At 44.3% G+C, this 60948-nt stretch overlaps 1 protein-coding gene across 2 annotated transcripts; it reads right to left on the bottom strand.

Moving 5' to 3' along the window:
* Window positions 1–4570: 4570 nt before the first annotated feature.
* On the bottom strand, window positions 4571–54867 carry G2E3 (G2/M-phase specific E3 ubiquitin protein ligase). 2 transcript variants are annotated; one of them, XM_073639048.1, is made up of 15 exons: window positions 54720–54867; window positions 51831–51886; window positions 50267–50361; window positions 41656–41757; window positions 40518–40642; window positions 37823–37988; window positions 37557–37663; window positions 30512–30628; window positions 29890–30014; window positions 28138–28264; window positions 23392–23678; window positions 21999–22180; window positions 10480–10652; window positions 7055–7263; window positions 4571–6677 (listed from the first exon to the last, which is right to left on the bottom strand). In XM_073639048.1, exons 1-15 carry the CDS (start codon window positions 54734–54736, stop codon window positions 6448–6450), a joined length of 2118 nt encoding a protein of 705 aa, XP_073495149.1. In that variant the 5' UTR covers window positions 54737–54867; the 3' UTR covers window positions 4571–6447. The 2 variants fall into 2 exon arrangements, with proteins under 2 accessions (XP_073495149.1, XP_073495150.1); XM_073639049.1 differs by having other exon boundaries at window positions 28138–28261.
* Between the last annotated feature and the right edge of the window lie 6081 nt (window positions 54868–60948).

Raw genomic sequence — 60948 nt, 5'->3', positions numbered from 1 at the left:
TGGCACTGCTAGACATCTTCTGAATTCAGATTGAGGCGTGCCTGAGCGGCTACACAATCACTGCTCTGTGCACACCTCTATAAATGTTGGCTGCTCCTGGGAGGAATAAAGTTGATCTTCCCCCAGTAGCCACACTTTTAGTGCAGAGGCCAGACAGCATTGTAACGCTATTAACATGCAGATGAACCCTATATCTGCAGGGTAACATTGTTTGGGGACATGACAGGTTCCTTTTAAAGCAGCACTCACCTTCCTCTGAACACTCTGTAAATGTCTCAGCTTCAGGAGTGCTCCCGTATCCCCTTCTGTGCTCCTACTCTGCATTATACCATGTCCCAAGGTATTAGGCTGTGTGCCCACAATGCGGATTCAATGCATTTCCGGAGGCATTTACGCCGCAGAAACGCATTAAAATTGCTTATTAAGATGTCTGCCATGTTTCCCAATGATAATCTGCATGTGCTGTGCAGATGCTGCAGAAATTTCCGCTGCAGATTATTATTGCGGAAAAATCCACAACACAACCGTTTATTGTGCGATTTTGCGGCACAGTCGCCGCCATTGGCTTGCATTGAAACGCATAACATCCGCATGTATATATGTGGTTCAATGCACGGATGGTACCCGGGTCTGGAGAAGAGGAGACTCTCCTCCAACCCAGGTACCATGGTACCCGCAAGTTAAAAAAGAATTATAAAAGGAAAAAAAATATATATATATTCATACTTGCTCCAGGCGGCGTCCTCTCTCCTCGGCGTCCCGCGGTGTACTGGCAGGACCTTTGGTGACAACAGCTGATTAAATGACATCACCGCAGGTCCTGCCAGTACACCGCGGGACGCCGAGGAGAGAGGACGCTGCCTGGAGCAAGTATGATAATTTTTTTTTTTCATTTTTTTACTTTATAATTCTTTTTTTTTTTTTTTTTTTTTTAAACCAATAGTGCAGTATTTTAAGCAGAAATCTCGGTCACACAACATAAATCCATGCCAGCTGCATGGATTTATATTGTGTGACCAACTTCTCAAGCCCTTTTCCAAGTGATGCTCAAAAGCGCTTGAAAAAACCGCATGCATAAATGCATGTAAAAACGCTTGAAAAACACTTCTCCCTGGCAGAAAAAAATGCATGTAAAATCTGCCTGCGTTTTTTCTGCCAGGGAGAGGAAAAAACGCTCAGGAAATTTCTGCTTAAAATCTGCATGGTGGGCACATAGCCTAATTCTTACTTACTGATGTATGTTTCGTGCTTTGTATGCTCTAATGCAGGGACTGGTATAGGTTGGTTATACGATCTTTTCTGTTATCCTATACATACATAGACTTTCATGCTGACGCATGCATTTGTACATTACTATATTGATTCTTATCTGGCGTTATTCCAGTACTCTGTTCATGTGCATATAATTCGTTTTATTATACTATACTACTTCGGTTATTCTGTGGCCAATATGTGCACCTGCGCTGTTACACCAACTCTATTTCGAGACTATCTTGGTGCGTGAAGCATTAGGCACAGGTCTATATTCATCTACAATTCGCATGTGTATGGATCCCGTACATACAGGCCCGTTTTGAAATATTAAACAAATGAATATACTTCCTTTAGGAGTTCAGTGTTAAGGGGATAATGTGCTCTTGTACATAGGGATTTTTTTTCATCTTTTTCCTATAAATTTTTAACTTTCTTTCTCCGATTTCCATATTTGTATTATGTTATCTTGTAATAAACTTTGATACCCTTTATTCCCTGTGTTTTTGGGCCTCTCTTATCCTCTATTCTCCATATTGTTGGTATTCTAGTTAGTAGGGTATAGCCCCTGAACCATCATATAATGGTATACTATTTCTAGGTTAATAATAGGCTTTTAAAGCTGCACTCGCCTTCCTCTGAACACGTCTCAGGTGCAGGAGTGCTGGTTTCCACACAGGAATGTGACACAAGTCAAACGAAACTTGAAACTTCAACTCCAGTATATTCATAAAAGCTTCATTTATTGATAATTCATTAATGGGGTTGTCCATTTCTTGGATGACCCTTTCTCTATCACCATGTTTCCAACAAATAAAATAACACTTAGGGTGCAGTCAGACGGCCTTATAACACGGACAACGATCACATCACAATGCTCGGACTAGCCGGCGGCTCTCCTGACCAGAGCGTGGTAGCTGCATAGAAATACATACTGTCACACTCAGGTCAGGAGAGCTGCCGGCAAGTCCGAGCATTGTGATGTGATCGTCGTCCGTGTTATACGGCCTTCTGACTGCGCCCTTTAATTCACCTCCAGTGCCGGCACTGTTCCACTGGCGTTGGCACTGGCGCTCCTGAGACATTGTGTCATGCAATCCCTGAGGCCAGTCAGTCTCCCTTTGGACAAATCAGACATCCGGAGGAAATTAGAGCTGCAGCTACTTTCTCACTTGCTCCGGATGTCTTGATTTGTGAGAGGAGAGTGAAGTGTCTGGTGGATGTCACGTGAACCCCAAGAGGTCCAGTAAAGCCACCATAGAAGAGTATAGATTTTATTATTTTACTTGGTGGAAACAATTTTGATTGAGAAGGGGGTTGTCCAAATAGTGGACAATCCCTTTCAGTGTGATTGCAATTTACATTGAAACTGCTCACATTTTTCTGACATCTTCTGCGTCTTTAATCATAGCATGGTTGTGCAAGACCTCGACTGTCCCGCACAGTCCAGCCTGAACTTCCGGAAACTAATTTATGATGAAACAAAATGAAGAATGTGAGCGCGGCCCTTTTCTGACATTGTCTGACCTCACAAATACTTTTCAGGATAAATGGACAAAAATTCTCTAACATTTCCAAAATCTTGAGTGGAAATTTGTATTTCATTTGCAATGGGTGGATGATCCTCATTCATGCCTATGGATTTAGGATGGGATCTTCTAAAATCTCCTGTAGGTGAAATGTTTAGGTTTCCCTAACTTTTGTTCACATAATGATATCAGTATCTAGCACCCATAAAGGAGGGTGCCGGCTGCGTATGGAGTCGGGGGAACTCTGGAGCTGGGTTCTTACATGCCAACTTCATGGCATTTGGTTCACATTTCCTTCATAATAAGGAATAATCATAAGGTTACGTGTGCACACAGCATAATTGGTCTCAGAAATGTCTATTATTGACCCATTTATCTGAATGTTTTTATAGGTACACTTATATAATTGCTTGTTGCAGAAAAAAAGCCCCATTACCAATGAATGAAAATGAATTTTACATCCATAAGAACAAGGAGGACATTGCCATGAAACAAATTTACCATTTAATTTAACAGCCCGTGGACGTGAACATGAAAGTAGAAAGACTGACAAACGTTGCAGTCAACAGGACAATCCATACAGTAGTATTTATACTGTAATATGTAACCAGCCCAACCAAAATATGACACAGAAAACTTGTTCATAGCAAAATAATACAGGAAAAGACTAACAAAAAAAAACCAACAACGTAACATATAAATATAATACACAGCCAATCCTTTAGATTGGTAGCTTAGTCCCACATTTGCTGGCAATCTAAAAACTTTGAGGTTAGACTTCAACTAGTCAAAATGTTGAGTGCAAATGTCTTTAATCTGATTTTCCCTGTGCCGTCCACAGCTCCTTATGGAGTCCTTCCTCCGCCTCAGCAGAGTTGCCATCACTGTGCCGGTACTTTATACACTGGTACCAGCTCCTGGGTTATTATGGATGGGGACAACTCTTCCGTCTTTGCATGGCTAAACTTTTTAGGGGTTGTCCAGGCTCAGAAAACTGATGGCCAGTCATTGGGATACGCCATCAGTGTCAAAACTGTGAGACCCTCACCAATCAAATATTAATGCCGCAAAGAACAGACCATCAGTATTGTCATCCTGGAGAATCCCTTTAAGCCAATAAGGGAAAATAAAATCACATTTGAGTATACTATGCAAACTGTAAAAATGCGTATTTTGTGCTATTCACTGCTAGCTAAACAATTAAGGCCCCAATTATACTTCTCTTATAATTCTGCTTAACGGGAATCTGTCAGCTGGTTTTGCTATGTAATCAGAGAGCAGCATGACGTAGGGGAAGAGAGCCAGATTCCAGCGATGTGCAAGTTAAAGAGGTGGTCTGAAACATTAATTTTCATTCTTAATGCCTATTTAGTGCCATAATCTAATCTATTTTCTATGGACTGTAATTAAAAAATTCCCTATCTACATTATCTAACGGCTTTATTTTTTTTTCTACTTCCTTTTTGATGATGCGTTGTTTGAGAATCCCAGTGCCGCAGCCTCTACCTCTTCCATGAAACGAAGCGTCCATTTCAGGGACTGGGCTAGTCCCTGCTCTACTGAGCATGCGCTGGTTGTCAATTCCAATGGATGTTCAGTAGATTCCAGTCACTGTCGTCAGCTCTAATCAGATGTAACGAGCCAGCAACAGAGCGTACTGTCAGTGCGTGTTGTAAGGGGGATTACCCAGCATGCAGAGACTAGCACCGCCCCCACAAGTGACATCACTTGCAGGGGCAGCGCTGGTCTCTGCACACAGGATAATCCCCCTTACAACATGCACTGACAGTGTGCTCTGTTGCCGACTCGCTAGATCTGATCAGAGAGGAAAAAAAAAAAAAAAAAAAGAAGCCCACTGTCACTGCACATTGCAAGATGACAAGAATCTACCAAGCATTCGTCAAAATTGACAACACATGCTCAGTAGAGCAGTGACTAACCCAGCCCCTGACGGGAAGGTCACTGATGAGGCTTCGTTTGAGTGTCCCAGCATGCCCTGGGATTCTCAAACAAAGTATCAAAGAAGAAGTGTAAAAAAAAAAAGTATATTAGAAAATAGTTTAAATAAGGGCATTAAACAGATAGGGATACAGAATGAAAATTAATGTGTTTCGGGCCCTCCCTTTAAATATTTGTTGCATTTTTTAACAGCACGGTAACTGAAGTATTTCTTAGCACCAGTAAAAGTAAATGAGATACCTTAAGTCTCATGCACACATTGCTTATTTTTTTCATTGCAGATTTGAAAGTATCACATCTGCAGGATGTCAATTCTTTAATCCCTTTTAATAACTGGGGGGAAAAAAAATGCAAGTTTTTATGTAGAGCTTTTCCTTCCAAGAGACACATTGAAATGTTTGCAACAAATACTTCACCTGTGCACATACCCTTAGTTTACTGGGTGCAGCAGCTTCTCTACCGCAGATCTATGAAAGCTACGCTCGGTATAACCCTGCCCTCACCACCATATTGACAGAAAGCAGCTAATCAGTGCTGGGGTGTGGCTGGACCAGGATGTACGAGGCCAGTTGTCCAGTTTTGGTAATCTCCTGCTGATAAAACACCGATTTCATTGACACTGCAAAACTCAGCTTAGTACATGACATCGCCAGAATCGGGGTCTCTTCCCCTACATCATGCTGCTTTCAGATTACATAGCAAAAAACCTACTGACTCTTTAAAACCGCATTATGACAGCTTTGCTGAACCTATTTTTGAAAAGGGCAAACCCCTTTATGAAATCAGTCAGGATTATGCTACTTTTGCAGACAAGAAGTGTGCTGCATGCTATAATGTGTCATATTAGATTAATATGAGCTGCATCTGTAAAATATTAATATGGGAAAATCTATACGCTTATCACAAAATATTCAGGAATGAAAAATATTAAAATATTTGGGTTTTGATGAAATCGCGTTAAAAAAAAAAATATTAGTATTATTATAGGAAAAGGATCAGGCACAACATCACTTGTATGAAAATAGTTACCCATGAAACTAGTTATTCATGACCTTTTTGAAAGAAATAAAAATATATTTCTTTTTTTTTTTTTTTTTTGGGCGATTACGGTCACTATAAAATTAATCTGTGATTTCAATCTCAGTAATAAGCATATAAAAAGATAGAAATGTTTGTACAACATTTAAACAAAAAAGGGTTAAATTAATGTTCCCAAAAAGATAGGTGGAAAGTACCAAAGTTCCACCAAGTATGTTAATTGGATAATTTACAGAGAACGTGCACTTTTCCAGAAATCCCTTGAACCTGAACTCACACAACATTTTAAAGGTCAAGGGAAAGTGAGAAAATTACGTTTTCTCAGTACGTTTCCATAACAAGAAAGTACTTCAAAAGGACATTTACCACTCTGCCATCTAAATGACAAATGGCGTAAGAGCTAACAGCAGCAAGATGGAAGACAGCACCCCCTACGATCTCACAGCAGCGAGATGGAAGATGGCATCCCCCACAAGCAGCGAGATGGAAGACTGCATCTTCCAGCAGCTAACAAGAGCGAGATGGAAGACGGCATCCCCCACGAGCTAACATCAGCAAGAAGGAAGACTGCATCCCCCATCAGCTAACAGCAGCAAGAAGGAAGACGGCATCCCCCACCAGCCAACAGCAGCGAGATGGAAGACGGCATCCCACACAACACATGGATACACTATTCTTTATTGAGGGCAGCATTTATGGCCTTGTCCATGGTTATTCTGAATTCCTCGTAGCTGTGGCTCCCAGGAAGCTGCATGCTGTGGGTGCTTTTGTTTGCAGTGGGAAATATATTGTCATAATGGAACAAAAGTGTTGGCAGAGGGTCAAAACCAGCCGGCGGAATAGAGTCTATGCCTGTCGCAAAACTCAAAATGTCTTCCAATGAAACCGCAGTAGCACCATCTGCAGAAAACAATGCTGAAGATTAGGAAGAACAAAGAAATAGAGCACAAACTAGATTTAATACATTTGTTTTTTTGTTTTTTTTTAAATTGCTTGTTCCGAACCACCATCACGTCAACAGCATACGTTACTGCTGCAGCAACTCACTGATACAGATAGCACGAGCTGCTGAGCTAAGCGATTGGCTGCAGTGGTGATATGCGCTGTTGACAAGACTTTACCACTGCAGCCATAACAGGGATATGAGCAACAGTAGACAGTTGGCAATGATCCTGGGAGGGTGATTATTACTGGATTTTGTTTTTTTTTACATGAATACTATGGTTTGGGAACCACTTTTGTAAAAGTGGAATACCCCTTTAACCTAACAAACTAACCTTCTGTGTCTTCTAAATACTCTTCCCAAACATTGACAGCAATACACTTCTCAACGCGTTTCAGGTTGCTATGGTATGTGATGGTGAAGAGATCTGACAGCGCTTTTGAAGTTATCTTCTCCGGCTTCATGCACAGAACGCTCCAGAAGGCAGTGGGGTACGTCCGGATATTCTCAAGCACGCCTAGTGTCTGCAAGCCTTCTTTGAATCTAAAACAAACACGACCATTGAAACATTTAATATAGTAAAACCAACCAGTCTAAAGAAAAAAAACTAAGTTAATCTTTGCAATGCATGTAAGGAAAACTTTAAAAACAACCTAAGATATTTCAACTTCTTCTTCGACCACCCAGTGATTTGCAGCATTTAAGACCTACGGGAGTGTTATAGTCAATGGAGAAGCAATATCTAGAAAGCCATGGTACTGGTGAAGCACAAGAATAATAAAAAAAGGAATGCACTGCCTGTGCTGGGATGAGCAGTGGGTTATACAGGTAAAACAAATCTAGAGTCTACACCCATTAACTAAAGAGTTTAGTAAAAAAAAAAAAAAAAAAATGTTTTTAGGCAGAAACAGTTTAGCTTAGTGTCACTAGGAGGCAGACACAGGTCTGGGATTCCAGACCTCTGCCTGCCTCCTAGTGACACTAAGCTAAAGTTAATAGCTTAGTTGACAGTTTGCAGGTGTAGCCTACTGGGGAGGAGCCAACTTTTTTTTCTTAGTTATAGTTCTTAGTGTCTGCCTCCTGGTGGCAGCAGCGTACACCCATGGTCTCCTGTGTCCACCAAAGAAGCAAGCGAAAAACACCCATTAGCTGAAGTGTGTAGTATGTTTCCTCTGATGTCAAATAGATTAAGAACATCTAGTGGCATAATCAGTATATCCCAAGATCCGCGCAAGGACAAACAGGTGCAGTAGCAAAGTATGGCGTATTTGATCAAGCAAAGCAGCAGTACGCCACAACAGGGCGAGATGGGCCAGTAAGCCTACAATGGCAAGGAAACCCTTGCCACAAAGTGGCTGAAGACTGAAATATACTATCTCTATGGACCTAAATACAAATATTATCTAACACATTATCGATCTAAATATAGAGCTAGATCTACAGTGGCTATAAAAAGTCTACACACCCCTGTTAAAATGCCGGGTTTTTGTCATGTAAAAAAAAAAAAAAAAATCATACCAAGAAAAACTTTTTGCACCTTCAATATGACCCATAATCTGTACAAATCAAATGACAAACGAAGCATTTTGAGAAGGAAAATAAAAAAAAGTATAATTACCGTATTTTTCAGACGATAAGATGCACCGGACCATAAAATGCACCCCAAGTTTTGGGGTGGAAAATAGGAAAAAAAATTTTTTTTATATGATGGTGGTCCGTCTTATAGTCTGAATAAGTATTTTACCTGTGGGGCGGTGGAGCAAGGGTCACAGGAGGCAGGGTCCTTCAGCAAGCCGGCGGAAGTGGAGGAATGCTGCAGACCCTGGATGCGAGAAGCCAATGCTCCAGCAGCGGGGAGTTGCGGTGGTGGCGGTGGAGGATCACAGGGCCCTCCATTCCCTCCCTCACTAACCCGGTGGCTGCAGCAGAAGAGGCGAGATGCTGCGGGGCCGGTGCCTGGCTAAGGGATTGGTGCCTGTGTCTTGCTGTGAATGGCGTGGCAGAGGAGCTTCCGGTGCCCGCGGCCATCTTCCTGAAACTGTGATCTACAGGAAAATGTCCGCCGACGTGGCAAAGCCCATGCATCGGCGGCCATTTTCCTGTAGATCACAGCTTCAGGAAGATGGCCACGGCCACCGGAAAGCTGCTTATGTAGCTCTGCCTCACAGCCAGACACCGGCCCTGGTACCTGGCCAGGCCCCGGCACCCAGCCAGATACCAGCCTGCCTCACCTCTTCTTCTGCTGCCGCCTTCCTGATGGAGGGAGGGAACGGAGGGCCCTGCGATCCCGGCCCCCCACCACCGGTAAGTTACGTTTGGACCATAAAAGACGCACCCCCCTCATTTTCCTCTCAAATTTGGGGGAGAAAAAGTGCATGTTATGGTCCAAAAAATATGGTATGTGGCGTGAACACTTCTAAGTGGGGATTTGGCTGTGTAAAGAATTAGACACTCACATTCAACCCCTTTATAGCCTGGGCGTATTAGTACGCCCCAGGTTATCACCACGGCTCAGTGCTGAGCCCGCATTGATCTGGGCACCCATCAGCTGATTTATACAGCTGACATGTGCCCGCAACCGCCGCAGGTGGAATCGCGATCCACCCGCGGCTGTTAACCAGTTAAATGCCGCTGTCAATCTCTGACAGCGGCATTTAACATCGCCTCGCAGGAAGTGCGGCATTGGCCCCGCCCATCGATGACCCTGTCACATGATCGCAGGTCACCGATGGGTTGGCATGACAACCCGGGGTCTGCAGCAGACCCCTGTGGTTGTCATGTCCTCATTCCTATGAGGGCCACCCAGTGGTCGGCACTCATAGCAAGTGAGCATTTCGGCTACATAGAGGTGATCTGCTGGTCCCCTGTATGCAGCAGAAGCGATCAGACAATTGCTGCTTCTAGTCTCCTATGGAGACTATTGAAGCATGTAAAAAATGGTTAAAATATAAAAATTAAAAAATATAAAAGTTTAAATCACCCCCCTTTTGCCCCATTCAAAATAAATAAATAAAAAATCCACATACACATTTGGTATCGCCGCGTTCAGAATCGCCCGATCAATATATAAAAATAATTAATCTGATCCGTAAACGGCGTAATGATAGAAAAATTCTAAATGCCAGAATTAACTTTTTTTGGTTGTCGCAACATTGCAATAAAATGCAATAACGGATAATCAAAACATTGGATTTACCCCAAAATAGTATCAATAAAAATGTCAGCTCAGCGCGCAAAAAATAAGCCCTCACCCGGCCCCAGATCACGAAAAATGGAAACGCTACGGTCTTGGAAAATGGCGCCAACACTTAAATCAAAAAGAACCTATACATGTCTGGTGTCTACGAACTCGTAATGACCTGGAGAATAATAATGGCAGGACAGTTTTAGCATTCAGTAAACGTGGTAAAAAAACAAAAAAACAAAACAACTGTGGAATTGCATTTTTTTTTTGTAATCTCACCGCACTTGGAATTTTTTCCCATTTTCCAGTACACGATATGGTAAAACCAGTGATAGCGTTCAAAAGTACAACTCGTCCCACAAAAAAAAAGCCCTCACACGGCCATATTGACCGAAAAATAAAAAAAGTTCTGGCTCTGGGAGCAAAAAACAAAAATGAAAACAGAAAATCTCAAGGTTAAGGGGTTAAACTCGCAGTCCCCATACTTTACAGTACTTCTGATTAATCCCATATAGTGTTTAGCTGTTCTATTTCCTTAGCAAAAGATTATTTTATCGTCTTGACAAAATCTTCACCTTTCAAGCGGTTCCTGCACGCGGCGAATGACGTGGTACGAAAGAATATTTTTGACCAAGATGCTTTTGTCACTAACACTATGTATAAGGCGCAAGGTGCCAGTGTTCTGCAGGTAGTCAAAATAGTGAGCAGTGACGGCCTTCAGCTCACTAATCCTGTGACACGACTGTATCTGAGAAAACAGAAGGGAACAAGGCACAAAACATTTCTGATCATAAAACAATGAAACGTATATTACAATGAATGGCGGATTAGGTTTCTGAGTGTAAACGCAAACATACACGATAGATGCATGAACCACACTAAGGCCACGTTCACACCTTCAGTATTTGGTCAGTATTGTACATCAGTATTTGAAATACAAAACCAGGAGTGGGTGATAAATACAGAAGTGGTGACGTGTTTCTATTATACTTTTCCTCTGATTGCCCCACTCTTGGTTTTGGCTTAAAAATACTGATGTAAAATAATGACCAAATACTGAACGTGTGAATGTGGTCGTAGGGTGTAACTGGCTTCAATGTAACACAATTACATCAATATTTCATGCTGGAGGGGGATATGGTATCTCCACGGTCACCTGCTTCTTGATTCAAGTTAAATGCACCAGAATTCTGCCACCATTTGTCCTTAAAAAGACAAAAGAAAACAAAAACGTAACTGTCCTTAAAGACTTGCACCATACTGACCATGTGTTTTAGATGCTTTCTGCGCCTTGTCCAACAAGGGGTCATGGCCTAAAGAAAGACCCTGACAAATTTCTGGCACAGAAAGGTGGTGTACACTTAGATTAGACAGTATGAAGACATGCCAGAGCTATCAAACAGCATGAATCACTGACACATCTGAGCTTACTTACCCTCCCCAAGCTCGATGCAGTCTGTTTTGCTGCAGCAGAGACATCATATGAACAGCGCTGCAACCAATCACTCAGCTCGGCAATTGGCTACAGTGCTGTGGATGTGACGTCACTACTGCAGCTAATCAACGAAGACCGGCGCAGTGAAGAGAGACAGCGCTGGTGACACTAATCTAAGTTCCCTGACCCTAGTATTATACTCCCCAACCAACATCTTCAGCTGTTCCCAGCGCCACTCCAGTCTCACACCGCCATCTTCTGAATGACCGGATGTCAGAGTAACGGTCACAAGCTTGCAGGGTAAGTCTATGAGACCCTCGTCCTGGCTCTCAGACTTACAATGAGTAGTGACTTCCGGCTTGTTCAGCAAACACTGGAGTCATCCGGCAGATCACAATCTGCAGAAGACAATAGGAGGGGTACTGGGAACAGAAGAAGATGATGGCTGCTAAGTATGAGACTAGGGGCAGGGAACTTACATAAGTGACACCACTCCAGAGGTAAAGTAAAAAAAATAAAAAAAAAATAAAATGCTGCAGTGCTGCTTAAAGGGGTTGTCTGGTCAAAGCCAATAAGTCTGCAGTTACTCTTTGTGACTGCAGACTTAGGAATCACCCCAAGGCATGCACTGTGTGCTGCGGAGATTTGCTGGTTTTAGACCCAGGAACGGAGAGTATGTTTGAGTTATACAAACCCTCAGCCAGTAGGTGCAGCCTCACTCTATACACTTGTAGGGAGCGAGGCCACGCACTCTAATCAGACACACCCACAGACCGCCAACGTCCCTGGTCGGGGCGCGGCCTCTGCTCAATACAAGTGTATGGAGTGCGAGGCCACACCCACTGGCTGGGAGTATGTATAACTCATACAGTACAGACCAAAAGTTTGGACACACCTTCTCATTTAAAGATTTTTCTGTATTTTCATGACTATGAAAATTGTACATTCACACTGAAGGCATCAAAACTATGAATTAACACATGTGGAATTATATACTTAACAAAAAAGTGTGAAACAACTGAAAATATGTCTTATATTCTAGGCTCTTCAAAGTAGCCACCTTTTGCTTTGATGACTGCTTTGCACACTCTTGGCATTCTCTTGATGAGCTTTAAATGAGAAGGTGTGTCCAAACTTTTGGTCTGTACTGTACATAGCCTCCATTCCCAGCGGATCCCCGCAGCTCAGTGCGTGCGCCGTGGGGATTCATAAGTCTGCAGTAAAAGACTGACTGGACAACCCCTATAAAAGTTGGCCAATACTTACTTTGCCCACTTCTGACATGGGACTCTTCAACTAATGATGCACCACATAAGTAAGTTAAATTAAATTTCTGTAGATCTGTTCTGCACAGATTTATCACTTAACCCCTTTACAACCCAAGGTGGTTTGCACGTTAATGACCAGGCCAATTTTTACAATTCTGACCACTGTCACTTTATGAGCTAATTACTCTGGAACGCTTCAACGGATCCCCCTGATTCATGATTGTGGTAAAATTTCTTCGGTATCACTTTCGTTTAAATGGAAAAAAAAAACGGAAATTTTCAAAATTTGCATTTTCATGCCCTTAAATCAGAGATGTCACACAAGAGACTTAATAAATAACATTTCCCACATGTCTACTTTACATCGGCACAATTTTGGAACCAAATTTTTTTTTTTTTTGTTAGGGAGCTGTAAGGGTTAAAAGTTGACCAGCGATTTCTCATTTTTCCAACAAAATTTACAAAACCATTTTTTTAGGGACCACATCATATTTGAAGTCACTTTGAGGGGTCTTTATGACAGAAAATACCCAAAAGAGACACCGTTCTAAAAACTGCACCCTTCAAGGTGCTCAAAACCGCATTCAATAACTTTATTAACCCTTCAGGTGCTTCACAGGAATTTTTGGAATGTGGAAGAAAAAAAATTAACATTTAACTTTTTTCACAAAAATGTTATTTTAGACCCAATTATTTTTATTTTCGCAGGGGTAACAAGAAAAATGGACCCCAAAATTTGTTGTGCAATTTCCCCTGGGCACGCGCAGATACCTCATATGTGGGGAAAAAACACTGTTTGGGCACACGGCAGGGCTCGGAATGGAAGGAGCGCCATTTGACTTTTTGAATGTAAAATTTGCTTGAATAATTAGCGGACGCAATGTTGCGTTTGTAGAGCCCCTGATGTGCCTAAACAGTGGAAACCCCCCACAAGTGACACCATTTTGGAAACTACACCCCTCAGGGAACTTGTCTAGATGTGTGGTGAGCACCCTGAACCCCCAAGTCCTTTACAGAAGTTTATAACATGGAGCCGTGGAAAAAAAAAAAAAAAAAAAAAAACTTTTTCCACAAAAATTATGTTTTAGCCCCAATTTTTTTATTTTCACAAGGGTAAGAGGAGAAAATGGACCCCAAAAACTTTTGTGCAATTTCTCCTGAGTATGCCAATACCCCATACGTGGGGAAAATACAGTGTTTGGGCGCACGGCAGAGTTCAGAAGGGAAGGAGCACTGTGTGACTTTTTGAATGCAAAATGGTCTGGAATCGAGAGCGGACGCCATGTAGCGTTTGGAGAGCCCCTGATGCGCCTAAATAGTGGAAACTCCCCACAAGTGACCTCATTTTGGAAACTACACCCCTCAAGGATTTTATCAAGGGGTATAGTGAACATTTTGAACCCAGAGGAACGACACAGAATTTGATAATATTAGGTCATCATATTGAATAAGTTGTCATTAGTCTTGAGCGCAAGTGCTCGCTACTTGAGTTTGCATCGGGTACTCGGTAATGCACCATGTATCAAGGGTGCTCGAGTGACCTGCTCGAGTCCCCGCTCGCATGTTTCACGGTTATTAGACACCCAAAAAAAAACATGGCAGGCCATCCCCACGATATTTTTTTGGCCGCGAAGCATATGGGGCGGAGACTCGAGCATGTCACTCGAGCACCCGCGATACTCAGTGCATACACAAGCACCCGATGCAAACTCAAGTAGCGAGCACTTGCGCTCAACACTAGTTGCCATGTTTTTTTTTTTGTTTGTTTTTTCTTTACACTTTTGAAAAAAATCCTAACCTCAACCCTAGCCCAACCCTAACCCTACCCCAACCCGAGAGTTTATTTTTTACGCCGTTCCTCGTGCGGTATAAGTGATCAGACAACTTTATTCTTCGGGTCGGTGCGACTACAGCGATACCAGAATCATATCGGGTTTTTATGATTGACAGCTGTCACACACTAAAAGATGCATTTTTTTTTTTGTAAAAACCGGAATTAGTCTTACCGGTAATGAGGTTTCCAGGAGTCCACATGACAGCACCATAGGAGGAGTAATCCCATATCCTGTGTAGGGACAGGAAGCACAAGAGGTTAAAAGCCCTCCCACCCCAACCTCCTCAGTGATTTTCCAAGAACCACATTGGCTGGGTACAACAAAATTTTATTTTTAGACTTGCTTAGACATATGTTAGAATCACATACAGTAGCAATATAGGGAGGGAAATAAGGGTGCTGTCATGTGGACTCCTGGAAACATCATTACCGGTAAGACTAATTGCGGTTTTCCAGTACGTCCTCATGACAGCACCATAGGAGTATACCCAAGAACTCCTAGCTTAGGGTGGGATAACTGCATGAAGTACCTTCCTACCAAATGCAGATCTATGCTGTGAGAGAACATCTAGCTTGTAGTGTTTGCAGAAAGTAGTGCGTCCTGACCAAGTGGCTGCGGTACATATCTGTTCAATGGTAGCCCTTGCTCTAGTTGCCCATGAGGTGGAAATTGCTCTGGTGGAATGGGCTTTGATAATTTCAAGGGAAGGCTGTCCTTCTGAAAGATATGCTAGATTAATCATGGATGTAACCCATCTAGCTAAGGATGGTTTTGAAGCCTACCTGCCTCTATTTTTTCCCCCAAACTGTATAAAAAGATTAGAGTCTAATCTCCAGTTCCGAGTGGCTTCCAAATAGGCCAACACTGCTCTGCGGACATCGAGCTGGTGGAACTCTTCCTCCCTCTGATTACTAGGGTTTTCGCAGAATGATGGAAGAACCACTTCTTGGTTTAAGGTCATTGATGACACCACCTTCGGGGAGAAACTTGGATCCAGCTTCAGAATGATGCAATCATCCCGAATCTGCATACAAGGCTCGACAATAGATAGAGCCTGGATTTTACCCAACCATTTAGCCGTGGTGATTGCCACCAAGAAGACTATTTTCAGAGTCAAGTTCTTTATTCCCAATTCATTAACTGGGCCGAAGGCAGGTTTACAAAGGACTCTCAGAACAAGATTCAGATCCCACGGGCGGCGGGGGGGGGGGGGGGGATTCTCTGGGTAGGCCTAAGTCTCTGGATAGCCTTAACAAACCTGATTATCCAGGGATGCGAGGACAATGATGTGTCTAAGAAAGCACCTAGTGCCGCAATCTGCACCTTCAAGGTACTTGGTCTAAGACCTGCGTCAAATCCTGCCTGCAAGAAATCAAGGATCGCAGGGATGTCTGGCTGAGAGGTGTCTACCGTCCTGTGGAACTGACAAAAGGTCTTCCAGACTTTTTTATATATGGCCTGAGTTACAGGTTTTCTACTAGCCTGCATAGTCTGGATCACTCTGGCGGATAAGCCCTTATTCTTCAGGATCTTACCTTCAGAAGCCAGGCTGAGAGCTGGAGTTGTTGAAGATTCCGATGCAACAGTGGACCTTGCGTCAGAAGATCCTCCTGAAATGGTAAAACGATTGGGTCTTCCAACGCTAGATGATGTAGAAGGGAGAACCAACTCCTCCTTGGCCAGAACGGGACAATTGCTATGACTGTCGCCAGATCTTCCTGAATTTTCCGCAGCATTCTCGGAATTAGAGGGGCAGGTGGGAAGGCATATGTTAGGTCCTCTCTCCAATATTGTGAGATCATCCACTGCCAGAGGATGATCTCCTGGGTCGAGAGAGAAGAAAGATGTTGTCTTTGCATTCGTTCTGGATGCAAAAAGGTTTAGGTGCGGCTGACCCCATCTGCGAGTTAGTTGCTGGAACACCTCTTCGTTCAGTTCCCATTCTGAAGCCTTCATCTGACGCCTGCGGAGATAATTTGCCTCCTGATTGTCGGATCCCCGAAGGTGAACTGCTGAAATGGAGCGAACTATTTTCTCTATCCCTAAGAATATCCTTTTGGTCAGGGACTGGAGAAGTGGATGTCTTGGTCCGCCCTGATGTCTGATGAAGGAGACTGCCGTGATGTTGTCCGACAGGATTTTTACATGTCTGTTTCTTAAGACCGCCCAGCTTCTCTGTAGGGCTTCCCAGATCGCCTGTAGTTCCCGAAAATTTGATGATCGGGTCTGAATCTCTGTGGACCATGTTCCTTGGAGATAAGAATCTCCCACTCGAGCTCCCCATCCTGAGAGACTTGCGTCCGTGGTCACTAAAAGACAAGGTTCCAGAATCCACTGCACTTCCATCTGTAGATTCTTCTGGTCGAGCCACCAGTGTAGAGAGTCCTGGGCGTCTCTGGACAAAGACATCCTCCTGTCTAGGTAATTCTGATGTCCGTCTGTCACTTCCAGGATGCATTTCTGTAGAAGCCTGGAAAGGAACTGGCTCCATCTGACGCAGGTGATGCATGACGTCATAATTCCCAAAATACTCATTGCCTTTCGGATTGAAGGTTTCTGCTCTCTTGAAAAAGAACGAATCCTTTGTGGAATTGAGAGCATTTTGTCTTCCGGGAGATAAGACATTCGCCTTCGGGAGTCGAGCTGGACTCCCAGGAAGATGTGTGAAGTACTGGGGATAAGATTGGATTTTTCTTTGTTCACAATCAAACCCAGGTTGGTAAATGTCTGTAGCACAACTTCCAGATGTTGCGTCATACCTAGAAGAGATCCTGCCACCACCAGGAAGTGGTCCAAGTACGGAATGATGGTAATATCCCTGAGTCGGATATAGGCCACCACCTCTGCCATGATCTTCGTAAAGATTCTGGGAGCAGACGACAGGCCAAAAGGGAAGACATCGGAACTGGTAGTGTAGAATCTGACCGCCTGATGGTAGTGCAAACCTCAGATATTGCTGACTTGAGGAATGTATTGGCAGGTGGTAGTATGCATCTCTGAGGTCCAGGGGGCACATTACCGCATCTGCGTCTATTAGAGGAACAGCTGATCTTACTGATTCCATGCAGAATTTTTTGTAACGGACCCATCGGTTTAGGGGTTTCAAGTTGATTATTGTACGGAACTCGCCTGACGGTTTCTTTATTGTAAACAGAGAGGAGTAATGGCCCTGATGTTGTTCGTGTTCCAGAACTGGCACAATAACCCTCTGAAGTAGCAGCTTCTCTATGTCTGCCCGTAGACGGGAAAGAAAGGTAGAGGAACCCTTTGTCAGGCGGAATTTTTGAGGGTGATCTTGAGAAAATTCTATCCTGTAACCCTGTGCTATAGTTGTTAGTATCCAGGGATTTTGAGTGACCAGATGCCAACTGTTTTTGAAAAACTTTAATCGCCCCCCCCCACTCTGACATAGTCATTGTCGTTTTGGACGGGAGCTAGTATTGGGCTGGTAATTCCTATCTTTGCTCCTCTTATTAAAACTACAGCTTGTGGACCCCCCTTTTTTCTGAGTGCTATAGTTAGGGGAGGGGAAGGGTTTGCGAAAGGGCTGCTCCTTCTTTTTCTCCTCAGGGAAGCCCTTTTTCTATCGGACGCTTTTTCTAGAATGTCATCTAGTACAGGTCCGAATACTCTGAGCCCTGAAAATGGAATAGAGCACAGCTTGTTCTTAGAAGCTGTATCTCCAGACCATGTTTTTAACCAAACAGCTCTATGGGCTGAGTTGGAAAGCACATTATTTCTGGCCACAAATCTGACCGATTCCGCCGAAGCGTCGGCCAAAAAATTTGTTGCCATCTTTAAACAGGGGCAATGATTGAAGGAGAGTTTCCCTCGGGGTACCATCCCGTAGGTGACTCTCCAACTCTTCTAGCCAAATTCTCATGGATCTGGCAATAGATGTAGCAGCGATATTAGATTTAATGATTGCCACCAAAGATTCCCAGGCTTTTTTCAAAAGTCCGCCCACCTTCCTATCCATAGGATCTTTAAGTCCTGACGAGTCCTCAAAAGGGATAGAGGTTTTCATGACCACTTTAGCCACTGGGACGTCAATTTTAGGAACAGTGTCCCACTGGGTCAAAAGATAGTCGGGTGCAGAAGTCTCGTGGTATAGAGAGTCTCTTCTCCGCATCTTCCCATTCCTCCAGTATCATGTCCTTCACATGAGCATTAACAGGAAAAAACATGGATCTCTGGGTTTTAAGACCACCAAACATCTCATCCTGAATGTTACTGCTCTTCTCCGTTTCCTCTACTTGCATAGTGTTTCTGACGGCTCGTAGAAGAATATCCATATCATCTGAGTTGGAACATTTATCTTTTCCTTTCCCCGCACTGAGGTAGACTAATGGTCTCACTGTCAGAGTCGCCAGATGGGTCGATTTCACCCTCAGAAAATGGTGCTATATCTTCTCTGGGTCTTTTGGGTCCGGGGACATCCTGGACTCCTGAACCTGGGGGCTGTAGAGACATGATAGAAGCCAGAACTTCTTCTTTAATTATACTGCGCATCTCATTTAATAAATCCCCGTGCTCCTCCTTTAGCATGGAGGCTCTACATTCAGCACATAGACGCTTTCTATACGAGTCGGGAAGTCTGATGTTACAATCCAGGCACCTCTTGGATTTTACTGTGGCCTTTTTTCCCGTATCCTTTTTTTTCAGAAGGAGGAGGTAACTGCCCAGAGACATCCTATAAAAAATATGGAGGGCCTGGTAAGCGCAAGCCCCATTAGCCATATAAAAAGGGGTATTGGTACACTTACATGACTCTGGGGCGATCCAGGGTGGGTATCAGGGTTTGACACGTCAGCCATTGTACTGCCAGGGGTGTCAAAGCTGTAAGCCTGCCTATGCTGCTCCCCAGCCCCCCCTTCTTATACCTTACCTGGTCGTCCTGTCATTTTCTCCTGCTCCCTGGCATCTGGTCTAACCGCGGTTTGAATTTCCCGCGCGACCGCCACCGGAAGTCGTCATCTCCAGACTTCCGGTTTCGATGCCGGGCGGTCCTGGAGCCAGGAGAAGCCAGACTCGCCCAGAGAAGGACGCCGAGAGCCCCGGCGATGGGGAAGCAGCACCCGGAGGCTCCAGCACACCGGAGGGCTGAGGGACTCCCGGCAGGGAGTGTCGGCCCAGGACCCGCTTGACGGCGGGAAGGAGAGAGAGCCGCAGCCCCACCCCCCAATCCCTTGAGGTAAAAACCTTTTCTTTTCTTCAGTGCTCTTGCACCAGCGCTCCTCCTGCACTCCCTGTCCTGTGTAGGGACAGGAAAAACACTGAGGAGGTTGGGGGTGGGAGGGCTTTTAACCTCTTGTGCTTCCTGTCCCTACACAGGATATGGGATTACTCCTCCTATGGTGCAGTCATGGGGACATACTGGAAATCTAGTATAATATTTTGAGAGCTATAATTTTTCCAGATTTTGGCAGACAGTCATGTGACGGCTCGTTTTTTGCGGGATGAGTTGACGTTGTTATTGGTGCCATTTTCAGGCACGTGACATTTTTTGATCGCTTTCTATTCTGATTTTTGGAGGCAGAAAAAACAAAAACAACAATTCAGGAATTGTTTTTTTTTTTTTTTATTCTGTTCCGCGTGTGGTAAAATTGATAAGGCAGCTTTATTCTTCGGGTCAGTACATTTACAGCGGTACCACATTTATATTGTTTTTCTATGTTTTGGCGCTTTTACATAATAAAAGCAATCTTATAGAAAAAATTATTTTTTGCGTCGCTTTATACGGAGAGTTGTAACTTTTTTATTTTTTGCCTGATGGAGCTGTATGGCGGCTTGTTTTTTGCGGGACGAGATGACGTGTTCAGAGGTACCATTTTTATTTATATTCGTCTTTTTGATCGCGTGCTATTCCATTTTTTGTTTGGCGGTATGATGATAAAGCATTGTTTTTTGCTTCGTTTTTTTTTTTTTTTTTTTTTTTTTTTTTTTAGTGTTCACTGAAGGGGTTAACTAGTGGGACAATTTTATAGGTCAGGTCGTTCCAGACACGGCGATACCAAGTATGTGTACTTTTGTTTGTTTTTCAGAATATTTATTGATGGGTACATTATATTTTTATTTTTGGTGGATTATTTTTTAAATTTTTTTTTTAGATTTTTACAATTTATTTTTATTTTTTTTTTCACTTTGACAGTTTTTTTTTACTTTTATACTTTGTCCCACTATGGGACTTTCACTTTTATTCTGATTGCCTGTATAGCACAGGAATGGAGCACCATCCCTGTGCTATGCAGGCTATCAGTGCTGCACAGGGAGAAGATAGTTTGGTCATGCACTGCGCATGACCAAAATATCTTCCTGCTGTCTGGTGACCCGGATGTTGTCATGATGACATTGGGTCGTCATGGCAACATCCAGAAAGCAGCGGCAGACAGCGCTGGAGGCCGGAAGAGGAGGTGAGTATTGCGATGACCTCCTCTTAGCCACCTCAATGCTGCGATAGACTTCGATCGCAGCATTGCGGGGGTTAATGTGCCGGGAGCGGTGCGGGACGACAGAAAAAAGTAAACAGATATTACAGCAGGGGATCACAGCTGACTCTCTGATGTAAAACATTGCTTAAAAACACGCAGAGAAATGATTGATCTCACAAAAACAATCAGCTGTGATTCCGTGCTGTCTTGTCTGTATACTCTCTCTTGCTTCATCCCCTGCCCAGGAGATGTGGTATGATCAGACCATGTCCCTGTATGGTCAGACACAGCCATTACACAGTACACAGCAGGGGCACATTTATAAGATTATCTCAGCACAGGAACATTTTATTTAAACACATCCAATTGTGGAAGTTATTATTATTCCAAGATCTATTGATTTAAAATTAACTTTATTTGTAAGAAAACCCATTTAATGTATTATTTCACCAATAAGACCACAGATAAAAGAAAACTTATTTATTTAGGCCTACATCTAAAGAAAGAAAAATGTCATTCCTTAAAGTGCACCTGTCAGCAGGATTGTGCTCAGTAAACTACATACAGTGTCAGGTGGGCGACATTACACTGATTAATATGATACCGTGGTCGATGAAATTTGAACTTTGGTTCTTGTGTAATCTTTATGTTCAGTTTGTAGATAATGATATGCTTGTACTCCGGGGCAGCCTGTGGGGGGCGCGCTATCAAGTGCTCTGCTTACATATTCATCTGTATGCTCTTATGACAGCTCACTGTGCCTTCACTGACCAGCCTCCTATTTTACATAATGCATCTAGTAGTGCGGGGCTTGGTAAGTGAAGGCACAGTGAGCGGTCATAAGAGCATACAGATAAATATGTAAGCAGAGCACCAGATAGAGAGTCCCCACAGGCTGCCCCAAAGCACGGGCATATTATTATTACCTCCAAACTGAAAGTAAAGATTACACAAGAACCACAGGACGGATTTCATCAACCAAGGTATCATATTAATCAGTGTAATGACACCCACCTGACAGTGTATGTAGTTTACTGAGCACAATCCTGCTAACAAGTGCACTTTAAGAGGACCACAATCCATGGTACTGGACAACCAAAACTTGTAAACTTCCTATTTTCTTACCTTCAGTATTGCCTGCAACACACTGGGATCGGCTACATCCTCTAACATTGGTTGTACGTGGTGGGTATCATAAATAAGGCAATAGAAGAGAGTCGGTGAAAAAAAGCTTGGTGCCGGCCCCCCGTGAACCAACGCAATGGCCACCATTCTGCCAGCTTCATAGTACAGGTCGTCGGCTAGTGCTGTGGAGTGAGAAAACACTGCACATTATTATCTGGTGAATGAATTTGCATAGTAGTAGACTAAAATCTAAATTATATCCCAATTGTATCCAGTAAGAAGTTACTGGGGACATGAAAATGGACGGGGACTGTGTGATGAGGACAATACTGCTGATCTGTTCTGTCAGGGCACACAGATGGCATAAAAGGCTGTGAACCGAGATATTTTTTTATACTGGCGTACTCATTTACAGCCATTCATCTGAAACGCCAACATGTCAGGGTCTTCCCCCCACATAACCGGCAGTGTGAAGGGTGTTGTCTAAGTAGGCGGCGGGGAATCAGTTCTTCATTTGAGCTGCATTTTGCAATGGATTTTCCATATTGATAAGAATACAGAAGATATGGATACCGCACAGTTTCACCGTATGCTTATCTTCCACATTCCGCCCTGCTCCTCACCATTAACATCGTGGATGCTAATGCGACTGCACTGGGCAGAACAGAAAATACTGCAAATGATTAGCAGTGGGGTAACCAGAAGAGATTTCAGGAATGATCTTGCACAGTTTTATATTGACCCAATCCATGCACTTTCCACAGCACTTGTATATAAAGCTAAATACACACTGAAATAAATCCACAAGTGTTTCTGCGACTCCAATTGATACAAACACATCATGCACATCGAGATACATTTACCAAGCCAATATCTGTTCAGTTTTTTTTCTTCACATAGGGCTTGTTGACATGTTGCTTTTGCAGAAAAAAAAAAATGCAGCGTTTTACTGTACCAGCAAAGTGAATTCAATTTCTTTGATCTCATTCACAACGCTGCTTATTTTTTTCTTTGCAGATTTAAAGCTGTTTCATATCTGCAGCATGTCAATTCTTTCAGCGTTATTCACTTTATTGAATGAGGGGTAAAAAAAAAAAAAAAACGCACAGAAAAGCTGCGTAGTTTACAAAGTGTTATTCCTGCAGATATAACACGGACGATGATCGCCTAGCAGTGCACGGACTGGAAGGTGGCTGTCCTGATCCAAGAAATACAGGCTGTCACGCTCGGGTCAGGAGAGCCGCCGGCCAGTCCGAGCACTGCGATGTGATAGTCGTCCGTGCTCTTACATTACCAGATTTTTCTGCATTGTAATATGCAGACTGTATACACAACGCTAGCTGTACATTGCACAGCACCCAGCGCTGAATCACACTGGGAATATTATACTCACCATTTATATTTAGTGAAAGATTTTTATGCTCCGATCCTTCAAACACGTTGGAATTCTGGACGTCATCAAGCAGCAGATGAAAATATGACGTCAGAGACATCGCCTCAAATTTGCCTTCATTACTGCATGAGATCTGTAGAGTGTTGTACGGAGAAAAACATTTCCTGCGGAAACAAATGATGGAGCTGCTCCAGAGGGACTTGGTTTGCACTTTTATAGTGAATCTGGAGTGATTTATCTGAGACTTCAGCTCCTTCAGGATATCAGAAACGAATCTCGGAGCCTGCCTGGTAATAAAAATATACAACAGGCTGGGTAATCATACAAGGCACAGAAACGGAGGTAATTCAATAATAGAATGAAAACCACTATATTACATGCTGCAGAAACGGAGAAAGTAAACTACACCTGAAGATGTGTCTTGGAATTTACCTTTAAAGAGAAGTTGTCAGCACGATTTTGTAAAGTAAAGACATGGCTGTAATGGCGCAGTAATACGGATTACATCGATACCTTTGGTAAAACTATCTCTGCTTTGTGGTTCTTCCTTAACCCCTTTCTGACATTTGTGGTAATAGCACGTCCTTGTGCCCTGGGCCTATTGAGCCAGGGACGTTCTATTACGCATAATAACAATAAAAATAATAAAAGTACACATATGTGGTATCGCCGTGTCAGGAACAACCTGACCTATACAACTGTCCAACCAGTTAGCCCCTTTAGTGAACACGGTAAAAAAAAAATAAACAAAGTAAAAAACAATGCTTTATCATCATACCGTCAAACAAAAAAATGGAATAAAACACAATCAAAAAGACAAATGTAAATATAAACTGTACCGCTGAAAACATCTTGTCCCGCAAAAAACAAGCCGCCATACAGCTCCATCAACCCCACCCCCAAAAAAAAAAATTATAGCTCACAGAATAAAGCGATCCAAAAAAGAAAATCTTTTTTCTATAAAATAGCATTTATTGTGTAAAAGCGCAAAACAAAAAAACACAACAATATAAATGTGGTACCGTTGTAAATGTACTGACCCGAAGAATAAAGCTGCCTTATCAATTTTACCACACGCAGAACAGTATAAAAAAAACAAACAAAACAAAAAAAAAGAATTCCTGAATTGTTGGAATTTGTTTATTCTGTCTCCCAAAAATCAGAATAGAAAGCGATCAAAAAATGTCACGTGCCCGACAATGGTACCAATAACAACGGCAACTTGTCCTGCAAAAAACAAGCCGTCACATGACTGTCGGACGAAATATGGAAAAATTATAGCTCTCAAAATATGGCGATGCAAAAAGTAGTCTTGTGACAGCTGTCAATCATAAAAACCCGATATGAATCTGGTATCACTGTAGTCACACCAACCTGAAGAATAAAGTCGTCTAATCACTTATACCGCACGAGGAACGGTGTAAAAAAACTCTAGGGTTAGGGTTGTGCTAGGGTTAGGGATTTTTCAAAAGTAAAGAAAAAAATAAAAGACTACGATATGGCGCGACTAGTGTCTCCTCCCTATATATTTTGCAGCTGTTATACAGCCAAAAACACCTAGCGGGGATTGCCTGCCATGCACGAGCGATCCCCGCATGTTTTTTTTGGGGTGTCTAATAACCATGAAACATGCGGGGCAGGGACTCGAGCATGTCACTCGAGCACCCGCGATACATGGTGCATTCCCGAGTACCCGATGAAAACTCAAGTAGCGAGCACTTGCGCTCAAGACTAATGACAACTTATTCAATATGATGACCTAATGTTATCAAATTCTGTGTCGTACCTAGGGGTTCAAGGTGCTCACCACACACCTAGTTAAGTACCCTGAGGGGTGTAGTTTCCAAAATGGTGTCACTTGTGGGGGGGTTTCCACTGTTTAGGCACATCAGGGGCTCTCCAAACGTGACATGGTGTCTGCTAATTATTCAAGCTAATTTTACATTCAAAAGGTCAAATGGCATTCCTTCCCCCTTCCGAGCGCTCAAACAGTGGTTTTCCCCCACATATGGGGCATCAGCATGCTCAGGGGGAATTGCACAACAAATTTTGGGGTCTATTTTTTCCTGATACCCTTGCAAAAATAAAAAAATTGGAGTCTAAAGTAACATTTTTGCGAAAAAAGTTAAATGTTCATTGTTATCTTCCACATTCCAAAAATTCATGTGAAGCACCTGAAGGGTTAACAAACTTTTTAAATGTGGTTTTGAGCACCTTGAGGGGTGCAGTTTTTAGAAAGGTGTCTCTTTTGTGTATTTTCTGTCATAAAGACCCCTCAAAGTCACTTAAAATGTGATGTGGTCCCTAAAAATTTTTTGTTGGAAAAATGAGAAATCGCTGTTCAACTTTTAACTCTTATAACTTCCAAAAAAAAAAAAATAATTTGGTTCCAAAATTGTGCAGCGGTAAAGTAGACATGTGGGAATTGTTATTTATTCACTGTTTTGTGTGACATCTCTCTGGTTTAAGGGAATGAAAATTGCGAAATTTTCAAGATTTCCACCAAATTTCAGATTTTTTTCACAAATAAACGCAAGTGACATAGAAGAAATGTTACCACTATCATGAAGTACAATATGTCACAAAAAAAAAAAAAAAACCAATCAGGGGGATCCGTTGAAGCGTTCCAGAGTAATTACCTCATAAAGTGACAGTGGTCAGAATTTTAAAAATTGGCCCGGTCATTAACGTGCAAACCACTCTCAGGAGTTAAGTGGTTAATCACCATTTAAAGATTTCTGCCAATTAGATTTCGGTGCACAGCGGCTGGACTGCGCACTGGGTCTTCTCTTCCCGGTCTGACAGTGGCCTGCCTCCGGTCTGACAGTGGCCGGCCCCGGCGCCTGCCTCCGGTCTGACAGTGGCCGGCCCCGGCGCCTGCCTCCGGTCTGACAGTGGCCGGCCCCGGCGCCTGCCTCCGGTCTGACAGTGGCCGGCCCCGGCGCCTGCCTCCGGTCTGACAGTGGCCGGCCCCGGCGCCTGCCTCCGGTCTGACAGTGGCCGGCCCCGGCCAGGACAAAAATTCTCTTTATAAAATGTAAAGTTAAATATTTTATTGAATAGAAAAAAAATAATAAAATCCAAAATACAGTCATACATGTAGCATGTATCCACGATTGTTCACTCACCCACCGGGTAAGTGGCCGGGGAACCACAGAGCGGAGGGCAGGCCGAAAGGCCGGGAACCACAGAGCGGAGGGCAGGCCAAAAGGCCGGGGAACCACAGAGCGGAGGGCAGGCCGAAAGGCCGGGAACCACAGAGCGGAGGGCAGGCCAAAAGGCCGGGGAACCACAGAGCGGAGGGCAGGCCGAAAGGCCGGGGAACCACAGAGCGGAGGGCAGGCCGAAAGGCCGGGGAACCACAGAGCGGAGGGCAGGCCGAAAGGCCGGGGAACCACAGAGCGGAGGGCAGGCCGAAAGGCCGGGGAACCACAGAGCGGAGGGCAGGCCGAAAGGCCGGGGAACCACAGAGCGGAGGGCAGGCCGAAAGGCCGGGGAACCACAGAGCGGAGGGCAGGCCGAAAGGCCGGGGAACCACAGAGCGGAGGGCAGGCCGAAAGGCCGGGGAACCACAGAGCGGAGGGCAGGCCGAAAGGCCGGGGAACCACAGAGCAGAGGGCAGGCGGAAAGGCCGGGGAACCACAGAGCGGAGGACAGGCGGAAAGGCCGGGGAACCACAGAGCGGAGGACAGGCGGAAAGGCCGGGGAACCACAGAGCGGAGGGCAGGCGGAAAGGCCGGGGAACCACAGAGCGGAGGGCAGGCGGAAAGGCCGGGGAACCACAGAGCGGAGGGCAGGCGGAAAGGCCGGGGAACCACAGAGCGGAGGGCAGGCGGAAAGGCCGGGGAACCACAGAGCGGAGGGCAGGCGGAAAGGCCGGGGAACCACAGAGCGGAGGGCAGGCGGAAAGGCCGGGGAACCACAGAGCGGAGGGCAGGCGGAAAGGCCGGGGAACCACAGAGCGGAGGGCAGGCGGAAAGGCCGGGGAACCACAGAGAGGAGGGCAGGCGGAAAGGCCGGGGAACCACAGAGCGGAGGGCAGGCGGAAAGGCCGGGGAACCACAGAGCGGAGGGCAGGCGGAAAGGCCGGGGAACCACAGACTGGGAGGAGAAGACCCAGTGCAATGTCCGGCCCCTGTGCACCAAAAACATCAAATGGTGATTACAGAAGAACCACAAAGCGGATTTCTTCACCGAAGGTAACAATGTAATCAGTATTACAGCGTCATTACAGCCATGTCTTTACTTTAAATTACAAAATTGTGCTGACAGGTTTTCTTTAAAGTAACTGTCAGATGGTTAATATTTTTTTCTAAGCAGAATGGTTTTAAAATAACAAAGAGGCATTCTCGCCTTACAGCACCCCCATGGATCCAGCGCAGGCCACTCTGGAGGCTTGCACCGGATACCAAAGCAATGTCTACTCCGTTGGAAAATCTGCAGAACCATGACCGCTACAGCCTGTGATTAGCTACAGCAGTCAGGTGACTGAAGAGTGTGTCAAAGAAACACCTGAAGAAAGGTGTTAAATGCACCATATTCAGTAGGACATGTACAACTCTGAATAAAGTCAGTACACCAGAAAAACTTGCACATGCTGTGAACTATAAAAGTAGACTCAGGAACACCACCATATGATCACTAGCCAAAAATTTTTCAGGTTTTTTCGAACATTCAAATACGTTTTTCTCCACCACAGCAGTAGTTCACACACATGTACAGAGCTTATGAACTTATGGTACTTACTTTAAGAGAACTTGCCTTGATGCTTTGGATTGCCTTCTACATTTTGGAGATTGCTGGTCGGCTTCAAATCCTGAATTATCAAGGGTTTTCGAACAATTAAGGGATGCGGGGCGCGATCTTTTTACTGCTATGTAAAAAATGGCAAAACAATAACAATACTTCAGATAATAATAGTTACAGATAATAAACAGAGGAAAAAAACCATAACATCTCTACTTTACGCAAAACATATCTCTTTGAATATAATTGCATGTAATTTCCAGTTACAAAGATAAAAAAAAGGCTATTTTAAAAGGAATCTGTCAGTATGTAATCTCAGGGTAGCATGAAATAGGCACTGAGACCTTGATTCCAGCGATGTGTCCCTAATTAGGCTGTGTTTCAATACAATGAGTATTTTATCAGCAGGAGATCACTGCCTGGACTAGCTGCCCACAAGTCTCCTAGTCAAACCAACCACCCAGCACTGATTAGTAGCTTTGTGTGTCAATATACATTGCACATAGAAAACTACTAATCAGTGGCGTGGGCAGGTTAGCTTTTGAGCTTGGCTACATCTACAGCCACAAAAACTCTGATAGTTTACTTGGTGCAGCAGTTAGGACACAAAGTGACATCTCTGGAATCAGGGTCTCTATCCCTACATTATGCTGCTCTTAGATGAGGTAGCAAATGACTGGTGACAGATTCCCTTTAGAAGTTGCATGTCCTGTTCTAGACTTGTAGTTTGGGCAGTTAGCACTGCAGCCTTGCAGCACTGGGATCCTGGGTTCAAATCTCACCAAGGACAACATCTGCAAGGAGTTTGTATGTTCTCCCCGTGTTTGCGTGGGTTTCCTCTGGGTTCTCCGGTTTCGTCCCACACTCCAAAGACAAACTGATAGGGAATGTAGATTGTAAGCCCCAATGGGAACAGCGATGACAATATCTGTAAAGCGCTGTGGAATATGATGGCGCTATATAAAGGAGTATAACAATTAAAGGGGTTGTCCACTACTTGGACAACCCCTTCTTTATCCCAATGTTTGGCCCTGATATAAAAAAAAAAGAAAAGAAGAAAAAGCCTATACTCACCTCCCATGCTGGAGCCGTTCCAGCAGGGTAGATATTCGCGGTACCCGTGCTGTTGTTAAGACACATGACGTTGGTGCCCAGTCAGCATTGGACAAATCGAACATGAAGAAGTAGTCCGGGCTGCAGCTGATCTGACTTCCTCTTCATAGTCAATTTGACAGGAGGCGGAGACAGTGACGCCAGCACTGATTGGGTGCCAGGAACACATGTCACAACAACAGCACGGGTGCCCCAGGGAGAGCGAGTGCCGACTCCGCGGGAACAGCGCTAGCACTGGAGGGGAGTATAAGCTTTTTTTTTTTTTTTTTTTTTTTTTAATTGGGTCCAAGCGTGGGGTATGAGAAGGAGTTGTCCAAGTAGTGGACAACTTCTCTAAATATATACGTACACACACACACTGAAAATTTCATGGATGGCTTCAATTGAAAGGGAACCTATTACTTGATTCAGGCTTCCCAAACCATGGGCTGCACAGATTGCAGGCTTTTCATAGTATTGTGCCATACTAGGTGTATAGTCTTATCCTCATTACTGAATGATTTTTCACAATGGTCTTCCATATTACCTAAATAACTAATCCTAAAAAAATCTACAGAATATAGTTTGGCAAGAAAGATATAGATATAGATATATATATAGATATATTAAAAAAAAAATAAAATAGTGCTGTGGAGTTACCTGGAGAGCAGCTGATACTTTGACATTCTGCACATTCCCAGGTCGGGTTCACCTGCTCCACTGAGGAGCAAGCAATGTGAGTGCCACTGGAGCCACAGCACTGGCAGCGGACCACTTCCCACTTACTGTTAGGGAACAGATAGAAATACAGAACTAAGTCTCTATGCAAAATGCCGCAATCTCCACAATTACTTACCAGTGCACTGTCTGCATAATAAAAGCTTAAAAGCGGCTGTCCACCCCTACCCGCCCCCTGTTTGTCTTCATAGCCGAACACAAACATTTCTAATTGTCTTTTACTACATTACATACATCTACCGCCAGTCACGTGAGTGAATGTTTCTCTATTTTCTTCCATCCGGTCCTCTACTCTTTTGGTCTCATGCCCCCCTCACGAGCATGAGCTACAGCTAGGAAGGGGACAGATCAGAGAAAACACCACCATGAAAAAAGTTTAAAAACAAAATGAAAACACATGACGGTCAGCAAGATGCCGGCTTGGAGGCATGTAATGTACTAGAAAACAATTCTGCTTGTCTGCAGCGGTTAGGACTCATGGGAGAGGGAGGTTGTAGTGGACTGCCCACCCAATATGCTTGCATATGATATAGAGGACACCCACCTTTCTGGGATATTATAATCCCGACCATTCCGGCAAAGGCACTTTTCAACATCACATCGTTGGTGTCGCACCAGAAGCTCCTGGAAAGCGTTTTCTTCTAGCTCCCATGAAGCATCTCTGCACGCAAGAGAAAAAAACGTGAATGAGAGCTGCATTAATATTCAGTAGCAGCTGCACCATCAGTCACTGCATGGTCACCCAGGGCTTCAGATGCACAACATATAAGGTTGCTGTGAAAACGTATCACCGCTGCTAGGCAGCAGAACATGTGCAGTGCTTCAGCTCTTTTCCACTGAGCTTGTAGGTGCAGTTTGGAAGCTGGTCAGGATCTCTAGAGCGTGCCATTTCTCCTAATCCTGGCCAGCTTCACAGTAGTGCTTACAAGCTAGACAGCAGAAGTGATCGGTCTCTTTGGCAACAAGAAATAAACAAAAAGCTAATATCTTAAGAATGGCTGCAAATTTTAATAAACAGTAAATTGAAAAAGTTATAGTTTTCAGACAGGAGAGATGGCCCACACCCTCATACATGGTTTCATTGTTATAACTGTTTTGTTACATAAAAGTTTTAAAAAGCCACAAATCCATGTTAAGGTACAGATCCTTGTTACAGGTGTCTACATCAGACGGCAGAGGAGTTGATGAATCTTCCATTTTAGTGTGTTAAAATTAATTAAAACATTATATTCATTTTTTTTGCTCTATAATTTTCTTATGTTGTTGCAACTCACTATGGGGCTACAATATTCTTTAAAGGGGTATTCTCCAGTTGTTAATTCGCTTTAATTCGCTAGACAGCATCAAAATAAGCAAGTTCGCAATTGACTTGCTTTTTCCAGCTGCTGTCATTCTCCTGCAATGATAGCTTATATCTTTCATAGTGTACAGCTGGTTTCCATGGAGCTGCCTACTTCCACCTCCCTCTCAGCTTCTGACAAGCTGTGGTTATAAATCTTGCAAAATACCCATCATCAACAGCTTTCAGAGCAGGTCTCCTAATCACGGCTCAGCTCTTGCTATACAAAGCTGTGAACTTGTTCAAACGCCCTCTCTGTATAAATAACAGTGTAGACTTCACAAAAAAACACTGATAGATGAATGTGTTATAGCAGAACTTGTACTAGGCTTTATAGTTCTACTAATGCTACAGCTCTACTGCTCACCAGAACTGTCACTCAAAGAGGAGAGCCCACCCTGCCAGACACCATGAAGTGAGGAGACTGCTGAGTTGTGAGCTGCTCAAGAGACATCCTGAGAATAAAACTATTAAAAGTTGGATCTCTCCTAAATTAAAAATTAGGTTTCTTGGAATAATGATTTGTAGCAATGGATCTTTAAGTAGGAGGCTCAAATTATCTTTTTATTATCTGTCTAATTTTACTATCTGCAGTATTATACACTCCTCAACATTGAAATTGCAACAAGGGGAAAAAAAAAGTGGTGGAATAATGGAAATCACAGGATGGATAGACATGTTACAGATATGAAAAAAAAAGTAAACATTTTCAAAACAAACACACACACACACACAGTACAGACCACACACCTTCTCATTTAAGAACTTTCTGTATTTTCATGACTATGAAAATTGTACATTCACACTGAAGGCATCAAAACTATGAATTAACACATGTGGAATTATATACTTAACAAAAAAGTGTGAAACAACTGAAAATATGTCTTATATTCTAGGTTCTTCAAAGTAGCCACCTTTTGCTCTGATGACTGCTTTGCACACTCTTGGCATTCTCTTGATGAGCTTCAAGAGGTAGTCACCGGAAATGGTCTTCCAACAATCTTGAAAGAGTTCCCAGAGATGCTTAGCACTTGTTGGCCCTTTTGCCTTCACTCTGCGGTCCAGCTCACCCCAAACCATCTCGATTGGGTTCAGGTCTGGTGACTGTGGAGGCCAGGTCATCTGGCGTAGCACCCCATCACTCTCCTTCTTGGTCAAATAGCCCTTACACAGCCTGGAGGTGTGTTTGGGGTCATTGACCTGTTGAAAAATAAATGATGGTCCAACTAAACGCAAACCGGATGGAATAGCATGCTGGTGCAAGATGCTGTGGTAGCCATGCTGGTTCAGTATGCCTTCAATTTTGAATAAATCCCCAACACTGTCACCAGCAAAGCCCCCCCACACCATCACACCTCCTCCTCCATGCTTCACGGTGGGAACCAGGCATGTAGAGTCCATCCGTTCAACTTTTCTGTGTCGCACAAAGACACGGTGGTTGGAACCAAAGATCTCAAATTTGGACTCATCAGACCAAAGCACAGATTTCCACTGGTCTAATGTCCATTCCTTGTGTTCTTATGCCCCAACAAGTCTCTTCTGCTTGTTGCCTGTCCTTAACAGTGGTTTCCTAGCAGCTATTTTACCATGAAGACCTGCTGAACAAAGTCTCCTCTTAACAGTTGTTGTAGAGATGTGTCTGCTGCTAGAAATCTGTGTGGCATTGACCTTGTCTCTAATCTGAGCTGCTGTTAACCTGCAATTTCTGAGGCTGGTGACTCGGATAAACTTATCCTCAGAAGCAGAGGTGACTCTCGGTCTTCCTTTCCTGGGGCGGTCCTCATGTGAGCCAGTTTCTTTGTAGCGCTTGATGGGTTTTTGCAGCTGCACTTGGGGACACATTCAAAGTTTGCCCAATTTTTCGGACTGACTGACCTTCATTTCTTAAAGTAATGATGGCCACTCGTTTTTCTTTACTTAGAATTTGTATTATGGCAAGAAAAAAAGCAGCTAACAGTCTACAGTCATGGCCAAAAGTTTTGAGAATGACACCAAAATTATATTTTCACATGATCTGCTGGCCTCTGGTTTTTATTAGTGTTGGTCTGATGTTTATATCACATACAGAAATACAATTGCAATCATATTATGAGTACCAATAGGTTATATTGACAGTTAGAATGAGTTAATGCAGCAAGTCAATATTTGCAGTGTTGCCCCTTCTTCAAGACCTCTGTAATTCTCCCTGGCATGCTCTCAATCAACTTTTGGACCAAATCCTGAATGATAGCAGTCCATTCTAGCATAATCAATGCTTGCATTGTGCCAGAATTTGTTGGTTTTTGTTTGTCCACCCGTCTCTTGATGATTGACCACAAGTTCTCAATGGGATTAAGATCTGGGGAGTTTCCAGGCCATGGACCCAAAATCTCTATGTTTTGTTCCATGAGCCATTTAGTTATCACCTTTGCTTTATGGCAAGGTGCTCCATCATGCTGGAAAAGGCATTGTTGGGCGCCAAACTGCTCTTGGACGGTTGGGAGAAGTTGCTCTTGGAGGACATTCTGGTACCATTCTTTATTCGTGGCTGTGTTTTTAGGCAAGACTGTGAGTGAGCGGATTCCCTTGGCTGAGAAGCAACCCCACACATGAATGGTTTCAGGATGCTTTACAGTTGGCATGAGACAAGACTGGTGGTAGCGCTCACCTCTTCTTCTCCGAATAAGCTGTTTTCCAGATGTCCCAAACAATCGAAAAGGGGATTCATCAGAGAAAATGACTTTGCCCCAGTCCTCAGCAGTCCACTCCCTGTACCTTTTGCAGAATATCAGTCGGTCCCTGATGTTTTTTCTGGAGACAAATGGCTTCTTTGCTGCCCTCCTTGAAACCAGCCCTTGCTCAAAGAGTCTCCGCCTCACAGTGCGTGCAGAAGCACTCACACCAGCCTGCTGCCATTCCTGAGCAAGCTCGGCACTGCTGGTAGTCCGATCCCGCAGCTGAAACAGTTTTAAGATACGGTCCTGGCGCTTTTTGGTCTTTCTTGGGCGCCCTGGAGCCTTTTTGACAACAATGGAAGCTCTCTCCTTGAAGTTCTTGATGATGCGATAGATTGTTGACTGAGGTGCAATCTTTGTAGCTGCGATACTCTTCCCTGTTAGGCCATTTTTGTGCAGTGCAATGATGGCTGCACGTGTTTCTTTAGAGATAACCATGGTTAACTGAAGAGAAACAATGATACCAAGAACCAGCCTCCTTATAAAGTGTCCAGTGATGTCATTCTTACTTAATCATGACTGATTGATCGCCAGCCCTGTCCTCATCAACACCCACACCTGTGTTAATGGATCAATCACTAAAACGATGTTAGCTGCTCCTTTTAAGGCAGGACTGCAATGATGTTGAAATGTGTTTTAGGGGTTAAAGTTCATTTTCTGGGCAAATATTGACTTTGCAAGTACAGTAATTGCGGTTAAGCTGATCACTCTTTGACATTCAGGAGTATATGAAAATTGCCATTACAAAAAATGAAGCAGTAAACTTTGGAAAAATTACTATTTGTCTCATTCTCAATACTTTTGGCCATGACTGTATTCAGTAGGACTATCAGCTGTGTATCCACCAGACTTCTGCACAACTGATGGTCCCAACCCCATTTATAAGGCAAGAAATCCCACTGACAGGGCACACCTGTGAAGTGAAAACCATTTCCGGTGACTACCTCTTGAAGCTCATCAAGAGAATGCCAAGAGTGTGCAAAGCAGTCATCAAAGCAAAAGGTGGCTACTTTGAAGAACCTAGAATGTAAGACATATTTTCAGTTGTTTCACACTTTTTTGTTAAGTATATAATTTCACATGTGTTAATTCATAGTTTTGATGCCTTCAGTGTGAATGTACAATTTTCAAAGTCATGAAAATACAGAAAAATCTTTAAATGAGAAGGTGTGTCCAAACTTTTGGTCTGTACTAATATATATATATATATATATATATATATATATATATATATATATATATATATATATATATATATATATATATATATATATATATATATATATATATATATATATATATATATATATATATATATATATATATATATATATATATATATATATATATATACATACATACATACACACTCACATATACATACAGTGTCCAGAAATGCCTGCATTTACACTTAATGGCTACTATCAGTGAGGTTATTAAATGTTGTCTGAGGTCATGTTCTGCTGAGCTGAAGGCGCTTGGACAAATCATCAAGATCCGTTGCTGGCAGCTTCTTGTGCAACTGCCGACCAGTGATGTTTTCAGAGGTGTGCAGTGGGACACAAGTCCGGAGGCGCTGTACGTCATGGTTTCATGTTTAGGCCACACAGGCTACTCACAGTAGCACAAGCAACATGCGACCTGGCATTTTTGTGCTGAAAAATGGCTCCTGGGACACTTCGGAGAAGTGGTGGTACCACTGGTTCCAAGGCAGAGTCTATTAGTGCACCTGGAATGAAAACTAAAGAGGTCCGGCTGCCGTACATTATACCACCCCACAATACAATCTCTTCAAGGTGTTGCTAATGTGGTCTCCAGAAAAAAACTTTTCAGTGTGTCTACCCCAGACTTATGATTAGTACCTCTTCTCCTGTCCTGTACAGTGGGTGTAATCCTCCCTGTCTGCTGTAATTCTGTATGTCTTAAAAGATGTGATTTTAAGGTTCGTGACAAATGTTGGTAAAAATTTCAGCTCGTCCATGAATTTTGGTTCAATTGTCCAGAAAAAAAAAATTGAATTAGTAACTTGGCAAAAGTGTCAGCGACTTCTGAGATGGGCACTGATTTAAGCAAATCTGTACATGAGCATTCTTTGAAGAAAAATACATCACCAAGTCACACATATTTTTTTAATAGGAGGTCTAAAAATAATTTGTTAATCTGAATGAAAAACAGCAGAAAACATGTGAAGCAGTAAATCAAAACTCATGAGACAATTTAAAAAAACAACTGAGGCTATAGATATATCTGAATACTACAAACAATGCATCCACATGGATTTAAGAGAATCTATCATCAGGTTTTTGCTACCCTATGTGAGAGCACCATAATGTAGAGGCAGAGACCCCAATTCTAACAATGTGTCACTTATAGGGCTGCTTGCTATAGTTTTGCTTAAAGGGAAGGTGCCGCATTTTTACATTATGTAAAATAAATTAAAATGTAAAAATTCCTTAATGTTATAACATTTTCAAGTGCCCAGTATTTATAGTTTATTTTTTATTAATTTGTTTTGCAGCTACAGGGGGCTTCCTTCTTGCTTTTCAGGAGCGTAAGAGTTACTGCACTACACTCACACTCCTTCAAATACGGCAGCCCTGTACATAGGCTTCAGCGGTTGGATGCCGACCCTATCTGTAACATTGTAGCCACATTAGCTGTGAACTGGGCACGCCTCTGTGGGCACACAAGCTCCCCCAGCTCTGTTCTCATATTCTCCCATCCTCCACTGCCTGTGCAGTAAAGCTATGGACCCTCACCACTGCACTGTTTAGTCTCCTCAGTCCTGGACTCGCAGCTGCTCTCTTCTCCACTGCGTGCAGCTCTGCTCCTCAGGTCCACGTTGCTCCACAGTCCGTTGTCTTCCTTCTGCTTGCTTTTCTGTATATATACTGAGATCCACTTCCTGTTTAGCAGCTGGTTGAGATTAGATCACAGTGCAGTCACCAAGAAAATGCGGGTGCATTGTCTCTAGTCTTTATTCTGCGTCCCCCACTTTTGGGTGTAGTATAACACCTAAAAGGGGAGGGAAACATTGATGTCACAAGGACACTGCCCCAATTTTGCAGCTAACGTAATGCAAGTAAGCATTACTGTAGCTGCTTGAGGTCTATACAGGAAGATGCTCCCCCTAGCTGCAAGTATAGGTAATTTTTTTTTTTTTATATAGATATTTTGCATGTTGCAGTGTTTGCAATCTATGCAAACACTGCATTACAAAGCTTAAATTAATATTATAATGTTATTTCCACAAAAATAAAAAAAATTGATGGCACCTTCCCTTTAAAGGCAATGTTTCTCAAACTCCAGTCTTCAGGAAGGTTTAGAACACTATTAACCTGCAGGTCAATAGCGTTTTTTTCACACGACAGATTCCCTTCAACCATCAGAGCTTGGAATGCATATCATGGGTTTAGAAGTATCAGAGACTCTACCTCTGGTTCGCAATAGTCTGAGCACTTCATGCCGGACAGCCTTCAGTGTATGTTTATTCTGGATGTGTAAAAATATCGAAAAAAAAACGCATCACCACATACCGTTCTGGAATATGGATTCCCATGCGGAGCATCTCCTTCTGGAACTTGTCTCTATTATTGCATACTGTACACCGGAAGAAAAATAATCCAGCGCTCAGAGCTTGATGCTGAAATAGGGAAAAAGAAGGTGGAAGACGGAGAGAGAAGAGCTTTCAATGCTGGCAATACATGAATGGGATGGGGGAATAAAGGGGGTAAAAAAGTTAACAAATAAAATAAAAAGTTGTGAATTAGGAGGGATATTTTTGCTAAGAACATTAATATACCTGTAGGCAGTCTCTATGGTACCAAGATGTCTTGCAACAAGGTCCTTGTATGATGTGGTAAGAAGGGACATGGTCAACGTTCTCCAGGCAGATTGTGCACGGAGAAGACTCGTTACTTTGTGTGGAGAGGGCTTTCTGTACTGGTCGATGCTCCCAGCAGTAGGACCTTCAAGAATAAATAAGTGCTAACAACCGGAATATAGGGCCAGTGATCAGAGAGCCTCACAAATAAGAGGGCATGCCAGGGTTCAGCTGCTCCCACCAGTATAGTGGATCGATATGTACTACTGACACTTTCAGAAGAAGTAGCCATTTCTTTCATACAAGAAAAGGCCACGTGTTTCTGAAGAGAACCAACCTTTTTCTCAAGGCTTCTTGACATATAAAAGTTCACATTGGCATATTTAAAAGAAAAAAGGGCGCTAAACAGGGGTCAAGACATACCCTTGTGACGTGGATCATAAGTCACTGTTATGTGGTAGTGTATTAATACTATATTCCTTCTCTGTCCATAATACAGGCTGTAAGCGGGGAGAAATACAAAATACATGGGGAGTCAGATAAAATGTCCCAAAGCTCAAAAATGTTTTCGTTTGTTAAAATGATTTGGCATATTAAAAGATAGCAATGGATGTCATTCACAGGGGAGTCAGGATTAACACAGGGCGAGCAGAGGAGAGATTCTGAATAGCGCAAAAAGTGTCACATTTATAAGGGGAAAAGGAGCCATTACTGAAGGGGGAAAGAGGGGAGTTATCTTGAATGTAATCCAATGTATTGACCCAATGACCATTATTAACATATAGGAGCATATTGGTAGGCCTTGTAATCATAGCAGGGCTATAATAAACACAAGGCAAGCCCAAGAGAAATCCTCCATGATAGTACAATAAAATGCAACACTTTGTACTATCATGGAGGATTTCTCCTCAACTTGTTTCTTAAAGGGAATCTGTCACCCCCTGGGACTTTTCAGACCACTAATATGAGCATACAGGTGATAGAAATGTGAATCTATACTTACCTGTATGGCCCATATTAGCGGTCTGGCTTCTGTGTAATTGCATTTTATTAAATGATTTCTGCCAAGCTTGGCATCCCCCAGACGCCAAGAAATCCCCGCCTACTAGCCCTATTTCCAAACTCACCCCACCTCTCCTGCACGTCACAGGCCCTGTGAAGTGCAGGGGAGGGGAGGGGGGGAATATGATAATTAAGCATATAGGCGGTGATTTGGGGGAATATTAAGCACATAGGCGGGGATTGCTTGGTGTCCCCCAGATGCCAAGCCTGTACAAAATAGAATTGATTAAAGTGCTTTTCTCTGCAATCAGACCTCTGCTATGGGCCATACAGGTAAGTATAGATTTACTTTTCTATACCCTGTATGGCCATAGTAGAGGTCTGATAACTCCAAAGTGGTGACAGATTCCCTTTAAATGTGATACTTTCTGCTCTATCAGAGAAGCTACTCGGCTTGTGCTCTGTTCCTCTCGACCCCCCGGTGGGTCCTGCACCCCCACTGCTATCTTTTAATATGCCAAATAAATTTAACAACTAAAAGAAATGTAATATCGGGTCATGTTATCTGATTTCCCATGTATTTTGTATTTCTCCCCGCTTACAGCCTGTATTGTGGACAGACATGCAAATATAGAATAAAATTCTAATACTACTAAGTAAACTATCATGTAATAGCGACATATGACCCACATCACAGGAGTGACCCTTCACCCTTTAAGTGCCTTTTTTCCTTTTAAATATGATGCATATGTGACCTTTTGTATGTCAAACAGCCCTGAGTATTCCTGACACTGACTGCACTTTTATGAAATAAAGTGCTATTTATTCTGAAAGTGTCTGTAGTACTCAGCAATCCAATATTTGCTGAACCCCATCATTTTCCTGCCATGACTTCCTATTGGCCAGAAGGATGCTTGCCCTATGAAGCACTTTCCCATTCAGGACTAGTAGATCCCCACTAATGGCATCCTCTGACAAGTGATATTATGCTCTTGGCACTCAAGTGACAGATGTAGACATAAGTCAATAATGGGGAAAAGAAAACAATGATAAGCTTGTTATTTTTGGCTAACAAAGCTCCATGTACAAATGATGAATAAGATGGGAACAGGGGTTCGAGAAATCAGATTTCCACGACTATGATGATTACAGCAACGGCATCTTTTTAAAAGGGTAGACAGCCCCATTACTTGTCATACAGCGGAGACATGTTGTGCTGCTTATTACAGCAGGACATCTATATGGATGGATCTTATTGTCATCAACTAGTGGAACTGGGGCAGTTCAAATAAAACATAACTGGATGCAATCGTGCAGCCGAGCTCTGATCATACTGACCGCGGTGTGGAGGGAGTGCAAACCCATGGGTGGAAAGGGAGTTTGGACCCAGGGGATAGGATATTTATCACCTATTTGGTAGTTGCATGATACATATCTAATATGGAAAACCCTTAGATCTTACCAATAATACAAAAACATTTTGTTTAGTAATATTAAAAAAATTAAATCGTCAAGTGAAAAGATACAGAAAATGGCACAAAATGTTATGCTGAGCAATGCTCTTACACTGGCAATGTTACATTTGCATGACAGATTGCCAGTCCATGGGATGATACGTCTCGTAAGCTTGCTAATTAATCTGAAGAAATAAACTTAAGAAGCAAGAAATTACCTGAAGGTGTCCATGAACTGGAAAATGCACTGCTTTTCTGTCCCACAAGGAAAATGATAACCACGTTTGCAACGAGGAAACACACAGCCGATGGATGCGCCGGGTTCTTTACAAAAAAGGCATTTCTGAGAAAAAGGAGCACAATGGTAATCACGTAAATAATTGCATCGAGGTTAGTGAGAAATTAATAGTGTCATTTTATTGGTAAGTAACTTGAGGTGTGGTAGACATTGTGAATACTACACAACGATGAGTGAACACTGGTAGGTAAGGTCCGAGGAATTCAGCGAGCCCCCTCTGGCTAGACTTCAACAGAGTTTGTACTAAAGGGGTGTCCGTTACTGGAAGATCCCAGCTTAATCAATTCAGGATCACAATTAAAATAAACTTGTTGCGTACATGCAAGCTGCAGCCAATCAGCGGCTGTTTTTTTTTACTGCAGCTAATCAATATTCTGTCAGGGGTGATGCAATATTTAAGGCTGAAGCTGATGTGACAGATCACTGGCTGCAGCCTGCACATAAGTCATGTACCTCTCTGGGGACAGCGGCACCATCATCACTGGAACGTCGCCGCTGCAGAAGAAGAGCGTCCAATGTTTTTTATTTATTAGGGTCCTGAATTGATAAAGTTGGGGCTGCACAGTAGTGGACAACCCTTTAATAATCTTTACCCTGTTACTATGATAGGGGATAACTTTTTGATCGCTGGGAGTATAACTGCTAGCATCCCAAGAATTGGGTGGAGGTCGAGCACGTGCATCGGTGCTTCATTCATTCTCTATGGAGCTGCTCGATAAAGCCTCAGGAACCCCGGATTGGTGTGGGTGTGGGTGTGGGTGTGGGTGTGGGTGTGGGTGTGGGTGTGGGTGTGGGTGTGGGTGTGGGTGTGGGTGTGTGTGTGTGTGTGTGTGTGTGTGTGTGTGTGTGTGTGTGTGTGTGTGTGTGTGTGTGTGTGTGGTCAGAAAGAGCACAGCACTCGACTTATACCATCCATACTAGCAAATGGGGGCAATAACAGTCCATGGACCCACACTAGTACCAACGTGTGAGAAGTATCGTTAGTAATGCCGGACAATACAAATAATACTAATAAAAAGAAGTGAAATATGGATGCATGACATTTAATCTACATTTACCAATTTCCTGGCTCTGGTTACTTCCCTCTTGATGTCATCAATGAGGAATCCATATATACCCTCGTCTTCCTCACCTCTTTGCCAGATTCCGCTGGAAAGCAGCTAGAAGTAAAGTTATTCATATTAAGTTCAGCAGAGCTCCACAAGTTATTTTCAGATACGTCTAACTTACTCCCTAGGGTTTTCTTGGCTCCCAAAAAATTATTTGGGAAACATTTGGATTTGGCGTAAGGCTATGTGCCCACGATGCAGAAATGCTCAGGATTTTTTCCTGAGCGTTTCTGCATCTCCCTGGCAGAAAAAAACGCATGCGGATTATACATGCGGATTGTACATGTGTTTTTCCTGCCAGGGACATGCGGATGTGAAGTGTTCTTCACATGCATTTCCGCATGCGGGTTGTCAAGCGCTTTCCAGGCGATTTTAGCATCACTTGGAAAGTGCTTGACAACTTGGTCACACTATATAAATCCATGCAACCGGCATGGATTTATATAGTGTGACCCGAGAGAATGTCAAAAAATAAATAGATACTTACCCTCCGATGGCCCGCGCTGTCTTGCTTCGCTCGGTCCCGGCAGCGGTACACTGAAGGACCTGCCGATGTCAGCGTCACGTGACCCGTCACATTACTGACAGTCAGTGCAGGTCCTTCATTCCATCGCGAAGTGCCGGGAAGCAAGGAGGAGCGCACCGCGAACCGCCAGAAGGCAAGTATACATTTATTTTATTCTTTTTTTACAGCTTTTTTTAATGGTACCTGGGTGTGGATGAGACTCTCCTCTACACCCGGGTACCATCCGCACATTAGAACGCGACAATTACGCAAGTACAGATGCAGTCTTGCGGAATTGGCACGTTCTAATGCAAGACAATGGCGGAAAAAACGCAGCATTTCCGCAAAATAATTGGTAGTGCTGCGTTTTTTTCCGCAATGATAATCCGCAGTGGAAATTTCCGCAGCATGTGCACAGCACACGCGGATTATCATTGGGGGACATGGCAGGCCTTCTACCAAGCGCTTTTTAAGCGTTTCTGCAGCATTTTTGCCGCTGCGGAAACGCTTAAAAAACGCATCGTGGGCACACAGCCTAAATGTCTGAGAGCGGAGACCCCCTATTTATCTGAAGTGTAGCTGTGACACAAGGTTAGCCATAAATAAGCAGACTAGACAAGGGGGAGCTGGACGTTCCCGTGCATTAGAAAGTGTGTGCAGGTCAGATCACAATGGACACCATGGTCAGAACTGCACCTTTATTATGGTCTTCAAGAGATGATCATCATCTTGGTAGACAGCAAGGCTGCCCTTACTGAGAATAGCACCAAATACACTGCGGGGTAGAGTCATCTAGACCGGCATTTTATTCCAGACTTAGAGTCTACTTCAGTAAAAGGCAAATTTATTAAGACACACAACTCTTAAAGGAAGGCAGTCACCCCCAAAATGCTAATTAAACCACTTATAAAAGGCACGTAGGGGACTAAATCATACCTGTAGTATTGATTTGAGTGATTTAGCTGCCAGAAAAAAGAGGGATTTTTGGTACTCACAGTAAAATCTCTTTCTTGGAGCCTTCATTGGGGGACACAGGACCATGGGTGTATGCTGCTGTCGCTAGGAGGTTGACACTATGCAAAAAAAAAGGAAAATGGCTCCTCCTCCGCAGTATACACCCACCTACAGGCACCAAGCTCACCAGTTAGTGGCTAGAGCAGTAGGAGAAGCATAAAAAAAACAACTATGCAATGCCCAACGGGGCACAACCGTGAAAAACTAAATGAGATGCCCAACAGGGCAAACTGGACATATGTCCAAAAACAGGGAGGGTGCTGTGTCCTCCAAAGAAGGCTCCAAGAAAGAGATTTTAGAGTGAGTACCAAAAATCCCTCTATCGCTTCATTGGGGACACATGTCCATGGGAGGTCCCAAAGCAGTCCCCTGGGTGGGAGAACAGAAGATAGTCACAGACTAGGTCAGACTGCGGCAACTGCCGCCTGCAGAACCTTCCGTCCAAGACTGGCATCAGCTGAAGAATAAGTGTGGACCTTGTAAAACCTTGAAAAGGTGTGAAGAGAAGACCACGTTGCGGCCTTACAGATTTGAGAGGCCGAAGCCTGATGGCGGACTGCCCAAGAGGCCCCCACCGCCCTGGTGGAGTGAGCCCTTACTCCGGGAGGGGGAGGTTTGCCCGAGATGCGATGTGCCTCCAAAATGGACGAACGTATCCAACGGGCGATGGTCGACTTTGAAGCAGGGAGACCCTTGCGATGCCCCTCAGGGATGACAAAAAGGCCATCTGAGCATCGAAGGGAGGCCGTTCCAGAAAGGTATACACGTAGAGCTCTGACCAGGTCCAGTTTGTGCAGGGACTTCTCCCGTGGATGCACTGGAGCAGGGCAAAAGGAAGGCAAAACGATGTCCTCATTAATGTGAAAAGCGGAAACCAAAAAGGAAGGCACCGGCCTGAGCACTACTTTGTCTTGATGGAATACCAGAAAAGGCGACAGACAAGAGAGGGCTGCAAGTTCTGCGACCCTTCTAATAGAGGTAACAGCCACCAGAAAAGCCACCTTCCAGGAAAGAAGAGAGGCTGGAATGTCCTGAATGGGTTCAAACGGAGACTGCTGTAGGACGCTTAGGACCATATTAAGGTCTCATGGTTCCACTGGAGGGCGATGGGGTGACCCACCTGGCGCCCCCCTTTGTAGAAACATCCTGACCTGAGGACGGCTAGCTAAGTTACGTTGGAATAGAATGGACAAGGCCGAAACTTGGCCCTTGAGAGTGCTGAGAGATAGTCCCGTCTCTAGGCCAGACTGAAGAAAAGCCAAAATGACTGGCAACGAAAAAGACATAGGAGTCAGCTGATCCTGTTCGCAGTTACGAAAAAAGGCTCTCCAAGTTCTGTGGTATATACGCGAGGTAGAGGGTTTTCTGGCGTTAATTAGGGTCTGAATGACATGGTCCGTAAAGCCCACCGTCTTCAACACCGCGGCCTCAACGGCCATACCATTAAATTCAGAGAACGAGAACTCTGATGAAGAATAGGACCCTGAGAGAGGAGGTCCGGACGGTCTGGTAGTCTCCAGGGGAAGTCGACAAGCAGATTTAAAAAGATCTGCGTACCAGACGCGTCTGGGCCAATCTGGGGCTACTAGGAGAACAGGTACTCCCTCTGTCTTGACCTTTTTGATGACTCGAGGGATCAAAAGGTAGAGGTGGAAAGAGATAGGGCAGTTGGAACTGTGACCATGTTATGACTAGCTCGTCCTGGGCGATTGCTAGCGGATCGCGGGACCGAGCTACTAATGACGGAACCTTGTGGTTTAACCGGGACGCCATGAGGTCGACGTCCGGCGTGCCCCACCGTAAGCAGATTTGGTGAAACACCTCGGGATGGAGAGACCATTCCCCTGAGGCGAGGCCCTGCCAACTGAGGAAGTCGGCCGCCCAACTGTCGACCCCTGGAATGTGGACTGCTGAGATTGCCGGGACCGTCTTCTCGGCCCAAAGTAGCACTCTTGCCACCTCCTTTAAAAAGGGCTTGCTGCGCGTTCCTCTCTGATGGTTTATGGATGCCACGGCCGTGGCACTGTCCGATTGTACATGGACTGGGAACCCAGCCAGGATCTTCTGCCAGTGAAGCAACGCCAGGTAAATCTCCCTTATCTCCAGAATGTTGATTGGAAGGGAGACTTCGTGGGGACTCCACCGGCCCTGGACCGTGTGTTGTAGAAAAACTGCCCCCCAACCGATGAGACTGGCATCGGTCGTGACCACCTGCCTGCGAAGCGGAAGGAATGATCTCCCGGGTCTGAAGGAAGAAGGGCGGGACCACCATGTTAGCGACCGTCTTACTTGACGAGGTAACTTGATGCGTCGATCTAGAGATGACGGATTCTTGTCCCAAGCTGAGAGAAGGGCTAGTTGAAGAGGCCGGGTATGGAACTGGGCAAACGGAACTGCCTCCATGGCTGCTACTATCTTTCACAGGACACTCATGCATAGGCGAAGGGAGTGTGGACTTGGGTCGGAGAGGATGTGGATTCCTTGTCGTAGAGAGTTTATCTTTTCTCTCGGAAGGAGGACCCGGGCACGGGTCGTGTCGAACTGCATCCCTAGGAAAGTTAAGCGTTGGGATGGGACCAGGGAGGATTTGTCTGTGTTGATCAGCCAGCCTAACCGGGAGAGTGTGTTCAAGGTGAGGTGGAGACTGTGGAGACAGTCCCTGAACGTGGGTGGGGCCTTTGATTAACAGGTCGTCGAGGTAGGGGATGATTACAATTTCCCTTGTTCGAAGAATGGCCATCACCTTCGTGAAAACCCTCGGGGCTGTAGCGAGGCCGAAGGGGAGGGCAGTGAACTGGTAATGCGCGCTCCTGAAGGAAAAGTGAAGGAACTTCTGATGTGACGGTATGCATCCTGAATGTCCACTGAACATAGATATTCCTTGGTTTCCATCGAGGCTATTACCGACCTGAGGGACTCCATCCTGAACTGTCGGATGCGTACATGTCGGTTTAGCTGTTTGAGGTCCAGAATCGGACGCAATGAGCTGTCCTTTTTTGGGACGACGAAGAAATGAGTAAAAAACGGAAAACCTTTCCTGAAAGGGAACCAGGACTATGACTCCTGAGCGCAGAAGGGAGGTGATGGCTTGAAGGAAACCGGGAAGCAGAGATGGTTGTGGGGGGCGGGACCTGAGAAAACGTGATCGTGGGCTGGTGTCGAACTCTATTTTGTAGCCGGAAGTCAATTTCTTTGACCCAGGTATCTTCTATTGCCAAGAATCTGTGTACAGAAGGAGACGGCCGCCCACCCTGGGAGAGGTCCCAGGTTGGAGTGACCCGTCATGCTGAGGAAAACCTGTTGGATCGTGATCGTGATCCAGAGGACTTGGAGGAGCGACTCTTTGAGCGCCAGTTAGGCGTGGGCCCAAAGGAGGGCTTACGACTGTCCCGCTGTGCTGGAGTACGGTCCTGTTGTGAGGAGGGGTTCGGTTGAGCGAACTGACGAAAGGACCGGAACTGAAGGGGGCGTCTCCTAGGAAAAGGGCATTTGGGTCTGGGCTGGGGGGAGAGAGGTGCTCTTACCCCCAGTAGCATCAGAGATGATCTGGTCTAGCTTGGATCCAAACAGCCTAGAACCTTGAAAAGGAAGATTAGTTAGAGATCTTTTGGAAGCCGGGTCGGCGTTCCAGGCTTTAAGCCAAAGAATTCTACGTAAGGCAACAAGATTACTGGAAACCCGGGCTGAGCATGCAGCGGAGTCAAGGGACGCCGTAAGTAGATATTTTCCAGTGTGGCCGATTTGATCAGCTAAGTTGGCCAGATCGTCCGGGGAGGCCCGTGCTAGGATGCCCTGTCTGAGCTGTTTGGCGCATGCGGACACCGCTTTTGATACCCAAGTTGAGGCGAAGGAAGGGCAAAGGGAGGTGCCCGCGGCCTCAAAGGCTGACTTAATGAGGGCCTCAACCTGTCTATCCGTGGTATCCTTAAGGGAGGAACCATCCGGAAGAGACAGTACCGTCTTGGCGGAAAGGCGAGAGACGGGAGGGTCCACAGATGGGGACTCCGTCCATTTGCTGACAAGGTCATGGTTAAAGGGGTATAGGACGTTTAACTTTTTCTTTCCTGTAAAGCGCTTTTCTGGATACTCCCACTGCTTTTGAAAAACACTGAATCTGAAGCAGAGTTACTGTAGATCCCGGGGCGACCTCCGGGGAAGAGGTGTGAGACGCAGGGAGCATCTTGGAGTCTGGACAGCTGGAGGATGAGCTTGTGTGAGTCCGTTTCTGAGAACGTGCCGTCAGTCTTCCCCTGTGAGGAGGGGGCAGGGGTATCTGCGATCCTCTGTGGGGACGTTCGGAGCGCTGGTGGCCGTGGATAACATAGGCAAACGTTCTGGCAAGCGTTCTAAGACCTGCACCAGAGATTGAGAAACCTTGGTAAGGTCAGAGACAGACTGTGACATAACAGCCCACTCCGGAGGGGAGGTGGTTACCACGTCCTGAGCAGTGGGGGGATCTTAGGGTGCCAGCATGGAGGGAGGTTTGCAGGTCGAGCAGAAGGCCGCAGTGAGACCCGCGGGCCACTTAGTACCGCAAAGAGCACAGGCGTAGTATGTGACAATGTGAGAGGGACGGATTGAGAGCTCCCTGGGTTTGGGCATATGTGCCTGACCAGGGATACTGCAGAGGAGAGCGCTGTGGGCAGGAAAGGGTGGGGGTCGTGTCAGGACAGAGCCTACCCGATCCTGCAGAGAAGCGGTCCCGTGTCCCCCTGAACGGCTCCGAAGGTGAGGCTGGAGCAGGTCACAGTAGGTGCCGACGGAGTAGGGAGCCGTGTACGGCTGAATGATGGCGTCGGTGTAGGGGGAGGAGCAGAGGACGCTGCGTTGATGACGGAGCGCGTCGAGGCTCCGATAGGCGGATGGGAAGGGGGGGCGTGCTTGAAAGGCCCCCCGTTGATAGGTCCGTGGAAGGCTCGAGGGTGCGACGGAAGCGTCACTATGCTCCTCGGCCCTGGTTGGTCAAATAGGAGGGGGCGTATAGCCGCCGGAGCGGGACCGTCCACCGGACACGCCCACCCCACCCCGTCGGAGAAAAGTGCGGCAGATTTTCCACGCATAATGAAGAAAAAGGCGGAAGTGGACCAGGGAAGCGCTGTTAAGCGCCATGATGGTGAGAGGGGGAGGGGGGAGGAGGGCAGATAACGCCGGGGGACTGGGACCTACAGCTGAAAGACAGGGAAGTATCTGTCTAGGCGGGTCCGGGAATCGTCTCTTCCTTTCTCCTTCTGAGGATGGTCTCAGGATGCCTTCCTGGATAGGGGGGGGATCCTGGCTTTTCCTCCTTCCCGCACTGTCTGGTCCTGGTCAGTGCAGGAGACGGTGTCAACCCCAGAAAACGGGGGGAAGGTCACCCGCAGGGACCACCGTCTCCCTCCCAGGCCGCTCCGAGGAGGGGGCTGGGGTGGGGTACAGGCTAGGACTGGCCACTGAAATCACCCTGAGACACCTTAAGGTGACAGGGGATAAGTCCTGCCCAGCGGGTACGAGAGTGGGCGATGTGGGGGTAGCCACATTGCTCTCTCGGTCGCTAATGGGTTAACAGGGGACGCAGTGTTCCCTGTTAGCCTGAAGAGCTGTATCTGAAAGAGAAAAAACAAGGATTAATAAACACAACAGGGTTGGATCTGTGAAGATCCAGGTCTACCTCCTACAGACACTAAGCTTAAACTGGTGAGCTTGGTGCCTGTAGGCGGGTGCATACTGCGGAGGAGGAGCTATTTTCCTTTTTTTTGCCTAGTGTCAACCTCCCAGCGACAGCAGCATACACCCATGGTCCTGTGTCCCCCAATGAAGCGATAGAGAAAATAAAATGAAATTCACATGCAAATGAAGTGGTACTGAGCACTTTGTTGTACCTTGATTGATAGCCCTCAATCAGCGGCTCTGCTGGAGCCCCACCGCAGGGACACATTGTTAATGCAGGTTCCCGTCGCTGCCTCCTGTCTGCAGACAGGAGTACTGGCAGTGGAACTATGAGCACAGCTGGGCTCAATCAGGAGGTGTGGAGCCCCTGACTGAGCTCAGGTACAGCCTGACTGAGTGCTGTCAAACAAGATATGACAAAATGGTCAGCATGTAGAGTAATGAGGGGCGCAGTGAGGCACCGAGTCCTTGGCCGAGCAAAGGATGCACCGAAGCCCCTCTCATCTGCAGTGTTGGGCAGTCACTGACTTTGCATCCTTCATAAAAAAAAATAATTTGGTGCGGGCCTTAGAAAAGTCAACTTAAAGAAAAGAAAATGTTTAAAATATATATATATATAAAAAGAAAGCGCAGCAACACTCCATTATGGCCAAGATACATAAAGACAATAAAACCATTTAATTTAAACTGTGTTATTACTCAATGAACTTTACTTACAAAAAATGGAGGTTCTTAGCGCATAAATTGGCCAATTCATGTGTGCCCATCAACCGCTGCAAGGTGACCTCCCATCTGATGGGTACTACTCTGCCTACATGCCTCTCTTGGGCTACAAGCCTATAACTCTGGACAGAACATGCCACTTCTGGGCTAAAACACCTCCATTTTTTGTAAGTAAAGCTTATTGAGTAATAACACAGTTTAAATTAAATGTTTTTATTGTCTTTATGTATCTTGGCCATAATGGAGTGCTGCTGCGCTTTCTTTTTATATATCTTATTCAGTGTCTGCAGCTTGCACCTGTTCACATTTAGGATGTGCTGGTCAGTTTTTTGAGATATATATATATATATATATATATATATATATATATATATATATATATATATATATATATATATATATATATATATATATATATATATATATATATATATATATATATATATATATATATATATATATATATATATATATATATATATATATATATATATATATATATATATATATATATATATATATATATCGGCCCAAAAGTGTGATCGAACATTGACATAGAGAGGTCCAGCTACAATATGTATATACAGAAATAAAACAAACAAAAAAAATATATGCTTAAGAAATTAAAATAGTGTTTTGGGGTCTGCTGTATCCGGATGTCCCAAGACTCACCAGGCAGTAATAATGCAGGGTCAGGTTCTGCTCTACGTAGGTCTTCTCCCCATATTTCTCAGTGCAGTCGTCTCGACGTCCACATAGGATGCAGGCTGTCAGGGTCATACAAGGTACAAATGTGAACTTTTTTATTTTTTTACACCAGAAATTACATATTTGTTTTGTGAGATGTGACGATATTCACATTTTGCCACGCACTCTGGTATACACCTACTATCCTTATGTATGCTTTCTGTTTTGCAGCCACATACAAAAGATTTCTCAAACCATGGCGCTCACTGGATTTCTTTTTATTTAAATACTCCGGTATGTAATTCATACAGTGCCTTGAAAAAGTATTCATACCCCGTGATTTGTCCCACGTTACACCCACAAAAAAATGTTCTCTCATTGGGATTTTATGTGAGTAGCAAGCATTTGTAAAGTATAAAAGAAGTGATAAATGGTTTTCTAAATATTTTAGATATAAATCTGAAAATTGTCAGGTGCATTTGTATTCAGCCCTCTGTAGTCTGATACCCCTAAATAAAATAATGAGTGATCGACTGCCTCGAGAAGTCACATAATTAGTTAATGGAGACCACCTGTGTGTAATTTATTCCCAGTATGACTACAGCTGTTCTGTGAAAGCCTCAGCATGGTTATAAGATAAAGGGGTCACAACAAGTTCCTGCAGATAGGGGATAACTAACTGATTGGTGGGTGGCTGACCGCTGGGATCGGCCGATCGGTGTAGGTCCCAGCTGTCGGACAGCAATATCACCTTTAAAGTGGACAAACCCTGTAAAAGTGTAATTGTGGTGCTGCAGATTTCTGCATCTGAGGCGAGGGGTGCAGACGACATCAGGACTCCACATACATCTCAGCATCATGCACATCTCGGTAGGAATGTGGGATCATAATGTCATTGGCATAATAAGGATACCCCTCTCTTTAAGACAATAAAAACAAAAATAAAGACAAAACAAAAAGTCTGAGTTTCCTCAATGTCAGCTTTTACCATCAATTTCAGCAGTGATTTTAATGTATAGGAAAAAATAAACAAATGACAACGCTTCTCCTCTCCATTACAATGTTAATCCCGGACAGCTCACTGATTATGCACTGATGCCATCCACGCTCTGTGATAACTGGCCGATAAACTTATATTGGCCGATTTTGATCCATGATGAGAATAAAAAAAAAAAAAAAAAGACACGTCTCTGATATTTTTTATGCATGTACATTGCCAGCAAGAAATACATGCACAAGTCTTTCCTGGGTCCAGGGCTGTGGAGTACTGATAGTAAAAAACTCATCAGCCCTCATGTTCATTCCTGGCTCCGCTCTCATCTTCTTCTGTTCAGGGTCGTGCGTATTAATAAGTACGAGGCCAATGTATAGTGTAAAAACGGATTTACAGCCGATCGTAGAGGCAGACTCTGGAAACTAATGCTCGTCTGCCTGCTACATTTATACTGACAGGTGTCAACACATCTTGTGTCAAAAAAAACCAAAACAAAGCAAAAGTGATTCTTGCACATTGACATTTTGTAGAAAGAATAAAAGACTCTGTACTCACGCAGGCTGGATGTGGCGGAAGGGCTCGAGCTGCTCATGCTGACACCTTTACGCCTCCTGCAAATAAATACAATGAATGTTAATGTGTACAGGCACTTTAGCTGCTAAGTTATGGCAATGTTTACTGAGTGCAGTTAAAGGGATAGTCCAGCGACATAATGTAGAGACAGGGATCCTGATTCCAGTGATGTGTCATTGGGCTGCTTTCTGTAATTTTGATACAATGACTGATTTATCAGCAGGACATTATCACTAGAGGACTAGTAAACCTGCTGCCATGTAGTCCTCTATATTCATGAGCTCAGTATAACCCCGCCCCCAGCACTCATTGGCAGATTTCTGCCTATGCAGAGTGTACACCAAGCTACCAATCAGTGGTGTGGGCGGGGTTATACACAGCTCAGCATTTAGAGAGCAGCTAGATCAGCAGCGGTTAAAACAGGAATCAAAACTACAGCAAGCAGCTCAGCAAGTGACACATCACTGCAAGTCAGGGCTTCTGCCCCTACATCATCCTGCTCTCAGATGAGGGAGCAAATAACCTGCTGACATATTCTCTTTGAACTCCATTCACTGGTTACATTTAGCTTTTGCCAGAGCCGGTAACAGCTGATCAGTAAGGCTAAGGTCTCATGCAATGTTTTTGCAACATTTTTGCAGCCAAAACCTGCTCTCATGACAGTAACAATGAAGCATTTTTTATTACATTTGTGCTTTTTCTACAGTAGGTTTATTCACCAAAATGACACAAAAAGCGTTTGTTGCTTTTTTTTTTTTCTCCACTTTCTCCATTACTTCCTATGGGTTAAAAAACACTGCAAAAACGAAAGCATTCACACACTGCAGTTCTGAAAGTCAGTTAGGAAAATAAAGACAAGCGCCTGCATGAGATTTTTGTGATCTCACAGCTTTTACTGCTACTGTAAAATGCTATTTCTTTCCTGCAGAAAAAAACGCAGCTGAAATGCTACATGTAAAGATAGCCCAAGTATGTCAGACCCCCCCCTGAACCAATAGGACTGCAGTTTAATATGGCGAAATAACTAAAAATACATCAATATTTTGTGTCACAAACAATATATTAAAACAAAAACGGAACAAAAACGAAACAAAAACGAAACAAAAAAAACTTTCCTGCTCCATCAAGTGATAGTAGACCGATTAAAGAAGTTGTCCACCACTTTTACATTGATGCCCTATCTGTCAAGTGGTAGTGGCCGCCGTGGTGTACTGCACATCCGCCTCCCATTCAAATGAATGGGAGGCAGATCTGCAGTACACAGCGGCGGCCACTACCACTTGACGGCGGAGCCCCGCAGGTGAGCACTTGCGGCCGGCACTGATAACAGCCGATAGGCGGGGGTGCCGCATGCGGGACAACGGCTGATCATACACTGATGCCCTATCTTATGGATATGGCATCAATGTAAAAGTAGTGGACAATCCCTTTAAGTCAGCCAAGTACAGTGCTCAGCAATCCCTTACAGGAGTTAATTGGGACTTTTAGGCTCTTGCTGCACCATTCGAACTTCCAAGCTGAGACTATCTTTTTCTTATGGGGATAATAACTAGCTGCTAACTACCTGCCTATTCTCTGCTGGCACACAGCGGTCACAGACTGCACCTGCCGGCGTCACATCGACAGAGCAGCATCTTCTCTTCCGCCCTGCGGATGTCACGCTGATTGACAGAAGCCTCCTTGCTGCCTAACTGCAGGAAGTCAGCTGTCAATTAGCATGACGGCTGTCACTCAGTGACGACCCATCGATTGTACAGCCTGGAAGAGAAAGAGCTGCTCTGTTGATGAGTGGTGAAGTGAAGATATAAAGTCGCCGGGTAAGCAGCAGAAATCATCTCCGTGCAGAACAGTCGGGGAGTCAGCAACTTCGTATAGTATTTAATTATACATATGAGAAAATCTCCACAGCAGCTCCAGCGCCCGCAGTCATCGCTACTGTGGCATTAGTGGTGACATCACATGACAATCACCGGCTCAGCCGTCAGGTGCAGTTTAGCAGTGATTGTCTGCAGTGGTCAGAAGATGTTGCTATGACATCACTGCCCAAGCAGCATCGATAAACCCTAGCAGCAGCGGTGGGGAGCCATCAATGGAACGTCAAATACAGCCATCATTATTTACATGCACAGGAAACAAATAGTTTTCAGAAAAATAAAACATGACAGCCCCTTCCTTTAGGGGCAAATTAAGACACCTGTGAAACACGGACTAAGGTGAGGACAGGTACCTGACCGTAGCATAGACGTATAGGAGCGACAGGGCAGCAGTGTGCGGATGGTCCGTGCATGGACAGCAGAATCCAGGTGTGCAGCAATGACAGCGAGCAGAGATGGTGAGAAAAGACGCACAATTACCGCAGAACATCATATACTGACTGTTAGGCTATGTTCACACAAGTTTTGTTTTTTTTCTGCAGCTAAATCTGCTGACAACTTAACTCTGGCAGGAAAACAGCTGCGTCAAAAATGCAGGTTTTACTGCGTTTTTTTCCACCACCCATTACTCCCTATGGGTGAAAAAATGCTGAGAGAAGTGACATGCTCTATTTTCCAAAAAATGCAAGCAGGGAAGAAAATACGCAGCAAAAAAAAGCAACATGTGTGAACAGAGGATTCTGGTTTCTCATACACTTTGCTGGTACTGCCAGACGCAGCTGAAAATTCGCAGCTGAAAATTTACATAAAAATCTGCTGCAAAACACAACGTGTGTGAACATAGCCTAATATGGGTGAGTCACACAACACGCACCAATAACGCAGCCAGGTCACCAGCGCTGACAGCCCTGCACACCGAGGGGAGGCCAGTAACCAGCTATAACGGCTGCTAAGGGCACTGAGGCCTCCACAGCCCGGGGACGGCAATACTACGTACCCAGAGCGGCGCTCCATGGCCCGGGACGTCACCTACTCCGCTGTCTCTTTCTCTCCCCCTTCAATGTTCGAACTGCCACCGAAATTCAAACCCTAACATCCGGCTCCATTCCGGAAACCCCTCTATCCAGGTGGGGGCGGAGCTTGCGTCTCACGCCTCGTTCTGACTGGACGGATCCATTTCATTGTGTGATGGGGGGGGTTTGGGGTGCGTAATGTATGTTGCGGTGAGAAATGGCTTCTTCATTCTATCAGATATTTTTGGGGAATGAATTTAACAAATCCCGTTGTCCATTTCCTCTCTTACTCAGCTTCGTACTTTTTTTTTTTTAATTCAGTTCTGCTCTACTGCGCATGCGCAAGTTCGTGACACCGTGCGATCATTTTATCAGTGGTAGGATGTGTTGGAGCTGCGGGGTTGTATGCTGGACGCTAGATGGCGCTGTAAACACGAAAAAAAAAACGCTCACGGAGCATTAGAGGAGTACCAAGATGGCGGCAATGGTGGCCTCCAGAACTCCCAGCTGCTATTGCCATTTATCTGTACCTAATGATCACTTTATAGACTTTGGAAGACCTAACAGGACAGTGGCTTCATTTATATACCACAGTCAGGGGAAGAAATACTGCACTGTCACAGGGCTGCTGCAGTTAAGAGCTGCGGTATGACTGCTGCATGTGAACGCAACCTTAAAGGTTATTCCCATAATCATAAATGCAACTTATTGTCCCCTTTTTGTATATAAAAGAGACTGGCAAATGTGATCAGTTTTCCAAAATGAATTGTTTAGCTACCATGACTCCTCCCACATTCAAATATGCAAATAGCCTCTTCATAAAAGAAGAAGACAGGATCTTTAGCACCACCTATTGGATAGAGTAATCCTAAATCAATATCAACCATGAACGAGCCCTGCCACGTGATTTAGGACAATAAATCAAACCAGAAACTCCATTTGCAGAGACTGATTTCAGGGTGTTTGCTCCTCATCAGTGCAAAGCAGCACGTGTGATTTGATTGGTCAGTTCTCCTGCTTTGCACTGATGAGGTGCAGACACTCTGAAACACATGTTTGTAAAGGAGTATCTGGTCTGGCTTCTTATTCTATCTCATCTTTCCAGAATGTTTTCGTTTTTGCACAATTTTTGCAACATTTTGTGAAATATGCTACTTTTTGTGCTAAAAAAAATCACAAAAAAAGGTTAAAGACAAAAAGAAAGATGGATTTATTCTTGGACTGGGTGTGTCATTTTGAAGAATTTGGTGCAAAAAACGGCAACAAATACCATCAAACAAAAAAAAAGAAAAATTATTTAAAATGTAAATGATGAATTGGGACCATTGTGTTTTTTTCCCATGGATCTTGAGAGTCAGACCACCCCCTGCTTCCCTTCCATATTAAAAAGTAACTCCAGATATTAGCTGGTAACCACAGGTCTGGTTCTCCTAAATCCCAGTAATACCTCCTGGTATGTGTGACTGTGACTGCTCATATGGGTATTAAACTGAGGGCTATATCTGCAGCAAAATTGTTGTAGATTTCTTAGTTGAAGTGCGGTGGAATTGCAGGACATTTAACCTTTTACAAATTTTCAGCATTGGTCAATTTAAGCTGCAGATATTTTTTTTTTGCAGAGTATTACGTCAGGGCCGGACTGGCCATCTGGCAATTCTGGCAAATGCCAGATGGGCCAGTGGAAGCCCAGCAAGAGCAGCCGAGACATAGACAGAAGAGTCGCATGCTGACCCTCATGCTCAGATTACATGCCCCTTCACATTACAGCTTCCTAGTTGTCCTCTGGCAGTTGTCCCCTCTCACTCTGTTATCACTGTTCTGTGTATATAGAAGCTGTCTGCTAGGTAGCTGAAGGGTTAAATCTTGTGCCTTGTGTAAATGTCTTTTACAAACATGTTATGAGGTCAGTGCTCATAAAAGCCCCCAATACGCATTAAAAGGAACCAGACTGCTATCCTAGCCCCCTAAACCAGCGTCAATCTTTGCAAATTTTGCACATGCAGACATTTTTCTACTTCCCGGGAATATGCAATGAAGTTGGGTGTACATAGCCCAACATCATTGGCGCACTGCCAGGGAGGCAGCAGCGACACCGGACTCGGCCAGCAGCAAAGTTTGCAAAAAGCTGGCGGTAACATCGCTTTTGAAAATCGTATCACCCACACCCACAGGGTTCTGCTTACACAACGAGAAGGAGGATTAGTCCAGGGAAATCCGTGCCCCCTGATTAGTTAGTCACCCACTGATTTACATAGCTGAAAAGCAGGTTTATCCCTTTCTCAATCCCTATGTTTCCCCCTTGTAAAGCCTTTGTCCCGACCCTGAAACGAAGCCCCGTCATCAGCGACATCCATTTCAGGGGCTGGGCTAGTCCCTGCTCTACCGAGCATGCGTGTGTTGTCAATTCTGATGTATGCTCAGTAAGATCTTGTCACTGTACAATATTCTTCTCAGTGCACAGTGACAGTGCGCAACCTCACTGGCTCTAATGAGATGTAACGAGCCAGAAAGAGAGCACACAGGAGAGAACGGTGAGAGCAGAAACCAGTCCTGCTCCCGATAGTGAGGTCACTTTCGTGGGTGGAACTCGCTGCGTTCCTTCCTTAACTGATCGCCGGCTGTGCATCAATCAGTGCAGGGCCGGCTGTCAGTTAAAGTGCTGAGGCGTGGTTACAGCTGACGCACTCACTGCTGTAAGTGGTGACTGTAATTGCTCCAGGTACGCCTGCATGACAGAAAGCTGGGGGGAGCCAGAAGGAATAAAGTTAATCTCCACTTGGTAGCTGGACTGTCAGCTGCGCAGCTTTAGAACGTTATTAGCCTGCAGATTGACCCAATATCGCTGTTCAAGTTCAAATCATCATTCACGAACTTGCCACAGCTCTTTTGACCCAAAATTGACAACCCCACAAGCATACAGTGGGTACTGTAAGTATTCAGACCCCTTTAAATTTTTCACTCTTTATTTCATTTCAACCATTTGGTAAATTCTAAAAAGTTCATTTTTTTTCATTAAAGTACACTCTGCACCCCATCTTGACTGGAAAAGAACAGAAATGTAGAATTTTTTGCAAATTTATTGAAAAAGAAAAACTGAAATATCACATGGTCATAAGTATTCAGAAACTTTGCTCAGTATTGAGTAGAAAGCACCCTTTTGAGCTAGTACAGCCATAAGTCTTCTTGGGAATGATGCAACAAGTTTTTCACACCTGGATTTGGGGATCCTCTGCCATTCTTCCTTGCAGATCCTCTCCAGTTCCGTCAGGTTGGATGGTGAACGTTGGTGGACAGCCATTTTCAGGTCTCTCCAGAGATGCTCAATTGGGTTTAGGTCAGGGCTCTGGCTGGGCCAGTCATAAATGGTCACAGAGTTGTTCTGAAGCCACCCCTTTGTTATTTTAGCTGTGTGCTTAGGGTCATTGTCTTGTTGGAAGGTGAACCTTCAGCCAAGTGTGAGGTCCAGAGCACTCCCGAAGAGGTTTTCATCCAGGATATCTCTGTTCTTGGCCGCTTGGCCCCCATAACATGATGCTGCCACCACCACCATGTTTCACTATTGGGATTGTATTGGGCAGGTGATGAGCAGTGCCTGGTTTTCTCCACACATACTGCTTAGAATTATCACCCAAAAGTTCTATCTTCGTCTTATCAGACCAGAGAATCTTGTTTCTCATAGTCTGGGAGTCCTTCATGTGTTTTTGAGCAAACTCTATGCAGACTTTCATATGTCTTGCACTGAGGAGAGGCTTCCGTCGGGCCACTCTGCCATAAAGGCCCGACTGGTGGAGGGCTGTAGTGATAGTTGACTTTGTGGAACTTTCTCCCATCTCCCTACTGCATCTCTGGAGCTCATCCACAGTGATCTTGGGGTTCTTCTTTACCTCTCTCACCAAGGCTCTTCTCCCACGATTGCTCAGTTTGGCTGGACGGCCAGGTCTAGGTAGACTTCTGGTGGTCCCAAACTTTTCCATTTAAGGATTATGGAGGCCACTGTGCTCTTAGGAACCTTGAGTGATGCAAAAATTCTTTTGTAACCTTGGCCAGATCTGTGCCTTGCCACAATTCTGTCTCTGAGCTCCTTGGGCAGTTCCTTTGAGCTCATGATTCTCATTTGGTCTGACATGCACTGTGAGCTGTGAGGTCTTATATAGACAGGTGTGTGTCTCTCCAAATCAAGTCCTATCAGTTTAATTAGCCACAGCTGGACTCCAATGAAGCAGTAGAACCATCTCAAGGAGGATCACAAGGAAATGGACAGCATGTGACTTAAATATGAGTGTCTGAGCAAAGGGTCTGAATACTTATGACCATGTGAAATTTCAGTTTTTCTTTTTTAATAAATTAGCAAAAATGTCTACATTTCTGTTTTTTTTCAGTCAAGATGGGGTGCAGAGTGTACTTTAATGAGAAAAAAAAATAACTTTTTAGAATTTACCAAATGGCTGCAATGAAACAAAGAGTGAAGCATATAAAGGGGTCTGAATACTTTCTGTACCCACTGTATATGAGGCTGCAAAGTTCAGATCAGGAGACCTGCTGCCGGTTGGTGAATAACTGTCTGTACTCAGCCTGTGACCCCTCTCTCTTTTCCTCCTGAGGTATGTGATATGTTCGAAGGCGGTAGAATTGGCTACAGGGATCGCGTGACGTAACGCTGGTACGCGTTCCGAGTGCCGACACCACTGGAACGGGGCCGGAACCAGAGGTGAGTATAAGTTTTATTATTTTAAAAGGGGAAACAATTTGGATTGAGAAGGGGTTGTCCAAGTAGTGAATAACCCCTTAAAAGTGGTTATCCAACACGTTTAACCCTTTTACCCTCAAGCCTGTTTTCACCTTCCTCACCAGGCCTAATTTTACAATTCTGACCAGTGTCACTTTATGTGATAATAATTCTGGAACTCCTCAACAAATCCCAGTGATTCTGAGACTGTTTTGTCGTGACACATTGTATTTTATGTTAGTGGTAAATTTAGGTCAAAATTTTTTTGCATTTATTTGTGAAAATATCAGAATTTTGGCGATAAGTTTGAAAATTTCGTAATTTTCAAACATTCAATTTTTATATCCTTAAACCAGTTAGTGATGCTGTACAAAAACAATTCATAAATAACATTTGCCATATGTCTACTTTACATCTCCATCATTTTTGAAACATCATTTTTTTTGTTAGGAAGTTCGAAGGGTTAAAATTTATCAGCAATTTCTAATTTTTCCAACAAAATTTACAAAACCCTTTTTTTCTAGGGACCACATCACATTTTAACTGACTTTGAAGGGCTTATATGACAGAAAATGCCTAAAAGTGACACCATTTTAAAAACTGTACCCCTCAAAGTGCTCAACACCACATTCAATAAGTGTAGTAACCCTTCAGGTGCTTCACAGGAATTAAACAATGTGGAAGAAGAAAATTAACATTTTAATTTTTCACATAAAAATTTCATTTTACATTTTTACAAGGGTAACAGAAGAAAATCAACCATGCAGTTGTTTTGCAGTTTCTCCGGAGTATGCGGATACCTCATAAGTAGTGATGAGCGAGTATGTTCTGTTAACCCTTTCGGCGAGCATGCTCGGGCCGAGCACCGAGTAGTTACAGCTGCTCGGTGTTATGTTTGAATCACTCTCGTGTGCATGATTTGCAACTGTTTGACAGTTTTATTACATGTGAGGAATGTCTATTTCTTACACATTCCTCACATGTATTAAAGTTGTCAAACAGTCGCAAATCATGCACACGGGAGTGATTCAACCATAACACCGAGCAGCTGTAACTACTCGGTGCTCGGCCCGAGCATACTCGCCGAAAGTGTTAACAGAACATACTCGCTCATCACTACTCATAAGTAGAGAAAAACTACTGTTTGGGCGCACAGCAAGGCTCGGAGGGGAAGGAGAGCCATTTGACTTTTAGAGCACAAAATTGGTTGGAATACATAGTGTAGCATCGGCGTCTCTGTCTCCTGCCCGGCAGAGACGCCGTCCCCCTTACCGCCGCGGTCCTGCTCCGGCGTCTTCCGGCCTCCCTGCAGCTGCTGCTAGTGCACGCAGCTTCTCTGGCTCTGTGCTTAGGGCGCACGCGCGCTTCCTCCCTCTTAAAGGGGCCGCACGCGCCGTCCTAAAAAGTCCCCGGCCAATGGTCGGAGGACTTCCCCTATAAAAGGCACCTCCTCCAATATGGAGGTGCCCGTGCAAGGTTGTTGCTTT

This window comes from Phyllobates terribilis, unplaced genomic scaffold (genome assembly GCF_046119375.1).
Source record: "Phyllobates terribilis strain yellow unplaced genomic scaffold, ASM4611937v1 Scaffold_7__3_contigs__length_470593459, whole genome shotgun sequence".
Taxonomy (NCBI): domain Eukaryota; kingdom Metazoa; phylum Chordata; class Amphibia; order Anura; family Dendrobatidae; genus Phyllobates; species Phyllobates terribilis.
The sequence above is the reverse complement of the archived record's forward strand: the minus strand, read 5'-3'. Positions and strand labels throughout refer to the sequence as shown.

Coding starts and splice junctions, on each gene's coding strand:
- G2E3 (XM_073639048.1), bottom strand. Junction 30,629..37,556: donor GGAATCCATATTCCAGAACG/GTATGTGGTGAT, acceptor TCTTGCGTGCAG/AGATGCTTCATGGGAGCTAG. Junction 6,678..7,054: donor GTATTTAGAAGACACAGAAG/GTTAGTTTGTTA, acceptor TGTTTTCTGCAG/ATGGTGCTACTGCGGTTTCA.